The 72,089-nt window shown below is 46.9% G+C and overlaps 1 long non-coding RNA gene across 1 annotated transcript; it reads left to right on the top strand.

The window, feature by feature from the left end:
* The first annotated feature begins 17,203 nt into the window (after positions 1 to 17,203).
* Positions 17,204 to 61,036, top strand: LOC140217114 (uncharacterized). Its single transcript, XR_011893617.1, has 4 exons — positions 17,204 to 17,300; positions 24,687 to 24,773; positions 25,308 to 25,351; positions 60,764 to 61,036. It is a non-coding gene; the product is annotated as an uncharacterized lncRNA (long non-coding RNA).
* Positions 61,037 to 72,089: the final 11,053 nt, after the last annotated feature.

Here is a 72,089-nt window from a genome sequence, read left to right as displayed (position 1 = left end):
AGTGAATGTTAGGAGAGGTTGGCGTCTTAATGGTGGCACCGGCTACTCCTTGTCACTTTGCAAACGAAACAAATTCGCGTAAAAAGGGAGAATAGCGACACAAAATATAACACTCAGTAGAACACCGGATCAATAAAAAATATACAGTCCAGCAGTACATGAGTAGCAAAGTTCTGTGCATTTGTTCAGTCCACCTCGACTTTTCCTATCTTCCAGTTCTATGTTTCTGCCTCCTCCTTTCCGAAGACCAGACAGGCGTTGTGCCCCTTCCGATGGCAATTGCCAACCTGCTCATAGCTCTCCCTTTACTGTCGATTCTATATATGTTTTCAAATGAAATAATAATAATAATAATAATAATAATAATAATAATAATGGGCAGCGTTAATTAGTTTCGTAAGATCTGTATTTATTATTATTCCTTTGCAAAGGGCGTACTTCGGGGAGAAATCGGGTTTAAACCGATTCTCATAAATTTTGTTCTGAGTGCGAAAATTGGGAATTATCAGGTTTTACCCGGAAACGAAGGACGGGACTTGTATCCCTTCCGCGTTTCAATTAACACCGACGGCGCATTTCTACAAGCAGTCATGGCGTCTTCCTTAAACTAAGGGGAAAGCGACATAAACCTTAATCAACGAAGATGCCGGTGTGTCCTAAACATCAGTTTACATAAAATAAAAAAAAAACGAGAGGGGGGGGGGGGGGGGCGTGGCTTTCTTTCTGTTTCGAAACCCTGACGTCGCGAACAAAACTTGCGAGAACAAGCTCAATCTTGGCTCATAGAGATGGTGTCGCCTTGTCTGGCGACAGCGTTCCAGCGTGGGTGCCCGCAGCTTGGAATTCTGTAGGCGTGTGAAGCGCGCCGCGTAACCTTGTGCTTCCAGAAAATCTTCAAGCCCACGAGCACTTAGAGAAATTGCGAGCTGTACACGCACCGTTTCTACCGTGCGCGGCATCCGAAGATCACTCGAAAATGTGGAGCGGCAAGAGGAATCTGTCGAGCGAGAATAATTTGGCACCACTAAAAAAATTATAATGTAGTACATGTGTCAGCCTCGCTACACGTTCCACTCAGTGGTTTTGTCCCACTGTCGTTTTCTTCATGTACCTGTGACATCGATATTTGCAAGAATGCACTGCTTGACTGGTTGATGTGACATAGAGCTAGTTTTGGGGCACAAAAAGGAGACAACAGAAAAGGTAAGAAAAGATAGAGCGCTCACTATGAACTTATGTTTATTAAGGCGACAACCTTAAGCGGCTCGTTGCAATGGCTAATACCCGAAAAAAAGAAGAAACAGCGTCTGGTCCAGTGAAACATAAATAAGTAGAGGAATGGTACGAAAAATATCATCAGCAAAGGCTCATACCCTAAAGAAAAACATGATCTGGAATGGCTCATACCCCGGTAAGCAAGCAAGGATGCGATGACTGTTTATGAAGACACGAAAAAAAGAACGAAGTAACGAAAGAACGAAAATAAAATAGGAATGACTCATACTCCCGTAAGCAAGCACAGATGCAATGGCTGTATATGAAAGAAGCAACGAAATAAAGAACGAACGAAAGAATAAAGAAAGAGAGAGAGCAAGGACAGAAAGAACGAAAGGAAGCAAAAAGACGGAAAGAAAGAGAGAACGAAATGAAGAACGAAAAAGCCTTTGGATAGTGCATTACGTGCTCGCATGTGTCGCTGGGGAGATCGACCTACAGTGCAATATGTTTACTTAACACTGCAGCTCGCTACGTCTTCCAAGAACTCCGACCCCTCCCATCGGATAACTTAATCCATTGCCACGTGTGCAGCAGGCTTTCGCCTTCACGTGTTACAGGAGTGTAACATGCTGCAGATTTTACTTGTTTTTGTAATATTGCGCGGAATGTATAGGTTAGCAACTACATTGGGAAAGGAAGCCATGTTGAAGGGCACCTCTTTTGGAATCTATATTGTGCGTTATGTGTAGACGATGTGTGACAGTTTTATTTGGACGACGTCACACGTTGTCGTCACAATGCGTGACAACTACACATCGTCTACACAATACGATGTGTCACATCCTCTACATCGTCTATACATGCCCAGTTTTGTGTTTATCATAGTTATTTTTTGCTTTAACCAGTCGGTATGGACCCAGGTTACAATAGTTTTGCTCTTCTGATGACGTTCTGAGACTGCGAAGTAGTTCAGGAGTTATGCAAGGTGCTCCTTAATTCCAAAGTCATAGTAAGGGTGTTCTTTAATAGTAACTTTATGCTACGTATCTCACTGAGGTGAGTTGTAAAAGTACGTAGATGACGTTAAAGCTTCTGCTCAATATTAACTCTTCTTTCGACTTGTTTTGCAATGTCTACAGCTCTCTTTTCTGCCTGCTTATGCTCTGCCCTTATTGATGGTCCCAGTACACGTCTTCGAATTTATGAGGTGCATTAGCTCGTTCTGTGCCTTCAGCAAAAAGCAGCGACGCACAAAAGAGAGCACTTAGTTGAGCTCGCGTTCACACAGTGATAGAGGGAATACGAAAAACACGTCTTGAAGGCTATGTAAAAGATGTGGAACAAAAACGACGGCCCTGGTCTCTGTTCGTAAATTTCGTCTTTCCTTTATCTCATTGTGATGTTGCGCATGATGTTTCGCATTTACATAACATCACCCACTTTAATCTTCGCGATGCATATAGCAGAGCAAATTGAAGGCTCTTTGAAGGTTGCATAGAGTTAACGAATATTGGGAAAGAGGCGTCTGGCGGGTTGAAGGCAGGAAAATATAACGATGCAGCAGTTTTGAAGAGATTCAGGCAGAACCACATCGCGGAGCAACAATACTTTGATTTGGGCCAGTTGGTTCATCTTGACAGACGCGCTAAAGACGAAGACGAAAGGAACACATACCACAGGATTGGCGCTACTTGCAACTGGCGTTTATTACAAACGATCATCTATTTATCCTCTGCGCATCAGGTACATGCATGCACTCATCATCATACACACAAAAGATTGCAAATGAATCATATCATACCCACAATTGTATGGCCAATCAGGTCATGTACCTAGATACACAATGTCAATCTAGTTTTTTCAGCGCCTTGCAAATTGTCAGCAATGTGTAAACTTCAAAACAAAAAGCACCAGAAACGCATACGATGTCATACTAATCACCGGACCGACTGCGCCGAATGTGCTTCAGATGTTGCGTATCATATACCCTTAGATTGTGGACGCGTTTATATAGGACAAACCGGCCAGTGCTTCAACCACCGGGCTAGACAGTACAATAGTGACGTTAGAAAAGGATACGGTAGTCACTTGGCCGAACACTGCGTAAGAAATTCCCAGTTCCGCCCGAAAGGCGAAGCACCGATTGCGATAGCAAATTGGTAGACAGCTGTACGAAATAAGTAGAGTAATTTTATCGGCCATATGAACTTGTAAACATTCGCTTACTAACTGAATTGACAATGATAGAATGTGTAAGCGTGACTCAACGAGGACGTGGAAGTAAACAGACACACAGAGACAGCACTGCCTTTGTGTGTCCGCTTCTTTTTACGTCCTTGTTCAGTCGCGCTTACACATTCTATCATGGATTCCAACCAACTAGCCCACCAACGTGCTTTAACTAAATTAACCAACATGGTGTCACGTGCGCACAGGTAAACATGAACACATCTCGGTCGATGAAAGCGGTAACTGTCTGTGAAAACGCTGCAGTTAGGAATCGCGGCAGCAGCCGCGAGCCAATTGCCCTGCGTGTATCTGTCACTTCGATGCGAACTAAACGTCAAAAGCAAAGCGCATACGAAGCTACTGGCACCACGCGCACTCTGCAAACATCGCAGATCGCTTTGAAGATGAGCCCCGCACGGGCGCGCACTTTGGTCACGTCGTAGATCACTTTCAAAACACGCAAGCGCCGACAACGCGTCCCTACGGCTTCCACCAAAGACGTGTACTACGGCGCACGCGATTCGCGTGCTCAACGCCGTAGTAGATGCTGCGGTTGTCTCAACTCTGTACGGAGCGGCAGGCGAGGAGGACTTCGACGCATCCTAGCAGCCGCCGGAGTAGAACGCCCCTCCTCCCTTGTCTAACCCACGTGCCTCGCGCGCAGCAGGAGAGGGCACGCATCTGGGTGGCGTTCCTCGCTCGCTCACGTGAGATTGATCCGCGTTCGCCGGCTCACCCTCACACGCTCTCACTCATACGGAACCTCACGGCGACGGCGACGGCAGAAGTGCGCCTGGGGTGTCCATATAATTGATATCGCAATAAAAGTGCGCATGCGCACCCATCTTTGGTGACACAACTTTCTTGAGAAAAGAAAACACAAAAACAGAATGCGAAATAGTTGAAGCATATTTTATAAGGAAAGCAGACGACAAGCGCGTCAGCTGTACGTCTTTGGTCTTGCAAGAAAAAAAAAAGTGACGCTTCTTCCGAGGTGCCTAGGCACATGTACTGATTGACCATACAATCGTGTGTATAATCTGATTCCTTTACAACCTTTTGTGTGCATGATGATGAGTGCACGATACACTTGATGCGCCGAGCATAAATAGATGACCAGTTGGAAGTAACGCCAGTTCTGTCGAATGTGTTCCTTTCGTCTTCGTCTTTAGCGCGTTTTTATGAAAACTGTTCTCTAGGAGTTGTCTAAATAAGCTAAAGCGCTGTGCGCCTCCTCATAATCAATGCCTTTATTATTATTATGAAACTTGATCCCACGAGTGTAAGCGATAGCACTGTGGTGACCCAAATTGATGCGGACGGCGGTGCAAGGTGGAATTATTACACAAGCAAACTACTGCATGTGGCGGCGCCAGGTGAGTTGATAATGTTGCGATCATTATAAGTCGTTATCGCTCTTTAGCGCCTTATCCCTCCGCGCCGAACCATTATGAACCCTGATCAATCGTACTCTGGCGGCAACTACGTAAAGCGCAGCCGCACATGCCTTATCTTGAACGTGATCTGCGTAGGTGACAGTGCACCGAGTGCTTATAGCTTTGTGTGCGCTGTGTTCTAGCCGCTTAGTTCGCGTTGAACAGAGAGACAGTACGACAGTCAATTGTCTCGCTGCTGCGCACCTCATCTTGAAAGCGATTGTCATACGTGAAGGACGGAGTGACGAACGGACGGGTTTCCTCATTGGGTAGGCATAGAAATGCTTACGCACTTAAATAAAAGAGCACTCAGCGCGGTGCATTTTAATACTTTGTCCACGTCTTTGCTTCCGATATTAATTCTGATATTGGTTTCCCCTTTGCTTCCTATCTTGCTTTTCCAGGTCCTTCGCGTCCTCCATAGTAGTCGTATCCAACTTCGATTGTCTATACCAGCGATATTGTAAAAGTCGAATCTTCAAATAATTTTCACGCTGCTTCAAAGATGGTTCTAGTAAACCGCGTGTTTATGTGTTAGAGAGCTCGTACCTTAGGAAGAAGCAAAATAATATAAAAGCAAAGCAAGTCCGGCGTGGGAAGCTGCAAAAAATATAATTTGATCCGCCAGAGCCGCTAGGTATACTCAGGCACCTCAAAGGACGCTCGTTGTTTCAATGTTGAAGCAAACGTTTTTTTTTTTTTTTTTCTGGCGTTCCATCGGCTCTTTTAAGGATTATGGCCTCAGGTTTCTTTCCAAGCAGCTTCCTGTCTCATATTTTTTCTATTTTAGCTGCTGGAGCGCCTAACATCGGCAATGGTAAGAAAGGATCTGCGGGTGGCCACGATCTGTATTTTACGAATTTTAACTCCTATAAACTACCCTGTAGGCATTACTTGCTCCGTTTGATCCATTCTCATAAGGGCTTTGCTGGTAGCTCGTTTGTACGTCATCGACATTCGCGGCGAACTACGTCTCCGGAGTGCTTTGAACAAGCCGGAGATTATGCCTCACTTGTTTATTTATTTTATTTATTCTTTTCATGTGACAGAGCCACTCATGCACAACCCATAGAAGCACGGTTATTTATAGTGCTTATGTTTGGCCATTACGCGTAGCTTACAGAGCGGCCTTTTTCGTGGCGTGTTCCAGGGACATAAGCTTTGGAGTGCACCATTAGTGGGAACAACCAGCGCTTCGTTGACCGCATACGCAGCTTTTATTTATGTGTGTGTGTCGCTTTGCAATTTTATTTTTGTGTTTGTGCGTTGACACGAAATTGCCCTTTCTTCTGCTCCAAGCCACATCATGAAGGTTATCATGCCATACTAATGCCAAAAGCGACGATGTGCAAACCCGCAAGCAGCAAAAGCAACGATATATGTGAACATACTTTGCACACAATCGCAGTTATCACGTGGGGAAACGAATAAGATCAGGGCAAGTGAAAGTTTTTTATGAAGCTGGTTTTTGTTTAATTGGTTATGGCCTTACTAACATACAAATAAAAATCTTGTTGTGGCAGATTCAGCCGGGTAACAAAAGAGAGTGGCACTTTTGCTTTTCTCAATGTTTTCAAGTCGTACCAATAGACGTTGAGCCTGAACCATGTTTGCTCTGGGCTGACGCGGAGAATGGACCATCGCACAGTTTGGTCATCACTAATGGCTGTCTGAACGTTCCGTTTGCTTTTTCAATAAAAGAGAATTGGATAGTACGTGTCGCAAAGCAGATCCACCAGACAGACGAAAGCGCAGATTCCGGAAAAAAAGAACAAAGACAGAAAGAGAGAGTGAAAAGAAGAAGGAAAGGTATGGAGGGTAAAAAAGGACATGGCCTGTTGGCTACCATACACTTGGGGATGGGGAAAGGGGAAGAGTAGATAAGAAGAGAAACGAAAAATAATAGAGTCAGGCATTCACAGAATCAGTCGCAGAAGACTCGCCTCTATCACAAGCGTTCGTACAGTCCAGTACCCTTCACGGAATGAAGAAGGGCTTTTGTGGCCTTTTGCACGCAAGAATGCGTAGGCCATGGTCCAAGGATATTTTCTTCTGAGAGCGCTATATTACTAACACGTTGTGTTTAGCTTGTAGAATACGTCGTTTGGTATTAAAAGATAGATAGTGACAAAGAAGGTGCTCTGTATTCTCATCGCACCCGCGCAAGAGGCAGAAAGTTAAAATAAATATGCGGATCTGGGGCCTGAGGCCACCACATCAAGAACTGCCGGACTATTCTTTACTAAAGTTTCTTCTTCTTCTTCTGGGGCCGATACTAGACTTGCAACTTCAGACAAGGTGAATGAATCGACCGGAAACGGCAACGAGAAAATTAACAAACATAGAAAATATTGTTTAGAAACAGTAATAGTAACGAATCAAGCCCAGGTGCTTCATTTGTTTCTTCAGTGTGTGTGTGTGTATGCTTTGGCAGTGTTTCTTCTAAAAGTGTGTAAGTCTTGGCTGACCTAAGCAAACTGTCAGGGCGTTCGGGCTTTTCAGTGAAGCTTCATTTTTATTCTAAAGCCCTGGGAAATGGTTTCCTCGTATCAGTATTGCAGGAGCGGAAAGTCTGTCTTCTTGTCCTTTAGAGAGTGCGAGTCTGCTTGGGCGATGGCGCAAATTCTAGTCGCAACGAATCGGAATAAGAGGCCGCGATTTAGAAGCGCGAACTCATTCACAACCGTGTTCAGAACTCCTCAGCCACCGTGGAAAGTCAGTGACTATATGGCGTCACGCTGTTAAGCACGAAGTCGCGAGGCCGCATTCCAACTACGGCGGAATGGAAAACCCTCGTGAACCGTGCATGGAACTGTAAATAACCCGGGGTAGCAAAAAATTAATCCCGTGCACTCCGCTATATGCAATACTCTTCATTAGATTGTCGATTATGACACAAAATCTCAGATATTTTTAATTTCCTTCGGTCCTGATTCGAACGAGAACTTTAGCCAAACACGAGGGACAACCAAAATTTAACGAGTTTTGACCTACTTTTATTGTTTCTTTTTTATCTCTTCACGAGCGAACTACAGGCCAGCGCCGTGGTGCCGTTTCGCCCGCCTTTCATTTTGTGCTAGTAATGATGGCTCGAGCACTTCCTAGTGCAGCCGCTCGCCTCGTTTTACCGCAACGGTAGTTAAGAGCTCTGAAGCTCGCCTGACTGTGTCCATCAGTGCGTCGGTCCGTCCACCTATTTGTCTATCTGTCCGTTTCTACGTACATCTGTCAATTCCGTTACGCCATTTCGACGTCGTCAGGTCACTTATCAATCATCAACTGCCCCCTAACCCTCACCACTACCGAAGGTCGAACTCAGTCCCGTGTGGCAATGTGCGCTGAGGAAGCGAAGGTGCTAAACACTTAGCTATCGTACAACGGCCACGCGTGGCAAATTATGCGGTGTTTCGTGCGCCTCGCACGCTCTAAGTGGCGGCATCAGTGCATGTATTTCATAAGCCAAAGCAGACATCGCTGTAGAAGCCAAATACGACGTGGTGCAAAGAAGTCGCAAAGAAGTTTCGGAGAAAATGGCGGCGTTTACCATGCGTTTCTGCTGCTACCCCTGTAAATGAGTTCGGAGTTGGAGAAATCGACGATGTCTTCTCACCACTATGTCGCACACAAAGCGGCCAGAAACGGGAATTTCTACAGAGATTCACATTAAAGAAACCCTTCGCGTGCCCCTTAAATACCACCCATGACGACCCGTAGAGCAGGAGAAGGAAAAGAAGGAAGAAGAAGTAGAGAGGTCAACCAGACGCGCGTCCGGTTTGCTCCTCTACGCAAGAGAAGCGGGCTAAGGGATGAGAATGGACGAGCCATGGAAAAACACAACATTAGCAGAGAGCAAAAACCGAGCCGCCCAACACCCGCCACAATTGCGCAGCTCTCAGAAGCGACACGAATGACCGCACTTGTTTAAAGGAGTGAAACGCACGCTAGAAAATTGGATACCTTCGACATTATACGTCGAGAAATTTGCGTCATGCGTGGAAAAGCAAAAAATTGTCAGAACCCTAATAATCAAAGCTACAGGAAGTTTGAAAGCTCGAGCGTGCCAGCTTTCTGAGCCTTCATCCGCAAGCTTTGTTGATTCTGCAGGGCGACAAGCGTAGACGAGGAGGTCAAGGAAACCCCAGGACACGTCCCTACCACCCTGGTCAACTTTTGTTGCTGAAGTTACAGAATGAATACGCGCCAACTTGCTCAGTTTATTTGTTTTAGCACTTGTGCTGCAACGGAGACATTTCTATGCATTCTTTTTCGGAGAACTGAAAACTCCCTTCTTCGATTTCCGTCCATGTGCAGCAGTCGGTCTTCGTTTGTAGCAAAGTACTTTAGCTTAAAGCTAACACATTTGTTAGCTTTTTATACTTACTGTGCTCACACAACCGAATTTGTGTCGGTGTCTTTATGGCAGCGTGCGTATTTACACGCGCTTTTCTGGTCATCCCGCCGTTGCCCGTGAGAGGCCCAATGCGTTGTCATTGGTGCACAATTAACGGCGGCTGATGCTGCTCGTTGGAGCTTAATAAATGCACGCGTACGAAGCGTGCTTGCAGTAAGGAGCTACAAACGACGGTGCTTTACAAGGCTACCGCATCCGGCTTGAACAAATTTCCCTCTAGGTGAAAATACGTCTTGGGTAATTACGTGACGCGCAGCAAAGGCTAACGCCCAGAAACAGCTAGTGCAGATCGCTTTTGAAGTAGAAGGGGCAGGACCAGAGCGACACGTGACACAGACTCAAGGTTAAATCTGGCGTCCTTCTTGTTCTGTACCTCCGTCTCCACTAAGTCCTAGAATAGTCAGCGATTAGCTCAACAGCCTCCCCGGTAACAGTGGTGTGGCCTTGCAGCCTACAGTGTCTACATGTACAGCTTTTGTGACACGCAGAAATCGTGCTGCTGTGCGGAGCACCGTATGCAAATATGTGCGATAGAGATGGACGAGTAGATACGGGCACCAAGTCCTGGACCAGCTTTGTCGAGACGAGGCTAGCGGATGTAATTAATTATTTATGAGGTTTTACGTGCCAAAACCACTTTCTGATTATGAGGCACGCCGTAGTGGAGGACTCCGGAAATTTTTGACCACCTGGGGTTCTTTAACGTGCTCCTAAATCTAAGTACACGGGTGTTTTCACATTTCGCCTCCATCGAAATGCGGCCGCCGTGACCGGGATTTGATCCCGCGACCTCGTTCTCAGCAGCCCAACACCATAGCCACTGGGCAACCACGGCGGGTTACTAGCGGATGTAGCCGGTAGAAGTGGGGCAGGGTGTGTACTAAAGCAGCAGAATGAATTGATCGAAGGCAGGAGGACAGACTAATTTTCGCGCCGTACGCAATAATATTTAATAATATTTGGGGTTTTACGTGCCAAAACCACTTTCTGATTATGAGGCACGCCGTAGTGGAGGACTCCGGAAATTTTTGACCACCTGGGGTTCTTTAACGTGCTCCTAAATCTAAGTACACGGGTGTTTTCACATTTCGCCTCCATCGAAATGCGGCCGCCGTGACCGGGATTTGATCCCGCGACCTCGTGCTCAGCAGCCGAACACCATAGCCACTGAGCAACCACGGCGGGTTCGCCGTACGCAATCGCGCGCAACAAAAAGTGATCACTGAAGTAACTGGACTAACACAAGTTAAGGTAAAGACGCATGCTGAGTCACGACAGCTAACTTCCAATAATAGACACTTCATTTATATTAGCAAACGCTTAAAGGGACACTAAAGCGAAACAATAAATCAGTTTAGACTAATGAAGCATTGTCTGAGAACCCCGCAGGCAGTCATTTCAAAAAATTTTTTTTTTGATTATTAGATGCGAAAATGACGGTCCAAGTATCAGTGCTTGAATTTCACGCCGAAACCCCAGCGCCTGTACGTCAGCGTGACGTCAGGGATTCCAAAGTATGTTTTTGTATTTGGGCCGCGTTGGCTGAATAAAGGTTCCCAAAACTTGCCATGTTTAATATTTGGTTCCTTTGGAACACAATGTAGTCAATCTGTACCGCTATATATAATTAGTAGGCCCTAGAAGATGCCATCAAAATCCAAGACGTCACAGCCCCCAGGTGCGAGAACTTAAGTAGGCGTCGGAACCCGTATTTCGTTCTTGCGCTTTTTCTGGCTTACCAAACGTCTTATCGTTGTAAGAGTGGTCATTTTGGTGTTGTAGAACGGTAATTTACTGATGCAGAAGAAATCATTTTTCCCTTTAGTGTCCCTTTAATACGTAAGAGGCTAAGAAACGATCGAGAGAGACAAATATTCAGATAGGAGCTGGAGATGATAGCCTAACGAAATGTCCGAGATGCTACTCTTGATAGCTAGAATGAAATATGAAATTAAATAAACCAAAGATAAAAATGAAAGAAAACTAAAAGAAGATGCGAAGAAAGAAGAAAATTATTCACTAAAAGAAAAAAGAAATTAATGAAGGAACGTACAAACTAGATATAGGAAGGCGAGGAGGCGAGATGCTGGCTGGCGAGCAACACGAAAAGTAGATGGGGACACGAGACGAGAAGACGACACCACGAGCGCTGACTTTCAGCAACGTTTATTTGAAAGAAACAAGGCTTCTTATACATTTGCCCACAGGCATCACACGTCTCCCAGACGCGTCATTGCACATCATATGACACATGCACTTCTGCGCGCACAAGAAAATGATTGCACGTGCAAAAGCTCAAGTTCTTTTTTTTAGCAACAAGGACGGCGTGCTAACACATCAGTCATAAAGTCTGGCAATCTCGGCTGCCTTAATAATGTATCGAACCAGCTGGTCACTGTTTTTCCGGCACTTCGCAGCAGAATTCAGATACTGTGAAATGCTGGAAAACACAACGGCCAGCTGGTTCGGAAGATTATTGAGGCAGCCGAGATTGCCAGACTTCCTGACCAATGTGTTAGCGCGCCGTCCTTGTTGCGAACAAAAAATGAACTTGAGCTTTTGCACGTCCAATCATGTTCTTGAGTGACCATAGGTGCGTGTGCCACATGATGTGCAATGACGCGTCTGTGACTCGTGCGATTCCTGCGGGCAAATGCATAAGAAGCCGTGTTTCTTTCAAATAAACGTTGAAAGTCAGCTCTCGTGGTGCATCTTCACGTCTCGTGTCCCCGTCTACATTTTGAGCTGTTAACACCAGAAAGAGGGAACGGGTTAACCTGAAGCGCATGTTTGAAGACGTTATTAAAAGGAAAACGAAAAAAAAGAGACCCCGAAATTCAATAACCTGAGCATGGAACATGATGGACGTCTGGGCATCCATCGTGGTGCATGTAAACACTGGCGGGTGCAGGTATAAACCGGACGCATGCTGCGGCAGTAAAAGAAAAAAATATGCGTGGCTCTGCTATCGCAAACAACAGAGACCAGCGGAGCTGCGGGAAGGCCAGTAAAGTAGTGCCAAACCGCACACGAGGCACACGAGCGCCGGCAACGCGTCCCTACGGCGTCTACTACGGCATCCTCGATCAACACCCTCTTGCCTCGATTCGCATAGCTAACGCCGTAGCAGTTGCCTCAGCTGTCTCCGCTCTCTACGGAGCGACAGGCGAGGAGGACATCGGGGCACCCTACCAGCCGTCGGAGAAGAGCGTCCCTCCGCCCTCTCTTGACCTCCTTTGCCTTGCACGCGACAGGAGAGGGTACGCATGCAGGCCGCGTTCTTCGCTCGCGTGCGCACTGCTCCTTCTTCCCACTAGGCTCCACCCACCCTCGCCGCGTCGCTATTCTTTGCGATGCTATTTTGGTACTCTGCTTTCACTCTCTCTCAGCTCTCTCTCTCCCAGCTCAGCGAAGCTGCGAACGTCAAGAGAAACCCAGCGAGGTTCTAACAGCTCCACTGAGAAACAGTACTTTGGCAATCGGGTTACTCCCAGATCATGCCGTCATACAAAAATGTGAGCACGTATTTCGTATATGCCAGGCAGGCACAACTTGCTTATTGTCATTGATTAGCCTGGCGTTAGTCGGAACCATAGGGATATGCTCATGTTCGAGAATAAATAAATTCAGAACTTGACGTTGTTCCATGCCGGTAGTCATTACACCGACTATATAGATCACGTGAGTTAACGCGATCATGTGCACAGACTACGAAAGTGCAGAGAATAGTTACTTGGAGCTCAGGCTTTAGGGATGCAGTTCGCAAGAAAAGGTAGTTCGACTGTGCCATTACAACACCTTTGGGGCGGTGATGTAATTCTCGTATGCCTCACGGTATTTTCGAAGCGAAGCACAGCGCCTGGCCCGTTGATCAGGGGTGGGTCTTCGCAAAGCGTATAAGAAAATTGGGTTTCGCATTTTTATTATTTCTGGAACTGTGTCTCTTTATACATATTTGCGCACATAAGTAGGCGTTCCTGTACTATCTTCCGCGGCTTCCTGTACTAGTGAGCAGAACGTTGTGTATGCTTGTGCTGCTTGACTGCATTTGCTTTTATTAGCCGATATTTAGAATTCCGTTTTGTTTGCCGTGCGAAGAAGAGTAGCCGGTGCCGCTTATAGGCGCCAGCCATTCATATAATGGCATTTTAATTAAAACCGAGGTTCATATTCACAAGAACTGCTCTTGTGACTAAGTGCTGCTTGCAATTCGCGATTGTCACGACCGTTTTGTTAACACGCCGATAAGGGGGGTGGGACCGACGGTAGGGCGTGCCCGAACACCGGCCAACGGTGAAATACTTCTTAGTAACGGCGCTTTGACCGAGCATGGGCGCAGATAAGTAACTGAAACCAAGAACATTGCTTTGCCTTGAGAACACAGTTCATCTGTCCGCCTACCAACCCTGTCCCTGTCCACCTACCAACGTGCGCATATTTCTCTCCTGGGACATTCTGTGTTTGTGTAATCTATTAATAGCATTTTGCGACACTTCGAGCACTCTATCTCCGTTGTAACATTCCCTCCTTAGCTATTTTATTATTGTGCATGTCCTATGTTGTCTTTTTACCTTAGTAGTGTTGTGTGGTTTGCGATACACTTTGGTGTTTGTCGTGAAAACTGGCAGCTGGAATCATCTCTTGTTGCCAACATCTCCGCATTTATTCATGTAAACAAAAATAAAAGTAGACGTGTAATGAAGTTTGACCATCGAGAAGATTAATTCATGAAATTTAACATTACGAAGCAACACCGGTTGCATAAGAACGCCGTAGTACAGGGCTGCGGTTTATTTTTATTACCCGCATAGGTCGGTAATGTGCATGCACCTAAATTAAAGTACACGAGCGTTATTACATTTGGTCTCCCATAAATGCAGTCACCGGGGATCGAAAACGCGACCTCGTGTTCGCCAGTACAATTCCACATGCACTGAGCTACCGCACGCAGCAAGCTTATAATGGTGAGAAATTCCGCGCCGATGATCTGAGGAACCAAAGCAGTTGTGAGAGGTATCGAGGCGAACGTCCAGATAGAAAGACTGAAAATTAAGCGCGCATGCACTACGCAGTAAATATTGCTAAGCAGAAATGCCCGACCGTCGTTTACTTGAAGTAAGGCTTAGAATAACGGTTTTCCGTTCAACGCATCTCTACTGCGACCAAAAGCTCATAAAATTTGAGAAGCCTGGCTACGACAAGAACGCAAGGTCAAAGGAAATAATGTATTCGCGACGTCCAACCGAGACTGCTTATCCGCCTTTCTATTTTAGAAGCAGCCAAGCTTCACCACCGGGTGTAAACGCATTAGGGTTCAGCGAGCGTCCAGGCGGGGACCACACCCACACGTGCGCGTTTTCGTGAAGCAGCTTGAATTCCTGTCTTATGCAGAAAGCGCCGTTCGCGGCACGCAATGCGACAAGATATTTGTGCAGTATCGGCTGATTAGGAGTCAGTACACCAGCTACATTGCGCTCAGGGAGTGGAAATTGAAACCCGCTGGTGGTGCCCGGCCGACAGAGCGTCCGTGCAGACTCAGTTTCGACAGCATGTGGTCATATATATAGGCGTAGGGCAATGAATTACAGGGTGTCTACATATCGTTCTCTTATTTTAGCTTCAATAAAAAAAAAATGTGCGGATAATATGCATTTGTTGTCTACACCCGTTTAGACGTCCATTTTGAGCAATTTCAGCAGTAATGCCAACGACAAGGAGAACGTTGTGCGTGTTTGTGTTTCTGAGCAGTTTCCACGCCCGCTGCGGCACAGGTGAGCTTAAGAAAGTTGTCTCTGAGCCTAGTCGTTCTGCTTTGCCCGTTCAAAAATCAGGAAGGCGTTGTACTGCAGTGCTTCTGGACGCATTGCTTTTATATACTACACGATATGCAAGCATTTACAAGGCTACTAAACTCTCACAGAACATTAACAAGAAGAAGAAGAAGTATTTTAATGATTGGAAAATGTAGAGAGGTCGGCCGGATAATGGAGCATCTGGTCTGCTACTCTACGTAAGGGAAGGGGAAGAGGGGGAGAAAAAGTGTCACAATGGGGGATGATAATGGGAGGAACGTGGTGAATGACACATTACACAACTGGTATCACAGGCGTGAGTCCAGGCCCGTGTCACCTAGGAAACGTGAAAGTGCACGCATTGTCTCTGACGTCTGCCAACTCTGTGGCCACGCGCCTAGCAAGAGGTCCTCCGACAGTGGTCCATTGTGTAAGTGTCTCAATGTATCTGCCAATGTCAGTCTTTCGCGCGCATACTCAGGGCACACCACGAGCACATGTTCTATATTCTCTACAGCGCCACACACTGAACAGTCCGGGGAGTCTGTCCGTCCAATAATGTGCAAATATTTGCGCGTGAAGGCGACGCCTAATCGCAGTCTGTGTATCAGGCATGTATGAGGGCGTGGAATTCCACGCAGAATCGGAAATTTCATATCGGGATCCAGCCATTTAAGGCGGACGTGACGAGCGTCTGGCTGGGCCCAGTATCTTCTCGTCGCACTCCTCATTAATTCCGACAGGAGGCATGTGATGTCCGGCCTGGAGAATGGTACTACAGTTCGCAGGCCATTGCTGAGGGCGCGCCTTGCTGCAGCATCAGCCATCTCATTACCGTTGAGCCCACAGTGTCCCGGGATCCATTGGAACACGATGCGGTGGTGTTTTTCTTGAGCGTATGAAAATAGCTCCGTGATCTGCAGGGCCAGAACCTGATATGCGGTGTGGCGCAGGAAGCATCCCAAAATTTGCAGCGCGGGTTTTGAGTCCGTGAAAATGCACCACTCTTGAGGTCTTTCCCCGCAGATGTGGCGAATCGCTTCCCGAATAGCCACAAGCTCTGCAGCGGTTGATGTTGAATTATGGTCTAGTATGAAACCTCGAGTCATCTGTTGGGCTGGTATCACCACAGCTGCTGTCGATGCCCTAGGTGACGCGGAGCCGTCTGTGTACACATGAACATATGTCTGGTATTCTGACCAGATGTATGCGAGAGCAAGTTGTTGTAGTCTACTAAACGCTACACTTTCATGCATCCGCAAAGGACAAGGCACAGCAAAGCATTTAGTGGTGCCAGCTGTAGAAGTGGAGGAGCGAGAGCAACAATGAAGCCCCCAGCCTTCATTTTCTTTTAGTGCCCCTCCGACATCATCTACACTAGTTATGTTTCGCATACTTTGACGAAGAATTTCCAAATCTATAGGCACAGAAATTCCCGACTTACGGCATTTTTTCTCCTCATAATCCTAAATAAATTGCACTAAATTTACCAGTACATAAGTGCACACACATAGGAACAATATGCAAGGTGTTTCTGCAAATACCTTAAAGGGACTGACAACCAATTTTCCTGGTACCCACATTTCTTAGTGCAATGGAAAGCTTACCGGCCACAGCGTCTAATCATGAAGTAGTAACGCGGAAAACGCCGTGGAACATTTTTTATCAGAATTTGCCAATCTGCACTGAGGATGAAGTCGTTCAGTGGCGCATGCTGAAAACTGTGATAGGTGAGTATGATAGCGATTATTGGCCTGCACTAGTGGGAGCCAAACGACAGGTGCGGCTGTAGGTGTGAGAAAGTATTATTTTGTTTATCAAGTCGATGATCCAGCGATTCATGTCTTCCAAAGTGTTAAAGTATTTTTGCAACAATAGCTACGTGTTCTTGCGGTTACCTGTCCATTTTGTTCATTTGTTTACCGGAAGTTCCGTTATTTTGCTTATTATTCCTTGCCTTTAAATCTGGATTTTCTTGCTCTCGTAATACGCACTGATCTCGACAATTAGAGGGAATCAGGGACAACAACGTTAAATGTTTAGCGTACTACCGATATGCGACCAGTAGAATTTTTGGCTGCGATCATCATCATCATTAAGAATAGAAGATCAGGAGCCTCGTGGGCACGTTCCCTCGTGTGCAAAAGATGAAAATTCGGCGCTGAGTACGGCTGCCCCGTAGGCGCTTCGTCGCTGACCCCTGGCCCCGTCTAGGTAAGTCAAATGCCGCTTATTTCGCACCATCTTGTTCGTATCAAAATCCCTAGATTTTCAGCTCTTGTTTAGGTAGCGGCATCTCCTCTCGCACGCAGCCGGCGTCGGCCGCCGCGTTTTTCCTAATCTCCCGAAGTGGCCCACCGCGTAGATGGCACCCGACCGTCAACGGCCGCTGCTGCGTCGCATGAGTCAAAGTTTCAGTCATGGCGCCATGCAGTCAAATACAAATCCAAATGCGGCTTAGTACTGCAGTGGTGAGGCCGAACACGAAATTTGTCGCCGTAGTTGGGAACTTTACTTACTGGTGGCGACCGTTCTCAACGCATCTTTACCACGACGCCAGCAGCGTTGTATTGCGGGCGCGCGATACATCTGCCGCGTTTCTACGGTCCCGTCGACCGCAGGAAGTTCTTCGCACAAGGAAAAGACAAAAAAGTTAACGCACACTGAAACACTGCTTACTGCGTGCAAATGACTGGCCCCGCAGTAACTTGCACGACTGCGGGGGAACAGAATTTGGAAGAACGTGGCTGCCAGAAATGAGCGCCTCCCAATGACACTCGTCGGTTCGTCAGCGGTGCTTCAAAGCTTGTCGCTACTTAAGGCATGGTCACGGTGAAACGCAAACTTCAAGGAGTCACATATGGCTGCAGTAAGAATGAAGGCTTACGTAGGTTTCGTTGTAGTCTGGCGCATCGAATCCCCATTAAAGAGCACAGAATCTGAAGGAAAACATTAACTGCTTTTAATGTCATTGATTGCTGCCAAGTACCACTGAACCGTCAATTATACGGAGAAGAACGTATTTGCTAGAGAATGCGGCAGGAAATCGAAACAAAATTAGCGCCACAATTGCGAAAGACTGAACTGGGTCCGAACTGAAGAAAAACGGCAGATTGGGCGAATTGGTGGTTTTCCATATTACTTAAAAAAAAAAACAGCGCTACCGACGCATGACAGAGAAATGAGACTGGGAAACACACGGCCTGTGTCCCAATCGCTTTTCTGTGTCCTGTGTCAGCAGCGCTGTTTTTTTGAATAATATGGGTCCGAACGCTCTTCTATATTGAATTTCTAATTGCTAAATTTAGTAGGGCGTCACAGAAACGCGGCCGGCGTGCGACCCAACATGACAGGCCTCACGGCCGCAGGTACGAAGCGCCTAAGTCACGAACGACTTCTTCGACTGACGACCAACCAAGAAGAGACGTTTTGAACCAAACAGACTTCATTTGTGATCGCGTTTCGATTGTGACACTGCGTCAGGGTACGAGACCGGGAAAAGCATTGAGGAGTACGTTGAGGTGCCGTTGAGCAACCGCGACACGTTTTCAAGAGTCTGTTCCCTAAATGCCTGTGAAATATCAAAATCATAACATAACAAGATAACGGCACGGTCAATCTTAAGATAAATGTCAACTTTAAGTCGATTAGCATTGGACGAATCAATGTAGAGGTACAGTATCACCACCGATAAAACGCGTCATACAGCAGGCGTGTATTCAGCTGGGCTCCTCTATCGCACATCCCTCTGGGCACGCTGCTCTCTTGAGCAGTGCTGCCGCAAAGTGTCCGAATATATATTCAGTGAAAATTGTCCTGATATGTACGGCACGGGTTCGATTCCACCTAGCATCGAAAAAAAATTTGGTGGAGTTTTCTTTTTAACCGTATATGCCACTGACGAGCGACGGACTTTCAGTGGCACATAGCCAGTGACTTAAGTGGCCCACAAAGAGGTTCATTGAAGTGGGCCACATACCATGTGACCTAAGTTGACGCCGAAGGAGTTCAATTGAAAGCGGCTGTAAACAGCCTCTCACTCCTTACCTGTGTGGCAGCAATGAAATACTTTTGTGCCGCCTTGGCCAGGACTGGCCAAGGGCCATGACAGCTGGCTGCCGTAGCTCTTCCACCACTCCAAGGGGTTCCCTGACCCTGGAAGCATAGCGGCGACCAAGTAGTCTGCCTGAAAGTGTCCAAGTGTCCAATTCACCTGAAAGTGTCCCTCGCCTTGACAAGGGATACTTTCAGGTGAATTGGTTTGCACTAAGATTTAGCTTCAAGGGACTGACAACTGGCCAGGATGTGTTGTGAGTCGTTGATGGAAATGAAATAACCATGATTTATAGTGATAGACTCTAGGGCGCTGCTCGCGATTTGAGTAGGAATTATAATGTTAAACTGGCAAAGAAAATCTAAAGAATAACAGTAAGTGACTAGACCTGGCGGTGAAACCTTGGTACTTCGGATCTATTCTATGAGATTACTGTACGTAAGCGGACTGTTATTACCTACAGCAAAATTAATTCTTAAAATTGTAGTTGGTATATTATTAGACATTCGCGTTTATTCTTTGCTTCGGAAAGCAAAAGCGCACGTATGGCTACGGCAACATGCTGAACTGCTTATCGCGTGTACAAGCGTCGGTTCGTTTTCGATGCGATTGGTTTAGTTCTCATTGGTTAAATAACAAAGCAGTTGGACAGCGAATCACGAAAACACGTAGCTATTATCACCGAAATACTTTAACACTTCGGAAAGCATGAATCACAGGAAGATCGCCTTGAGAAAGAAAACAATACTTTCTCACAGCTACAGCTGCACTTGTCATCTGCCTCCCGCTTATGCCGGCGTATAATCGCTATTGCGCTCACCCATCACCGTTTTCAGCATGCTTCCAATGAACGACTACATCCTCACTGAAAATAAAAAAAAATCCTGATAAAAAACGTTCCACGCTGTTTTCCGTGTTAGCACTTTATGATTAGGCCCTCTGACTGGTAAGCTTTCAATTGCACTAAAACATTGGTAACATGAGAATTAGTTGTCAGTCCCTTTAGTCAAGAAACACCACTGTTGCGTCAAGCAGATGTTTCTTCTTGTTGCTTTTGGCTTATGTCGTGATCTGTTGCGTCATCACTCACGTGTGTATAGCGTCACAGAGTGAAATAAAAGTGGGCTGCTCCTAAAGAACGGGCAGACGCTATCGGAGTTGTTTCACTCAATTGACGTGCCCGAGTTCGCTCGGCATGCAGTGGCCATATCTGATAGACGACATAACAGTACACACTAATGCGGATAGTTTCCTGTTGGTCTCGTACCGTACTCAATGGAGAAGCGACGTCCTGCAACGCCACTGCCAGTGCTCACAATCATGCGAACGTGGTGAGGGTTGTGAAGCGCCTTGTAGCTGCCAGCGTGCAATTTCTTTTGCCTAGCAAGAGTTCACCTACGTGCTGCATGGTGCCAGTTGGAACGCGACGCTGAATATTTGCCATTGATGTCAATGCTTCGCCTTTAGCGCAAAGCTGCAAAACTTCATTAATCATTCCAGCGTGTGCTGAGAAGTGAGCATGTGCTGAAAAAGAAGTTATGTGCAAAAAAGGTTGACGTACGCGTGCTTGCCTTTTTAGGAAAGGAAGTATTCTCCCCAGTTATATTTAGTCGTGAATAAGTTGTTTTTTGTTTCGCCTGGTTCTCCGTTCTTTGTACTGTGCTGTCTCATTCTTGACAATGCTGCACCAACTGACCTGTGCGTCACAATTATGTTCTTTTCACACGTCGCTACGATGCATGAAGGTTGTATTTAATTCTAGTCAACAATTCGCCCAAATGGCTCTCGACACAAGCAAGGAAGCCAGGCAGCGCCAACCAAGAAAGGCCTTGCGGTGGCCATTTGGAGCAAGCAGTGGCACGCGGTCCTGAGCTGTCCCTTGCTGTTCATTACTAGCATTCTAAGATGCTTCGTGATTTGGTAGGCTGCCGTTGCGGTATATTTGCTAGCGCTTTGAGCAACCAGTGGTCCATTCCTATCTGGACTACTCCCTTTCTCTGGATGCATGTAAAACGTCCAGAACTGTCCCAAATAAACGGCCATTTAACCAATCTGAATGACATTTGTTGTTTACAACCAAGGCTGTTTGAGTTTTGGAAGGATCTATGTTTTTTGTTTATTCTTTCACATTTTCTTTAAGTAATACGAATGTAAACCTTGAAATAGAAATGCATGATCTCTATCTCGCCAGCTGCAAACACGCGAGACTGTGTAGTGTTCTTAATTAAATCAGTCAGCCTTTCAAACATAAAGACTTATTGAAGGAACTGAAGCTGTGTCATGGATAGCACTATTTGAAAGCTCACCTAACGGAGGCAACAGCTGCTATGCAATCATGGATTAAAAAGTAGATTTTGTGCGCCTGAAATACTTTATCCTGTGCGCTATTGCCGTCAGGACAAGTCAGGGTTCAAAGGTATGAACCCAGAATGTGTTTGCACGTACGTCGTGCTATTTCCGTACGATTCCAATAAGCACTGTTCCCTCGACAAGTACCGTTATTGCCTTCGTCCTCGGTGACGAAGGCAACTAACCTACTATTATTACCTACTATTAACTATAGATTACTACTATTATACTACTACTACTACTACTACTATATACTACTACTATAGAACTACTATAGATTACCTACTATTAACTAAACTATTGGGGGCGAGGACATACGGCGTCGCCATCTGTCGGAAGCGCCTCCCTTGCGTAATATGAGGGATCACGCGGCGCGCTCCTCATAGGTTTCGTTTACGCCGCTCAATAAAAACACCACGCGCCAGCGCTCCTGGATATCTGTGAAAGTACTCTCAAAACGAGGGAAGTTCTTGGCTCGATATAATAATTTTTAGCAAACTGAAAGCACAGAATCTTTACAGACGGTATTTCTTTACCGAATACGTACAGTGAACGCCACTGCACGCGGTCGCCACGATGGAGTCTCCCGAGCCGGCTTCTTACGTGAAAGGTAGGCAAACGCTGCGAGTAAACTATGCGAAATATGTTTTTAAAGCGACGCCAGCCAGCGAGCCGTTTCGGCTCATCGCGCCGTATTCCATATGCCGTGGCCGACGAACGACCTTGAGCCGCCGTTGCCTAGCAAAGCCGCAGCCGCGCCCCAACAGATGACGCCGCCATCGACGCTCACTCCACCAGATGTGCTCCGCTGTGGTAGAGGGAGAGAAGGTGTCTCGTGGAGGGCATATATATATATATATATATGCGCTTTACCTTATTGTATTTAGTCGTTATCGAGAGTGCGAAAGAGACGCAACAACGACAGAACGAAGCGAGTAAGAGACAACGCGCTTAAGAGACGCCAGAAGAAGCGTAGCCATGCAGCTCTTGCTTTCGCAATTAAACTAGGGTTAACCAGAGCTAAACCACAGGCCAATTCTATAGTGCGTTGTCTGTATACCCAAATGGAGTATAACAGAATGACGCCTGAACGCAGCGATCCCGCGGGTTCGCAGCAACCTACTGCACGTGTGCATGCATGTCGCGCACAATGTTTTGCTTTCGCTGTGAGCGCGCTTTCGCACCGTGCCGTGAGCTTTCGGCCGTAGCATATGGGCATTTGACAGTAATTAGCAACCATTGTTGCATGGACGCTATCAGAACGGTTCAAAAATAATTTCGTTATAGAGACTTCGATGCCTAGGGCGACTCCGATGTGCAGACGCGACGATTCAATCCTTTTTTGTCTTCTAAATTCTTGGACATTTCAATATTATTTCTCAAGTTGCGTCGAACAGTATGTTTATCAGTCTTCTCAGCGTGCGATTTCCCTCTGCTTCTTTTTCGTAATCCAGTGAATTAATTCATAACACAAATGTGACCGTATGCTCTGCCTTTTTTTTAATGTGCGTCTTACCGCACCCTCTGTTCCAGTGAACTTGCCAGTATCTAGCATCAACAAGTTCATAGACCAAACCGTCATGACGTTAGCCGAGCAGCGGGCACGGGTGAGCGTCTCAGAGCGCGTTTCATGCTACTCACCGAACATCGCAGTCCCGGCGCCGTAGCAGAAATCTTCCTCGCGTCTGTTCTTGCTGCATACCCGAGTTGGAACTGATGGCTGACTGCCGGTTCTAAGTTTCGCGAGCCGACCTTCACGCAGCTCCTTTTCCTGCGGCTACATGTGAATAAGGCGGACACCGGGCTACGTCCGGCACTGCGGCACCGAGCAGTAGCCTACCATGCTGCGCGCCTCCAAAGGCAGCCGCTACCTATTATAGTACTTTCAAATGTCAGACAACCAAGGCGGTAAAGCCTCACCACCCAATCAGAATCGCGGCGCAGGTGGGACTTTAAACTTTCGTTTTCAGCTCGCTTCGGCGCTTCCCAAGCAGCCGACGCGGCCGCTGTGTCCACGTGATCCCTCATGCCACGTCACGCCGACGGTGGCGCCAGCTTTTCCAGTGGCGGAGCTCGCACCCAATAGGCAATAAGACTGCTCGTGCCAACCACTATTGCTGCTACCTCACTAACTTAAACGAGCATCATGTCATACTACAAAAATGCGTTTGATCTGTGTATTTTTGCTGCAATAGCATTTATAGGAAGACTCGAAAAGTGTTTATGCGCGGTTGCCGTTGGGAGCGTCACCGTGCTTTCCCGCCATCGACGCTGCTTGCGCGGCTTGCACGCGGGAGGTTCGACGGACTCCAGAATGTGGAGTTTAGGTGCAAAAACGACGAAGCGAAGTGGACGCATCGTTAGTGCTCCGCTCAATCGGGACGATGGCGGAACCAGGCCGGCGTTCAGCCTCCCACTGCTGGCAGCAATGCAGTGTGCAAGCGCAGTGTTCCTGCTGATGGTGTACGCTTGGTTTGAGTGGGTGACGCGAAGCCAGTGTGACGTAATATCTTACTGGTTCCATGCTAATGGCGATGGCAGTGCCTCATCTCGTGCTCCATTGAGAAGCAACGCCTGCAACGGCACTGGCGGCGCTCCTACCGGTGAGCGCTGTGAGGCGCCTGGTTGCTGCCAGGGTGCAGTTACTTCTGCCCCGCAAGAGTTGGCTTGCCGGCGTTGGCATCCTGTGAGCGAAAAATTGCAGTTTGTATTGTATACGGCACCAAGGCTTTTGTTCTATATAACACTGAAGTTGATCACGCCTTGTATTACATGCTTTACAAAGGTCTCACTCGGAATTTTGAGAATGATAGCCAACAATCAAATATCATGAAAGAGAACACCGACAGCGCATTCCTATTATGTTAAATCTTCTCAGATTGAAATATTAAAAGTGCCAAACAATAAGAGAAGATTGGCCACGCAAGAGGCCGTGTTTCTACCAGAAAGCTCGCCTTCGTGCGTACCGTTCACCGCCAGCGTTTCGTGGCAAACAATGCGATTACATAAGCTTAGGACTTGAGACTTAAGCTGCAGTTGCCGGGAAGCGTGAGAAGCGGTCGGGCATGTTTGAATGCTATCGGCTTCCACTCTTAAAGGCGAAGCTTAAGCGTCCTCCAAATTGGCACTTTTAGTTAAACATTGCATTTGGGAACATGATAAATCCACCTGTTGGTGATGCTGATGCGTTTTTGCAGATCTTCAAGATGTGGACAATCGGAGCCATGAAAATTTTTTTTCGGGTTGGACATTTCCACAACGCAGGAGGTGAACACCACCACCAGGTAGGGTCCACTGAGTAGCTCCGTGAAGAGCACAACGAATGCTACTTCCGCCAAGAACTTACGTGAAAACATGCAGACGAGAGGCAGTATACATAAAATAGACAAAAGAATATCAATGAGTGACTGAAAAGCGGCAGCTTGTGTCAGCTGCCACCGTCAATCGCAGAAGCGCTTGGCCTCTTTCTCATCAATAGTGCTGGTCCGTGGCAATATTACCGGTCGTATGTAACTTCAAAAATCTATGAACTTTCATCAGAGGCAGAGCTATCCATCAGATTACTGCTTGTTATTTGACAATGATGAAAACATTTAACTTTAAGATAAAAATGGTTTTATTTTTTAGCAGATATTTAAAGCGCCGTTTCGTCTTGTCATCTAGTCAGGGTCACACGGTGATCTTAGGAGAGTGACAGTCGGCACCGGGCCTTTTATTTATTTACGCCTAATAAGTACGTGCAGTCCACAAGACCTTGAAAAGGAAGAAAATGTCTTGCTTTCCTATCATGACACAACCTTTTTTCTTTTTTTTTTCAGCTCCCGCAAGGTACAGCTGATACCAATTTTCCTACTGAGCTGTGGTAAGATATGCTTTGTTACATGCGTTACCTTGTGTAGTTGACTAAATTGAGGGCTACAAAACAATCGGCAATAAATTATTAGTCCTAATATTATCAGTGTTGTACGCATAGCTGTGACCAAACGAGGCTTTGATGTTTCAGACGTACCGGGTTTTCTGGGAGGTCTCTCATGTATATATGAGAAGACACGGACACACTCTTAAGATGAAGCTGTATATCGGCACCTTCTGTATGCTTACATGGTAGCGGAGAATTCGAATTTTTTAGCATCAATGGGACTGACTCTTAAGAGATCTGTTGCATTAAAAATATATATTAATCTCGATCAGGAATCTGATTTTAGTTTTAGTCATATTTTTTATGATAGAACTGTAAAAATGGACGGCAACTCGTCCATTCTTAGCACGTTGCAAAACCTCGGTTCCTTCCCATATCCTTGCAAGATTTGCCTCTTCAAGGTTGCCTGGAAGCATAATGGCTAATCGCGACATTGCATCCGCCTCCTTCATAGAAGCTTCCGGGCGATGAGCTACTTCAAAATCATATTGTCACGTGGTCGTGACGGCAAAGAACACAGTAGCAATACTGTGAAAGGCAAAACTAGCTTCTATTGGGCGAACCTGTGCCCACAAAACAGGCTACATTTAAAGCACAACGAGAGCGGCGAACACAGTCGGCGATCGTCGAAAATCTGATCAGCGGGTCCAGCGCGTCCGCTTTTATAATCGTTGGGACCCGCGTGCCTTCCACAAAGTTCTACACTATTCGCATCACGCGATGAAATCAGATAACACAAGGTTCGGCGACAACATACAGCGGATAGAAGCATCGATAACTTTCCAGAAACTTCGGATACATGCAGGCGCGTCCCGCGCTGTGCGATAAGATTTGTTAGGCGGCGAAACGTGGTCGCCCGATAAATATAAGTACACGTGTCAATACCCCCCTCTTAAGAAGCATCGACCCGATGCTGCAAACAAACGAAAGTAATAAGGAAAAGCACTCGTAGCAAAGAAGACAACAAAATAAGGAAGTTCGTCAGCGTCCGTAAAAGGGTTTAAGGCGCACCACGTGGACCACTTCAGATCGTGCGCAGCGCCGCTGTGAATGCGAAATGCCGTCTGGCACGACCTCATAGTCCAGTGTGCTAATACGTCGGATAACCTTGTAGGGTCCGAAATAGCGTCGCAGTAGCTTCTCACTTAGTCCTCGTCGGCGTATCGGGGTGCATACCCAAACACGGTCGCCGGGCTGGTACTCGACGAAGCGTCGTCGCAGGTTGTACTGTCGGCTGTCGGTACGCTGCTGGTTCTTGATCCGTAAGCGGGCGAGCTGTCGAGCTTCTTCGGCGCGCTGGAGATAGGAAGCGACGTCAAGATTTTCCTCGTCAGTGACGTGCGGCAGCATAGCGTCGATCGTCGTCGTCGGGTTCCTGCCGTAAACCAGCTTAAATGGCGTGATCTGTGTTGTTTCTTGTACCGCCGTGTTATAAGCGAATGTTACGTACGGCAGGACCGCATCCCACGTCTTGTGTTCGACGTCGACGTACATTGCTAGCATGTCGGCGAGGGTCTTGTTCAGGCGCTCCGTGAGACCATTCGTCTGCGGATGGTAGGCAGTTGTCCTCCTGTGACTTGTCTGGCTGTATTGCAGAATGGCTTGCGTGAGCTCTGCTGTAAAAGCCGTTCCTCTGTCGGTGATGAGGACTTCTGGAGCACCATGTCGCAGCAGGATGTTCTCGACGAAAAATTTCGCCACTTCGGCTGCGCTGCCTTTCGGTAGAGCTTTAGTTTCAGCGAAGCGGGTGAGATAGTCCGTCGCTACGACGATCCACTTATTTCCGGAAGTTGATGTCGGAAACGGTCCCAACAAGTCCATCCCGATCTGCTGAAAAGGTCGGTGAGGAGGCTTGATCGGCTGTAGTAATCCCGCTGGCCTTGTCGGTGGTGTCTTGCGTCGCTGACAGTCTCGGCATGTCTTGACGTAACGGGCGACATCGGCGGTTAGGTGCGGCCAGTAATACTTTTCTTGTATCCTCGATAGCGTTCGGGAGAAACCGAGGTGCCCAGCGGTCGGATCGTCATGTAGGGCGTGCAGTACTTCTGGACGCAGCGCCGACGGAACAACAAGAAGGTAGTTGGCGCGGACTGGTGAGAAGTTCTTCTTCACGAGTAGGTTGTTTTGAAGCGTGAACGAAGATAATCCACGCTTAAATGCCCTAGGGACAACGTCGGTGTGCCCTTCCAAATACTCGACTAGGGCTTTTAGCTCCGGGTCCCCTCGTTGTTGTTCGGCGAAATCTACCGCGCTTATTATGCCAAGGAAGGCGTCGTCATCCTCGTCATCTTGCGGCGGCGGGTCAACGGGGGCGCGTGATAGGCAATCGGCATCTGAGTGTTTTCGCCCCGACTTGTATGTTACAGTGATGTCATATTCTTGTAGTCTGAGGCTCCACCGTGCCAGCCGTCCTGAAGGGTCCTTTAAGTTAGCTAGCCAACACAACGCGTGATGGTCGCTGACCACTTTGAATGGCCTGCCATATAGGTAAGGGCGAAATTTCGCTGTAGCCCAAACGATGGCGAGGCATTCCTTTTCGGTTGTAGAATAATTGCCTTCCGCTTTTGACAACGACCGGCTAGCGTAAGCTATCACGTGTTCATGTCCATCTTTTCTCTGGACTAGGACGGCACCGAGGCCTAGGCTACTGGCGTCAGTGTGAATTTCGGTATCGGCGTGCTCGTCGAAGTGCGCAAGTACGGGCGGCGACTGCATGCGTCGTTTGAGTTCTTGAAATGCGTCAGCCTGCGGCGTTTCCCACTTGAACTCGACATCACATTTGGTTAGATGGGTTAGCGGCTCCGCGATGCGTGAAAAGTCCTTGACAAAGCGCCTGTAGTAGGCACACATGCCAAGGAATCTACGCACTGCCTTCTTGTCGATGGGCTGCGGGAACGTTGCAATGGCAGCTGTCTTCTGCGGGTCGGGGCGGACTCCAGATTTGCTGATGACGTGGCCTAAAAATAGAAGCTCCTGGTAAGCGAAGTGGCACTTTTCCGGCTTCAGAGTAAGTCCTGATGACATGATGGCCTCTAGTACTGTTGCAAGCCGCCTAAGGTGATCGTCGAAATTGCCGGCGAAGACAACGACGTCATCCAAGTAAACGAGACAGGTCTGCCACTTCAATCCTGCTAAAACCGTGTCCATCACCCGTTGGAACGTTGCGGGCGCGAAGCACAGTCCAAATGGCATAACCTTGAACTCGTAGAGGCCGTCCGGGGTGATGAAGGCGGTCTTTTCGCGATCTCTTTGGTCGACTTCTATTTGCCAATAGCCAGACTTGAGGTCCATCGACGAGAAGTATTTAGCGTTGCAGAGCCGATCCAATGAGTCGTCTATCCGTGGGAGGGGCTATACGTCCTTCTTCGTCATCTTGTTCAGACGACGATAATCGACGCAGAAACGTAGGGTTCCGTCCTTTTTCTTCACCAGGACAACAGGGGACGCCCACGGGCTTTTCGACGGCTGGATGATGTCGTCGCGCAGCATTTCGTCGACTTGTTCTCTTATAGCTTCACGTTCTCGCGGCGAAACTCGGTAAGGGCTCTGGCGGAGTGGTCGAGTGCACTCCACGGTGAATATGCGATGCTTGGCGACTGGTGTTTGTCGAATCCTCGATGATGTCGAAAAGCAGGCTTTGTATCGTCGGAGCAGACTTCTGAGCTGTTGCTGCTTGCCCATGGGGAGACTTGGATTAATGTCGTAGTTTGGTTCGGGAACCATGGTCGTCGGGACAGATGCGGCGGAATCCGAGAGGACAAACGCATTACTGGTTTCCAGAATTTCCTCAATGTACCCGATCGTCGTGCCCTTGTTGATGTGCTTGAACTCCTGGCTGAAGTTTGTCAGCAACACTTCAGTTTTCCCTCCATGCAGTCGAGCGATCCCTCTTGCGACGCAAATTTCACGGTCTAGCAATAGACGTTGGTCGCCTTCGATGACGCCTTCTACGTCAGCGGGTGTTTCTGTGCCGACCGAAATAACAACGCTGGAGCGAGGCGGGATGCTCACTTGATCTTCGAGCACACTCAAGGCGTGGCGACTACGAGGGCTCTCCGGCGGTGTCGCTTTATCTTCCGACAGCGTTATAGACTTCGACTGCAGGTCGATGATTGCGCCGTGTTGGTTCAGGAAGTCCATACCGAGAATGACGTCTCGTGAACAGTGTTGGAGGATAACGAAGGTGGCAGGGTAAGTCCGGTTATGAATGGTTATTCTTGCCGTGCATATTCCAGTCGGCGTGATGAGGTGTCCTCCAGCGGTCCGAATTTGAGGGCCTTCCCATGCGGTCTTAACCTTCTTCAACTGGGCGGCGATGTGTCCACTCATTACGGAGTAATCGGCCCCTGTGTGCACTAAGGCGGTAACTGCGTGGCCGTCGGGAAGCACGTCGAGGTCGGTGGTTCTTTGTCTGGCGTTGCAGTTAGGTCTTGGCGTCGGATCACGGCTGCGTCGCGTTAAACTGAAGCTGGAACGTCGCGTCGTCACGTAGTCTTTTGTCGGTGTAGTCTTGGCTTTCTGACTTCGTCGGGACGGCGGCGTGTCATTATTATGTCGTGGAGATGGTCTCTTCGGCGTCTCCGTCGGCGTGGGAGGATCTTCGTCAGTTCGACGAACAGCAACCGCACCTCCATCGGTTGCTGCTTTTAGTTTTCCGGATATGGGCTCGCAGACCGGCCCCGGGCTGGGCCAGTGTATGGTCGGCGCTGCGGCGACAGGTAACGGCCTGGTGACGGCGAACGGGACGGTCGTCGAGGGCTCCACTGAGTGGCGGCGAGGTAGTCGGCGATATCGCGAGGTCGTTCGCCAATCTGTGGTCGCGGCGCGTTCAAGGCGAACCCTCGGAGTCCCATCTCCCGGTATGGGCATCGGCGGTAGATGTGCCCGGCTTCTCCGCAGTGATAGCAAAGCGGGCGATGGTCAGGGGCGCGCCAAACGTCAGTCTTCCTTGGAATGCCGCGTGGGGTGACGGGTTGGCGTGCTGGCGGCAGGGTTGGTGGTGGACGACGGAACTGTGTCGTCACTGGGCCCTGCCGTGGGCGCGGAGGGGGAACGTGACGGCGGGCTACAGCGGCGTATGTCATCGCTTGCGGCTGAGGCTGCGGCGATTCAGGGGCTACTCCGAGTTGTTGTTGGAGCTCCTCACGTACGGCGTCGGCAATCGAAGCCACTTGAGGCTGCGATGACGGGAACAGCTTTTGTAGTTCCTCCCGCACGACCGCTCGGATAGTCTCGCGCAGGTCGTCGGTGGCCAGTGACTGAATTCCTGTGTAGTTGGTAGAGTTCGTGCGGCGGTTGAATTGCCGGTTCCGCATTTCGAGTGTCTTCTCGATGCTGGTGGCCTCGTGAAGAAACTCTTCTACGGTCTTCGGTGGACTTCGTATCATTGCGCCGAAAAGTTCTTCCTTCACGCCACGCATGAGAAGGCGGACTTTCTTCTCTTCGGGCATATCCGGGTTGGCGTGGCGGAACAGGCGGTTCATTTCTTCCGTGAATATGGCGACGTTCTCGTTAGGTAGCTGCACTCGGGCGTCCAGCATAGCTTCGGCCCTTTCCTTGCGCACGACGCTTGAAAAGGTGCGCAGGAAGCCGGTACGGAACAGGTCCCATGTTGTCAATGTCGACTCCCTGTTCTCGAACCACGTTCTGGCGGCGTCTTCTAGGGCGAAGTATACATGCCGCAACTTGTCGTCGGAGTCCCAGTTGTTGAAAGTCGCGATTCGCTCGTACGTCTCCAGCCAGGATTCCGGGTCTTCAGTTGCTGCTCCATGGAAGGTCGGTGGGTCCCGAGGTTGTTGCAGGACAACGGGGGTCGCTGGGGCAGCCATTGGGGTTGTCTTGGCCACGATCTTCTTGGTCTTCTCAGGTAGAAGTCCGTGTTCCGGGGGCAGCTGTTGTAGACGACGGCTTACTCGATGGTCCGTGACTACGTTGGTGCTCTCTTTACGGTCCGGGCTTGGATCACGGCTTGTCGGGGGCGTCCGGTACATGGACCAAAAGCACCTCCACCAGATGTCACGTGGTCGTGACGGCAAAGAACACAGTAGCAATACTGTGAAAGGCAAAACTAGCTTTTATTGGGCGAACCTGTGCCCACAAAACAGGCTACACTTAAAGCACAACGAGAGCGGCGAACACAGTCGGCGATCGTCGAAAATCTGATCACCGGGTCCAGCGCGTCCGCTTTTATACAGCAGTCGTCGAATGTTCCAGACTAATCGTTGGGACCCGCGTGCCTTCCACAAAGTTCTACACTATTCGCGTCACGCGATGAAATCAGATAACACAAGGTTCGGCGACAACATACAGCGGATAGAAGCATCGATAACTTTCCAGAAACTTCGGATACATGCAGGCGCGTCCCGCGCTGTGCGATAAGATTTGTTAGGCGGCGAAACGTGGTCGCCCGATAAATATAAGTACACGTGTCAATATTGCTGCAGTTCACCCACCCAACTGGCTATCTTTCCCTTCAGTTCGGCCATCTTCAATATGTACGTTAGTGCTTCATGGTCTGAGTATAGCTTGAACTTTGCACCTTCCACATATGAACGGAAGTAGCTTATGGCTTTTAAAATGGCGACAGCTTTTTTTTCTATTTTGGTATAGTTCAATTCAGTTTTGTTAAATGTGTAGCTGTAGTATCCAAATAGACGAAGCTATTGGTTTGGTGGTCGTGATTAGTCTCTCTGATATACAGCTCCCGTTCCATAGTGAGAAGCATCGGTAGTCAATCCGAAGGGCAGCGCAATGTCTGGTAAGCACAACATAGGATCAGAAGAAATTATACGGACTAAATTCTCGGTAGGCGTCATCACATTCTTCTATCCAACAAAAGGGGACATCCTTCGGAGTCAGTCTTGTCAGACAGCGACTTTTGAGAGCATAATCTTGAATGAATGCTCTGAGATGACCCGCCAAGCCTAGGAACACGCGGATTGTACATCATATGGCTTTACTAGTTTTGCTATGCGAGCTACTGATTCTTCTTTCGTATTCTTCGTTGTTCTGTCCAAAACTCTGCCAAGAAATGTAACCTTAGTTATGAAGAACTCTCTTCTTGAAATTAACTTTTAGCTTAGCGTCAGATAACGCTGCCATAATATGACGCAGGTGTTCCTCATGCCGCTTTTCACTTTTAGAGTATATAATAATGTCGTCCACGTAAACATTGCAGAAGCGTCCAATGTAGGGATTCAAAACAGTGTTCATCGTCTTTTGAAACCAACTAGGTGAGCTTTTCCATCCAACAGGGGGGTGGTTATATTCGTATATGCCAAATGAAGTCGTAAATGCGGTGTATTGCTTGGTGTCTTCTTGCAGTGGCGCCTGCCAGAATCCCTTGAAGAAATCTGTGTGAAAAACAGGTACAGCCTCCGGTTTCATTGATGATGGTGTCAATCCTTGGCATTGGAAAAGGAATGAACAGGGTTTGGTTGTTTACTGCTTTGTAATCCGTACATAGCCGCCAGATGCCGTTTTGCTTTGGAGCAATCGTGACAGGTGAAGCGAAGGGAAACACCGACGGGCGAGTTACATTAGCATCTAACATCTTTTGTAGCTCTTCTTTTAGTCATGCCTTCTTTTCTCTCGTCAAGTTGTATGGCTTTTTTCTCACAACCGTTTTGTCGGACAGGTGAAATGGAACTTCAAACTTTGTTGTTGCTGCCGGTGGATATCCTCCCAAGCATACCAGTTCAGGGTAGAGTTGAGGAATTACACTATCTTTCTTCAGCATCTGTAGGCGGTGTTCTTTTTGTCCTTACTCTGTTTGGTCAGCCTCTTGATCAACAGACACCGTATCGTCCTAATAAATATACAGGCTCAACAACTTCATGCCCGGACTAGATAGGAGAAAGTAGTACTCCACAGTGCCTAAAACTAATGCAACAACTTCTGCCTCTTTAGATTGGTACTTCACTTTTCAGGCGTGCTCACTCACAATACTCTCTCTTGCTTCCATCATACCTACGCGCAAGAACAAATCTCCCTTGGAATACATCTTGCGGGCTTACGTTGCTTCTTTAAGAATGGATACTGAAGCTCCGCCGTCTATAAGTACTCTTGTACGTGGTCCATTAACCTCAATTTCTAAATGTAACAAAGTCCTAGAAATCAAAGAAACAGTTTCGTTTTTTCTCAAAGGGTCAGACTGAGCACCCTCGTTTATTAGTTGTATTTTTTTTTTCAATCTGGGCAAAGTGCATTCCTCAGGCAACGACTCTCTTTCAGCGGCATGCAACGACTTATGGTGACTTCCCTCTTGGGAACTGTCTTTAATAATCGTTCACGAAACTCCGTTTCTGAATGGTTCTGCCCCTTGGACCTCCCAACGCGGCTTTGTCGTACTCTCCATCCAATGGCAGGCGATCTCTTGAAGTGACTCCAGCAAAGCCTCATAGTTTTTTGTGCTGCAGCTTGAATTTATCGTTGCAATTCCCGAGGTAGGCCATGCATTATGAGCTTTGTAACAAATTTCAGTGGAAGTTCGGTCTCTGCAAGTTGATTTAGTTGACGCTTTTCGAAGAAATAGTCCAGCACTGCTCCAGACCTATAGCGATAAGATATATCTTGTTCCCATCGATCAAACGGGCTGTCACAGAATGACGAGATGAAGCCCTCCTTCCACGTGCTCCACGCATCACATTGATGTCCCGTGATACGCAGCTCGTACCATTTTCTTGCGATGCCATGTAGAAAGGGGAGCATCAGCTTCACTCTTCTTGCCTCTGTGTCCCAGCCATTTTGTCGACAAGCGTATTCAAAGAACGCAATCCAAGCTTCTGGATTCCCCGACAAACCATCAAAGGGTTCAGGTTCCACAACCTCAGTAGGAACGTTTATTTAAGGGTCAGAGCCCAGACAAGAGTCTGAATTATTTCATTTTGCTGTAAAACTTGCTTTTGTTGAAATTTAATTCTTTGTAGCATAACGGAGATATCTTAATGGTAAGTTGGTTCCGATGCGGCTGACTTCTGAACTTGCGGTATCACAAGGTGGTGGAAAGGGAGACCTAATGGTTTATCTTCACGGACCCTTTTTCTAAGAGTTTGTACGAAGACATAAATGCCTATGCAGAACGATAGACACGAGCTTACCTGTCATCACGTCGATGGGAAGATCGACCAGCGGGTTTCTAAGGAGGGCGTACTTCGTGAAGACGAGGCAGTCTTCGGCTTGCTGAACGAATAAGGTTACTCACATCATGGATCGCATGAAGCCGACTGCGCCAAAATATGTAATAAAACTGTACTTTGCAACTGTACTGTACTAACAACCCAGACTCCACTTTGTTCTATCGCACTTCTTTTTGCAGGCCGCCATAGGATTGCTTCATTTCTTATTTCAATAATATTGAATCTTTCCAAAGTTGAATAAGCTACTCAGGAACCAATGGAGTTGTGAACCTTCAATTTAGAAATAAAAAAGAAAACTTCCAATTCTGTCAAATTCAGCTGCCGCCACAATTAACACCGAAAAAATTGATGTATCAAATAAACGACTAGTTCGTGAGTAGGACATTTGCGAAACCCGTGTTAACATTGGAACAAATTTACGTAAACCAACATAAATCAAATTTGTTTGCTTGATGTGCTCTAACAAACGCGTTTACAAAACTGATGTTTGGTTTTCGTCTAAGGTTACGGTTTGTAAACTTCGTGCTTCAATCTTTTTCTTCAAGTTTTCGAAAATTTTTGCATTTGTGTAAAAGATTTGGGGAATCTAACCAAAATGCGGCTTTCTGCAGTTGCTAGAATTGAACAATCTCTCTGAAATTCAAGGGCTTCTATTCTGATCAGGGCAGCGGCTCTCAAGAGGGAATTTCTGCGTTTTGCATGTACTTTAATATAGGGGAATTTCAGTTGGCACCGAGCTAAAGCTTTCTAGTAATTCTTGATAGCAACAATATAAATCCAGAATGAAAACATGATGTACAATACATTGTGGTGGAGAAGTGGCGCTTTCGGATCGTTGCATCTTTTTTAACTAAGCTTCTCGTAATGTGTTTGTGTGTCATTAGGTAAGGCGGCAGGGAACATCTAAGAAGTGATCCCTGCTGTAATGTGGCTTAGCCTCAGATGTGCCTTTTTCCTCTGCCATGCGAACTTCTTGCAGTGGTATGGATTACAATATAGTTATCACCATCTTCGCCTCCCCATCCACCCGATCTCTCGTGTGAACCTTATTACAGCGTTTCGCAAAAAATCGTTCAGAAAAAAACTCTATCGCACCCACTATGTGCATGCCGCAACAATGCTGTTCTCAAATGTGGCGAAAAGTCATAAACACGTTCCATGCTTCCCACAGTGGTTCCACCTTGGTTTCCTCACATTGATGAAACGTTAATCTTGGTATGTTGGCGAAATACCTGCTAGCGACGAGCATCGAGGATGCGCGCATGATAGTTTGCGACAGCCGTAAGTAGCCTACTAAAGCCAAGATATCGAAAATCGCAGAGCAAGCGAACCTTTGCCGCGAAGCGCCTAGCCATCAACGGCATCAATGTAGCAGCCACATCAATTAAATTTCACGTATCATATGTATGACCTGAATTGACCATAGCAGACAAGAATGTTTTTTGGCCACCTTTTTAAGAGCAGTACTGCTGCCTCGCAAAACCAGGAAGGCCGGCTGGCATTTTTTTTACACAAAAGGTTTCTCCTTCGCGCTGCAGCGAGAAGCTGCCCATGTATACACAAAACGCAATTATCATCTCGCAAATTCCCTGGCATTCCCGCGAAATTGCGATACTTTGCCATTTTGTGCCTAAGTAATGGTAAAGAAAGTAGGCATAAAAAAGACGGAAGGATTTGCTTCAATAAAGAAGCTGTTCTCTATATGAGGTATATTTGTAGCAATTAGCCTGTTTAGGTATCATTTGTTTTACCTTGAATTGGGTAGAAAACGAAAACAGCAGCCTGTATATCCGTAAGCGACGATGGCATACAGTGCTGCCCTGTGGCCGAGCTATTCAGCAAGGCAGCTGCAGCATCAAGCCAGCTAGCAGCGACGGTCGGGAAAGTCTTAGAGGGTTTGCAAAGAATGCGTCGTTTTAAAAGGAGAGAAAGATTATTAGGACCAATTCCCTTAAGGCATCGGTTCCTGTACAACTTACATATAGAGGTTTTATTTAATAATTATTCACCAATACTCTGAGCCTTTGCATAGGCCCAAACAGGAAGTGAGTTGTGATAATGCACATGAGCATGGGAATGACAGGAAAAAAGAAAAAAAAACATGAAGAAAGGAAACTGACACACAACCAAAATGGCAGTCAGCATAACGAGAAACTTACTTTGTTTTCCGTGAATCAAAAAACAACGCCAAGAGATGCTCGCAACAATTACAATATCGGTCGTACGACATACTGTGGTTTCAAGGTTCAATAAAACACTACTCTTGAGCACCTTTCAATAATCCCATTTAAGATCATAAAGTAGCATATAGTTACACGTGCAACCTTGTGCAAGCATTCATCCAAGACCCTATCTTGTGAACTATGCGCTCAAATGCTCTAATGCGCAACAAGATATGGCTCATATCTTGCAAAAATGCCTCCACAGATTATGATTGAATCATTTCATTTGGCAACGCATTCCACCAGATTTCTCTGGCCCACTAAACAAATCAATACTCGATCGTCTCGCATTGTGTGAGGCCTGATGTGTTTAATATGACAGCTTGTGGTGGAGCATCGATGTGGTGGCTGCACGTAATATCGCTAGCTTATAATTATATTGTCATAATATACCATAAAAAGAAGCTTCACGAGAGCCATGCGACGCTGACAAGCGACGTTAGGCACTACTGCATGGTTTTTAAGAGTACTTAAGTCGTTGTGTCGATAATGTTTAAAGTATATAAATCGGAGCTCTATTTTTCCGATATATTCTAGTTTCTGTGCGAGTGCTTTCTGGTACGGGTTCCACTATCGCACCGGTTCCACCACCACTATACTGTCATTCTCAAGAATCGTCCATGCTAAAAATTTATAAGCTGTTAGCTTCACACAGAATCATGGTACAGTCAGTTTTCTTCGCAAGAAACCCAGTGTCCAGAAAGCATTCTTACATATGTTGTCTGAGTATTCCATTTAAACGCACTTGTAAGCCGTACGCCTTATGAGGATGGGTTTGCACTAGGCTCGCCCTACGAGCGACGGTCAGAAAAGGGCACGACGCTCCTCCACTGCGCAACGCACGAAGGCGCTTCGGCATGGTTCTTCAACTCTCCGACACGGCGCAGAGAAGGCGCCAGAGTCACATCGCCAACAAACGCGAGTTTGTTCACGCAGGATGCATCACAGTGGGACATTCACAGCGCTTGAGGGCAAAGGCTAACCGCAAGACCGAGAAGACCAAGCGCGATAACGAGAAGTCGCGGGATCGAGGAAAGCTCCCATGTAACCAACTCGTTATGGTGGCTTAACTCGTTGCTGGCCTGTGAGCATCTGCCGCGGCGATAAACAGGGTTGCCAGATGGCCCAAACAAAATATAGCCAAATGATCTCAAACTACGTAGCCCAAAAATACCCAGACTCACAGTTTCATGAACGAAAGTGGCCAAACACATAGCCAAAGGGTTTCATGATGTTCTGCAGGTGTCTTATTCGTATTTCCAGTTACTAAATTACTTCCGCCGAATACAACCAGCCCCACACAAGCCTCAAGATCTGCGTAAAGAATTCCAGCGAGAGCTGGCACGCAGACGTAGATTTGGACACCACTTATTTTTGCAATCAACCGAAGGATTTCTTTACCAATCCACTCATGGCGTCATTGGTACTGACTGAGCCATGTTCCGAGCTAACTTTAGTTCACGCTTCGCTTTACCCGAAGAATTTTTCCATGAGACTCGGGCAGACTATTACCAACTACAAGCTCGCGGATCAGCTGCGGCTGGTCACAATCGAGTGGCCGATGCTTTCAGGTGCAATAATGTCGTTCGAGTGCAGGATGAGTTGGGAAAATTTTACAATGAAGAAAGAAACTTCTTACATCATTCCGACACTACGCAGCACCAGACGCTTTTAAAGACGAAGATGCTCCTAAAATTGACCTTTTAAAGAGGGGTCCTTCTCCTATTCCCTCTTTTACTCAATGCTGTACTTCGTCCACTTGCCCATGCTGAGTTTTGAGAAGGCCCGACAAGATTCTTCTTCCCAGATTTCTAAGCCAGACGACTACTGTAGCCGGAATATGGTCATGCCCTCCAACTCACATGTGGCTATAACTCTCACCAGAATGCACTACGTTTGCTTCGACTAGAAGCTCTGTTGAGGCACGCGTCTTATTAATTGGCTGTTAGCGCTATCACGTAGTGTAAGCCATGATTACAACGCGCTACCTTGCTTTACACTGCCCACTGCTCTCTGCGCAGAGAAGCTCTCCTGATGAAAGGTTGTCAATGTTCTCATTCGAAGACCATGTTCGTGCAAAGCTCTCGCGAACATGCAGACCACAACAAGAGCAGAATATTTTGTTTTGATTAGCAGTCGAGGCTGCTGCGCTTCGCTGAACATGTAAAGATTCGATCCATCGCGTTTCTCGCCTAAAGCGACTTGCGCAATTTTTTTGTTGGAAATTTACTGGGTAAATAATGTGGTGATTTGCGGGAAAACCAAGCAATAGGCTTCGAGGAACACGATAAAGATTGAACGACCACGGGCGAAAATGTCTCACTACGACATGCCTCCGAGTACTTAAGCTGTTGCTGAAGTCCACATAATAGTTTCCTGTATAGAAGGCGGCACGGAAGAGGTACTCGACATATTTAAGCCCCATCGTTTTTCTTGAACCACCTGTGAACCGGTAAGAGGTGGCGCCCAAACCATAACAAAAAGAAAGAGAGCTTGGCGGTAGAATAAGGCATAAACATGGCAGCCATGACTTAACGACATCCTCCCAGCGCCGACATTGCCTAAACCACAGCCTTGGAGATTGCCTACATATCTGTAGCAGCAGTCAGCTTTGGGTTTTCTTATACCGGCCTTCCCGAATTTTGTGTGTTGACGTGGTACGCAGCACTCGGAAGCTCTTAAGACAAAAATAGCCAAAATATAGCCACGTGGCCAACTCAGAATTTTCGACGCCAACCCGCATAAAACGTAGTGTTATTTGGCTAGTAATAGGCCAATCGGGCAATCCTGGCGATAAAGCGCTCAGTGGAAGAGAGCTCGGGAGGAGAGGGCTCCCGGGGGCCGCCACTCGAGAGGCCAATGAGGGCGCATCCTGGTGACACTTGCTCGCGCGGCGATTCGACCCCCGAAGGGAGAAGTAAGGTTTGCGCGGGAAATTAGCTCCGGCGCGCTAGCCGTGTCTACCAAGTTGCCTTTATGGCTGCGGTTCCTGGATATAGAGCTAATATAGGATTTATTTTGTGAGTTTCTAACAAATCGTTACCCATTAATTTATCATTCAACCTAAATATCGTCTTTCTATGAGTTATGGTCATATATCTTGTTTTCTTCAGATTATTTTCTCATTCGCCACATGTCCCATCAACGCAAAAGAGAGGTGAGGCGTGCAGACAGGACACAAGAGTAGAGAAGTGGACAACACGAACGCCGGCGTTCGCGTTGTCCACTTCTCTACTCTTGTGTTCTGTCTGCACGCCTCACCTCTTTTTTGCATAATGAATCCTTAGCAACTAGCTCAGCTTTCTGTCGTTCCCATCAACGGGCTGTATTCTTCAGTGTAGTACTTATTCTAAGCTTATCATCGATTCCTCGCACGCAAGTGCAAATTGCGAGGTCATCGGCGAAAAGACGCAATTTCACTCAATTTTCTGCGAAACCTGTGACGTGGTTAACTTACATAAGAAATAATAATGGACCCGATACTGATCCCTGTGGCACCCTTGTATAAACTTTGAGTTGGTCAGAGTCATAATCGCTCATGGTGACATATTGAATCCGGTTTGTTAGACAGGCTGATATTAATTCTACTACATTGTATTCAATTACGATGCATCTTACATCCTCAATCAGACACCATCATAACCCTTCAAAAAATCAATAAATATGGCATCATGTTGGAATTTGGAATTAAATATTGATGCGAAGGCGTGTTATCTCTACTAAATGTGTTATAGATGACGGACCTATTCTAAGATCACGTTGCGTAATACATTGTACTTTGTTTTCTCCTAAGTAGGTGATGACTGCTTTACTTGCTATGTGTTCCATTAATTTAACGAAGCAATTTGTTTGTCATATTGGTCTATATGTTTCGTCGTGGAATTTATTGCCTTCTTTATGAATCGGGGTTACTCTTGCGCAGAGCCAATCCTTGGAGAGCGAAGCTGTACTCAGGGATTCGGAAAATGTTATCCACAAAGAGCGAGATATGCGCGTTTCGTTTTCAAACTAGATTTAATAGATGCTCCATCCCTGGCGTCTTCACGGTGTCGATTTGCGAAAGCAAGTTTCAAATGCCCGACTCTGTGCTCACAACTTCGCCCTTACGGTCGTGAGCGACTGCCACGTACGCAGTCGAGGTAGGTGAGCACCTGAAAATATCCACGCGAGAATTTGCAATAGGTGTTAAATGTATTTGCTACAATGTGCATGTCTTCTATGACCAAATCTACCACTATTATTTTACGGCTCGCGCCTTCTGGTTTCCACAAGTAGCGCCAAACTTTTTGCGGTCGACTCATTATGAAATTTGTTAACGGATCTGAAAAGAAGTCGTCTTTTGTAGATTTTATATTAAGCTTCACTTTGCAGTAAGCGCTCTTATGTCTGCAGAATTATCCCTTTTTTTTCTTGGTATTTTTACTATTTGTTTTACGTGAATTCTGCTCGGCATGCTCCACTCTTGAGTGGCGATTAGCACTCAATTCTTTTGAATTTGGCTGGTATGAATTATTTTTGCAATGTATTATAGCCTCTTTTTTAACCCAGAGACTTTAATACATCCGGAGAATTAAGCTGAGAAACAATTCAAGGTTTCTTCTAAGTAGTCAATAATACTCTCATCATTAGCTCGGCCATATTCTTTGAAAGCTATTCGAGATCGTTCGGCACTAAATCTAGCGCTCGTACTCGAAGTAAAAAAATGTTATAACCAGCATCTCACGATCTGAAATCCCCTCTTCAATGCCTATATGCGGCGTTAGCGACTACGATACTCAAGCAAGGTCAAGTACTGAGCAGGCATCTTCTTGGAGGCTCACAGGTTCTCTAGCGATATGTGAAAAAGAAAGACCGAACATTATTTCAAACAGATGGAAACGGTTTTTGCATCTCTGTTGCCGACGCAACTTAGCCCAGCCCATTCGAGCTAGGTTAAAATGACCGGTTAATAAAAACTTTGTGCAGTTATTTATACTGTTGTGTAGGTGATGATGCACCTTCAAGAGGTATTCCTCAGGCGCTCCAGGGCATCTGTAAATAGCAACTAATAACAATGACGTAATATCCAAGTGAATAGTGCAGCAAGCACGTTTATGGTTGTCTATGCCAGGCGCTTCATGAAATATGTTACGGGGATGTTGGGAGTATAGAAATAGTCTATTTACGATATATATACAAAATGAGTCAGAGTGGAAAGATGGCTGACCACGAACAACACGCAGCAGCCAGCATCCTGCGATGTCCTTCTTCCTCTCTCTTCTTTCATCTTTCCGTAACAGGACCCCCGGGTTGTGAAGCACCGTCTCTGTGCATGGTAGGCGAAGAATTGCGAGTGAAGTATGGCTTCAGCCGCTAAACGTGCACGAAGTCAAGAGGCGTCGGACTAGAAACTCAACCAAGCTGTAGCGGCGAAATCTCGCAATTTACGTCGTTAACTTGACCTAGGGCTTAAAAGGCCCTATGTAGCTAGAGAGAAGCTTCTTGGAGAGGCCAACCCGACGGCGGGTTGATCAAAGGAGCGCCCAAGCACCAGGTAACAACTTAGCATCGCAATGGCACCGGTTATAACGCTCTTTTCGTATATGCTGCGAGGCTAATAAACGAAATCGGGCGACTTGACGTGCCATGTGAGCGCGATGGATGACTTCACGAGCGTACTTAGTTGAAACACTTTGCACAGAACAAAAGATGGTGTCAAACGGCAAATGTGAAGCCGCGACCATACAAAAGGTGAAAGGGTGAATATCCTGTGGTGTCATGTCGGGATGAGTTGCACGCGAACGTCACATAGGCCAGCGTGTCGTCACAGTCATGGTGATCGTTGGAGACGTTCATCGACAGCATCTCTGTGATTGTTCCGTTTAGACGTTCTGTAAGACCGTTCGGTTGTGGGTGGTAGGCGGTAAACAGCTTGTGCTCAGTGGCACAAGAGCGGAGGAGGTCGTCGACAACTCGAGACAAATACGAGCGGCCGCGGTCTGTAACTGTCGAAGTGCACCGTGGTGGAGAATGTCGTCGTGGAGGAGAGAATCAGTGACGTCTGTTGCGCAGCTAGACAGCAACGCCTTTGTTATCGCGTAGCGCGTTGCGTAATCAGCAGCGACGGCGATCCACTTATTCCCTCGAGTCGTCGTCGGAAAATGGCCAAGCAGGTCAAGGCCTTCACGAAAGAACTATTCAGAGCGAACTTCGATTGGATGGACTCGTTCGACAGGTGGCAGGGGAGGTTTCTTCCGGCGCTGACAGAATTCGCAAGTTGCAACACAACGACGCACAGAGCGCTAGAGACCCGGCCAGAAGAACCGGCGTCGTACGCGGTCGTATGTACGCAAAACTTAAAGGTTTTCCGCCGTCGGTGCATTGTGAAGTTTTTCGAGAGCGACGGATCGAAGATGACGAGGAAGGACAAGGAGCAGGGCCGTCAGGGTTGCTATAGCAGCGGTAGAGGACGCCATCGTGCAGCGCAAACATGCGGCACGTGCCGTCAGTGCTGCCCGACTGCACTCGGGCTATGATGGATTGTAAGGATTCGTCGCATTCTTGTTCAGCACGCATCTCGGTCATGTCAGTAAAAGCCATCACACAGGTAACCGCATCCTGCGCAGCAGAATCAGGGGATCCACGGGTTTACGAGAGTGGCAGTCAGCGCTCTTGTGGAGGCGTGCAGTCTTGTAACTGACAACAAACAAAAATTCCTGGATCCGCAAAGCCCAGCGACCAAGCCGCCCTGTCGGGTCTCGGAGGGAAGACAGCCAGCAGTGTGCGCGTTGGTCTCTAACGACCGAAAACGTGCGGCCGTACAAGTATGGCCGGAACTTGGCGACAGCCCAAACTAAAGCCAAGAACTCCCGCTCTGTGATGGAGTAATTTCTCTCGGCAGGTGACAGCAGGCGGCTGACGTAAGCTATCACTCGCTCGATCGGTACCATTCTGCTGTTGGGCGAGAACAGCGCCGATGCCATGGCCGCTTGCATCAGTGTGGACTTTGGTCGGCGCAGATGGATCAAAGTGGGCAAGTATGGGAGGGGTGGTGAAAAATTCGATGAGAGCGGCGAACGCGTGAGCTTGCTCAGGGCGCCATGAGAACGGCGTGTTCTTTTTTAGAAGGTCGGTCAAAGGCTGAGCAACGTCGCCGAAGTTTTTGACGAAACGGCGAAAGAACACAGTCCGACGAAGCAGCGCAGGTGGGAAGCAGAACGTGGCATAGGGATACTGCGTACGGCGTGAACTTTTCCGGACCTCGTTGGACACCGGATGCGTAAACGAAGTGTCCCAACACGGTAATCTGAGGACGCCCGAATTGACACTTCGTGGAGTTCAGTTGGAGGCCGGCATTTCAGAAGACCGCAAGAATGGCAGCGAGTCAGGTAAGGTGGCTGCCGAATGTTGGGAGAAAAAAACAATAACGTCGTCAAGGTAACAGAGACAGGTGGTCCATTTGTAGCCTGGCAGAAGAGAGTCCATCATACGTTCCTATGTCGCAGGAGCATCGCATACTCTAAAGGGCATGACTACGAACTGACAAGCTATCCGGCGTTATGAAGCCCGTCTTCTCGCGGTCCATTCATCAATTCAAATCTGGCAGCAGCCGGATGGAAGATCGATGGACGAGAATTATTTAGCTCCGTGAAAGCAGTCCAAGGGCGTCATCGATGCGTGGTAGTGGGTAGGCGTCTTTTCGGGTGATCTTGTTTAAATGGCGATAATCTACGCAAGAACGCCAGGTACCATTCTTTTTTTCACAAGGACGAGAGGCGAAGCCCAAGGGCTGGCAGATAGTTCGATGATTGGACGACTCTACGTTCAGCATGCGATACACGATAGGGACGCCAACGAATAGGATTCGCGTCTCCAGTGTTGATATGGTGGTGAACAACCGATATTTGTTCTAAGGTCCTGTTGCCGAAATCAAAGATGTCACAGCACGATTCGAGAAGGAGATGTGTGTCCGCTGCCTGTGCAGACGTGAGGTCAGGTGGAATCATCTTCGCAAAGTCATCGGTTAGGGAACCAGAGTTGTGAGCTGCAATTGACGCTAAGAAGCCACTCTCGGCATCATGACTTTCAATCTCAAATTCGGAAGTATTAGAAACGCTGGCAATGAACATGCCGGCTTGAAGCGCTTGAGGGCACACGCTGAAATTCAGAAGCGGAAGAACGACGCCGCTATTTGTAATCGTCAGCAGCGTATGCGGAAGAGCAACGTTCCGGTTCAAAAGCACGTCGATGACGGGACGAAGGACATATTCACCGTCAGGAATCTTTGGCTGTGCGGTCAAAGCGACGTGACTGCCTCAGGTGACAGAAGCACATCGTGAAACGAACATAAGTGCGATGGAGTGGTGCTCGGAGCATCGGCGACTTGAGTCAGTTCCAACTGAAGAACGTCAGTCGCGCAGTCAATGAGAGCGGAATGATGGGATAAAAAGTCCAATCCGAGGATAATGTCATGATCGCAGTTGTCGATCACAGCAAAGAGAACAAAAGCAGGGCGGCCGGCTATACTTAAACGCGCAGTACACATTCCAAGAACAACCAGCACGCCACCGTCGGCCACACGAAGCACTCAGGGCAGCTGCTGGGGTGAGAACCTTCTTTAAACGTCTACGTAGGCTAGCACTCATCACAGAAAGTGGGCTCCAGTGTCGACGAGTGCTTGTGGACAGGTGGACAGACTTCTCTTTGTGGGCACGGACAGATGATTTGCTGCAGTAGTAGGCAATGCAGGACCGCCTCCGAGAGCTGCATCTCTTAGTTTTATGAAAGGATGGCGCCAAAAGCTACATGGGACAAAAGGCGACGTGGTTGCGGCGAACAGGAAGATGGGCGACGCGTTTGTGGGGAACGAGACTTGTGTCCGTGCGGCGATGGTAGCGACTGTACCACGTGTTCATAGCAAAATTGTCGGGGCTGTTTGACGCGACGGTGGGGAAACATTGCAGGTATTTCCATTAAAACGGCTCAGGTCGGTTGGCGTGGGAGCTGTTGAAGGCCATGAGTTGCGACAGTATCGGGCGAGATGACGAATGCGGCGACAGGTGAAACATATCCGATGGTCTTCTGCCGTTCTCCACTCAGTCGGGTTGCGATAACGCGGAGAAAAACGTCGGGGTGGAGCGAAAGTAGAAGGGCGTTCATTAGCTCTGAGATTGGCGACAGCACAGACAGAATGTAAACCAATGTTTTCAAGTTCCTGACCAAGGATGGCTTGTACGAAGGGAACTGAAAAAGTGGCAGCATCACGGCTACGTGAAAAGAAAGCTGCGGGCGCTATCGCATCCAGTTCGCGTCGAACGATACGCACAAAGTCCTCTGATGGCGACGCATGCTGCTGTGCGGGCTGATCTTCAAATGTAGACGTTGCGGCAGTATAGGGAAGTCTGGCGAATGGTTGCAAGAGGCATCGGCTTTTGGCCTGCTCGAATTGCCGGCACTCTTTGATAATAGGATAAACTGTAGAGCAGCTTTTGCACATGAGCAGATTAAACTCGTCGTCAGCAATGCCCTTTAGCACCTGCCAGACCTTATCAGCTTCTGTGATGTTGTGATCGGCTTCACGACAAAGTGCCAGCATGTCCCGGATCTACGAGACATAGGACTCCGTGGGTGATCGCACACGGGAAGCCAGTTCCTGCTTTGCGCCAATTTTACGGTCGGCTGTTTTGCCAAGGAACTCTTTCAACTACTCTTTGCATTGTTCCCGGTTGGCTAGTTCCTGTTCGTGGTTTTCGTACCACACCTTTGCCGTGCCTTTTATGTAGAACAACAGGTAAGCTAGCATAAGCGTAGGGTACCACCTGTTGATTCTGCACACGCGTTCGTACATGGCCACCCACTATTCAAGTCTGCGCCATCGGTCCCGCTGAAAGTTCTAGGGTCCTTGGGTTGCTCGACAATCGAAGGTGACAGCGACGTACCTGGTGACGGTGACGTAGGAGGTGGCTACGACGTTGATCTCGCGTGCTCACCGTCATTCATGGTGCGACGCCCACTGCGAAGCTCCGTGTCCAGCCGCGGTACCCCACACCTTTCACCAATATGTTACGGTGACGTTGCGAGTATAGAAAGAGTGTATTTATAATATATATACAAAATGAGTCAGAGTAGTTAAGATGGCTGACCACTAACAGCAGGCAGCAACCAGGGTCCCGCGATCTTCCTCTCTCTTCTTTCATCCTTCCGTAAAAATATTATACGGCTTTTTATCAAGATAGCTACGCTTTCTCCACAGCCGTCACGATCTGTGGGCGTCAATGAATTTGAGGCATGTTTTAATGGAGAAAAAACATTAAGAAAATATAGATACAACGCTGAACTGATAAATATGTATACATTACGTGGTAAGCTCAAACAGACTAGGTGCTTATTTGTCGCCACCCCTTTCTAGAGAGTATTTTTTCTAAGATATAAGAAAAGATGAGTTCAGCGCCGTAACTGCCGCCCGTGCGAGAGCACCTCAAGAGCACGTGCACGGGAAAGGGGCGCGAGGAGAGGAATATGAGTGAGTGAGACACCAGAGGAAGGTCCTCCCCGCAGCGGTCTCTCGCCTTTCGGACACGATTGCCTTCGCCTCAGGCATGCCAATCGATATGCGCTCTCCCTGATCGCGCGCGCGCTCACTTTTAAAGATTTGTATGCATGCGCGCTCTCGCGATGGCCGCCGGAACTCTAACGACGCTGTTTCGCCATATGCGTGTGGGATGTGTAGGTACGTACGTGCGTTTGTATGTATGTATGTATGTATGTATGTATGTATGTATGTATGTATGTATGTATGTATGTATGTATGTATGTATGTATGTATGTATGTATGTATGTATGTATGTATGTATGTATGTATGTGTGCGTGTATGTAGTTCATCATCATCAGCAGCAGCTTATTTTATGTTTACTGCAGGACGAAGGCCTCTCCCTGCGATCTCCGATTACCGTTGTCTTGCGCTAATTGATTCCAACTTGTGCCTGCGTATTTCCGAGTTTCATCACCCCACGTAGTTTTCTGCAGTCCTAGACTGCGCTTCCATAGTTTTATGTAACTCTAATGGTGAACTTGTTATCCCTCCTGCGCATTACATGTCCTGCTCAGCTCCATTTTTTTCTGTTAATGTCAATTAGAATATCACTTATCCCCGTTTGCTCTCTGACCCACACCGCTGTCTTCCTGTCTCTTAGCCTTACGCCTACCAAATTTCCTTCCATCGCTCTGTGCGCGCTCCTCAAGTTGTTCTCGAGCTCCTTTGTCAACCTCCAAGATTCTTCCCCATGTCTTAGCACTGGTAAAATGCACTGATGCACACCATTCCTTTCAATTATAATCACATGCTTCCTGTCAGGAGCTGACAATGTCTGCCGTACGTGGTCCAACCCATTTTTATTCATTTGTAAATTTTTTTCTCGTGATCAGGGTTTCCTGTCAGTAATTAACCGAGGTAAAAAAAAAGCTCCTTCACAGACTCTAGAGAATGACTGGCGATCCAGAACTCTTGTTTTCTTGCCCGGCTATTGATAATTATCTTTGTCTTCTCCATGTTAATCTTCAACCTCACTCTTACACTTTCTCTGTTCAGGTCCTCAATCATTTGTTGTAATTCTTCCCTCCCCAGTGTTGCTGAACAGGACAATGTCAGCTGCAACCCGAAGGTTGCTGAGGTATTCGTCGTTGACGCTTAGGCCAAAGCATTCCCAGTTTATTATATTGAATACTTCTTGCAAGCATGCAGTGAAAAGCATTGGGGAGATTGCGTCTCCTTGCTTGACCGCGTTCCGTATATGCAGCTTTCTACTTGTGGAGAGCCAAGGCAGCTGTGCAAGTTTTGTAGATATTTCCCAAGGTAGTTACATATGCGTAGTGTACTCCTTGACTAAGTGATGCTTCTGCCTTGCTGGTATCTCTAATGATTTGAATTTTTTTTTCAGAATCTATGAAAGCCATATAGAGAGCTGGATTGTGCTGTACAGACTTCTCGATTACCTGGTTGATGACATGGATGTTATCCATTGCAGAGTATCTGTTACAGAAGCCAGCCTGTTTTCTTGGTTGACTGAAGTCAAGTGTCACCCTTATTCTATTGGAAATTATCTTTGTGAATACTTTATACAAAACTGAATGTAGGCTAATGGGCCTATGATTTTTCAATTCTTTGACGTCTCCCTTTTAACGAGAAAGCGTTAAGGTTTCCGTGTCGCAGAAAATCCGACATCAACGGCGGCATCCCACGTCAGCGTCCAGCGTCGAACGTTGTTTCAGCAAAAAATGTTTTCCAACCACCCATACCCAGGCCCTCCATGTGGCGCAAGGAAGCTATTAACCTAATTGAATTTCAGAAGCTAAATTACGTAGAAACATTGTAATGTACGACTTACACACACCCTACAGACATGATAGCTTGTGACTAATTTGAATATACGAGAAAACATAATTCTACAAACTCCTTTTCCAGCGTTTCTACCAATCATATACAGGACACAGCGTCCGCCTTTTGTGCGCGGCGGCACGTGAATGTCTCGCAGACCGCGGTACGGCGCTCCCGTTTCCTTGTAACATTTCCAGGTGGCGCTCGCTTCCGCCGCATCGCGACGCACGCAAGAGTACGCATTTCCCACGTGCATAGCGTTCACCGCGAGCGTTTGCCGGTAAACATAACGGCTACATACGTTCCAGTCGCCCGGAAGCGTGCGAATCGTCAGGGAACTTTGCATACTATCGCGTTCCCCTCTTCAAGGCGAAGCTGAAGTGTCCTCCACATTTTTGTGATTTAGTGTAATGTTGATATCCTTACAATTCTCTGGCACCCTTGAAGTCGTGAGACATTTCTTGCAAAGGGCCGTATGTTTTCAAGCATGACATTTCCTCTATCTTTGATTAAGTCGATATTACTGTCGCCTTTCCCAGGGTGATGTCTTGCAAGACCTTTCTAACTTGGTCGCTAGTTATAGAGAGAACCTCTGTATTCTGTTCATTACTACTTCGAATGGCGGCGGTGTGGCTGTTCTGTGTACTGTACAGGTAAGTAAAGACTTATTCCGCTGCTTTTATTACATGTTCGAAATTGCTAATGATATTACTCTGGCTATGTTTCAGTGCATACATCTGGGCTTGTCCTATGCAAGTATCCTTCTCAGTGATTTCGCACTCTGTCCCCGTTTTTACTGCTTCCTCAGTCTTCCTTACGTTATAATTTCGAATATCCCTTACTTTCTCCCTGTTACTCTGTCTTGACAGCTCCGCGAATTCTATCTAATCTCTTGAGTTGTACACTTTCATCCTTAGTCATTTCTTCATCAGATCATTTCTTATTCGGGAGACCCTACCTACTGGTTGCCTTGCGTCTTACCTCCCACTTCAACTGGTGCCTCTGAAGCCAGCCTAATTACGGTTTCGTTCATTACCTCTATTTCATATTCATCTCCATGTTCTGAGGTCACACATTTCTTTGCAAGCATCAGCCTGAATTCGTCTATATTTACGTTCACTTTGTCTAGGTTGGCCTATATTTTCTTCACTAAATTTACTTTTTCTCCATTCACATATTGAGGGAAATGTTAGCCCTCACTGCAGGTACTATAAAATCTATGTAATTTCTTGTTTCTTCATTAGTGCTTTTCCAGGTCCACTTCCTATTACTACGCTCCCTGAAGAAGGTATTCATTATTCGGCGCTTCTTCATTTCCTCGAGTTCTACCACCATCTCTCCTTTAGTGTTCCTAAATCAATGGCGTAGATGCCGATTGCTTGTTCACCATCCGGCCTTTACCTGCTTTTGCATTGAAGTGCGCTATGACTACGGCTTACACTTTTCTCATTGCTAATTCAACAGCATAAAACTGTTCTTTTTCTTCCTCATCATGACCAGAGGTCGGAGCCTAGGTTTGTACTACATTCACTATATAGCTCCTATTTAGCTGTAATACGATTACTGCTACCCTCTCATTAATGCTGCAGACTTCATCAGGTGCCTGCAGGTGGATATATGTATATATATATATATATATCCACGTTCTCTGCTGCAAATGAATTGCAGATACAAGACAATATGGGGTAGAACACTAATCAATAAGGACATAGCAGGCACCTGATGAAGTCTGCAGCATTAATGAGAGGGTAGCAGTAACCGTAATCAAGCTATATATAGATATATATATATATATAATGTGGGATATTATGTATGAACAGTGATGTGTGATACGTATGTATAACCAGACTGTGACAAATTGCCTTAACTGTTTTGACTCTTGTAAACTTTTCGTTCTACAAAGTTAATGTGGAGAAATTTTTCAATTGGAATTCAAACAAGCGGCTGAAATATTTAGTGGCTTAGAAAGAAACAGAAGCGCAAGACAATAATCCTTAATTGGTGGTTGCGGCTCATAAGCTCAGTTCAGTATCAATAATACCGCTATCCCAACATCAGCACAAATTTGCAGTAAGGGTAACGCTCGATATTAAGGAAACAAAATACATCAGCATTGATAGAATTTTGTCGCATGGTTATGTTGAAGGCTAACTGCCAAATCGACTTGGCGTGTAAATGCATCGCAGCACCCACATGGTTGTTTAAATAAAACAACTGTCCCAGCAGCATATTTCAGCAACTTTACAATAAGCAGAGGTTTTCAGGAACGTCAAAAACAGTCATTTCTTTCAACAGTTGTACAACAATACAAGCTCGTTCAGTCAGGAATTTGAGCGATCCGGAAAAAAGGTAACGATTTCTTAACTGCAGTACAAAGTAAAAATAAGAATCGTGGCACGGGTTTCGCACTCATAAACGCACTACAGAATTGTGTTTTGTGAACAGGTTTATGATCCTGGAAATGGTTAAAACATGGCATCCTATATTTTGTCAATGCCAGCCCACTTACGCCAAAGGCACGGATCACTCATAAGTAGCAAGTTGTATTTCATGCCGCATATTCCAATTACAATTTACTAAAAAGAAATCGAATATTTCTACTTAATTTTTCGTCCAAATGTTATTAACGCTGTAGAAACGCAATAAATAGAACAAGGCCTGCATTTTTCATTGCATGTTCCGCAGCTTTCCACGTGTTACATAGCTTAATGGTAACTGCGTTTCAAAATTTCCATTGGTCGACTATCTCTATTTTCTTCTGGTGACATCTGCACCAACACTACAACTCGCTGGATGTGCAAGCTGAAGCACCGTGTTGTTACTCGGGAACACTTTGCCCACATGCCTATGTTGGGTTAATGCCCTGATGCTCGCAACTGGGCCTTCTACAGAGCGTTGCACTTCAGTGTGGCTGGTGCTTGAATAAGGCGCTGCTTGTCGGGCAAAAGAAACGCAAAAAATTGTCCGTATATGCGTTCCTGCCATCAGCGTCCGAAGAAATCATCGCTATGGAGTCGTAAAAGTGCCGATTTATTTGGCAGCTCACATGTGCGGGGGTTGAGAGATTAAGATACATATACTATTGGTGATATGCAGCTGGGAATGCATGCAATGCGTAGGATATACAATTGGTGGACCATTAGAACTGGCGAATAGGTGTCAAGAGAAGCGAAAGGCAGTGCAGGATGACGGAGAATGAGGCGGGGGATGAAATTAGGAAATTTGTAGGCGCGAGTTGTAATCAGGTCGCGCAAGAAATGGGTAATTTGAGGTCACAGGGACTGGCCTTCATCCTGCAGTGGACATCAAAATAGGCTGATGACGATTGAGTGTCCGAGTTCACCCATCTGAACATGCGCATCCTTGGGACAGCTGCGTGGGGCGACCGTGGGCGTTCCATTGTAGTTCCTTCCAAATGCTAGTGCTCAAAGCTGCTTCAGCACTTAGAGCTTGCCTAGTGAATAAAGTAACTGCTCAAGAGGAAGGTACAGCTCGGGTGCTCCTATCTGAATACATGTAAAAGGAGAATTCGTTTTTCTAGGCAGCCACTGCACCAAATTTGGCGGAGTGTGTTGCATTTAATAGAAAACTTAAAATCTAGTGTCTGTTCCTTTCGAATTTTTGATTGAGGTTGTCAACCTTTCATTAAAATTTGGGAAAAATAGCAAATTTTCAGAAAACGAACTATCAAGTTTTAATCTGTAACTCAACATAAAATATGATATCCCATTTCTGTGAATTTTAACTGATAGTACATCTAAAGTAGACAAAATTGATACGTATAGATGAATCTGAAAAAATTTAGTAATAGGGATATACAACTTTTCCGGAACCCTTGTACACAACAAAACAAGTTCACGTAAGATATAAATTGAAAAATAAAAGTCGTCCGCTTTGCATGATCTAAAGAATGCCGTTTCCAGAACTTTGATGTCTGTTTATGACTGAGAGCTATTAAACTGTAAACATAGGGCTTCTTTTTTTTCTCGGACTTTCGAATTTTTGAAAATTCTTTTAGCAAAATTCAGGCCTTTAATGGATATTTCGCTTGAAACAGTAAATAGGATTTAACGTTATCTCTCAAATGCAGCAAGTTTCATTAGAATCGGTCCAGTGCTTATCTTATACTAGCATTTCTGCGTTTTACATCTATTTGAATAGGCGGCGTTCAAGCCCTAAATCGAAATTTCGCAACGAAGAGTAACTACAATTTATATTTCTCTCTCGAATGCAGCAAATTTCACAAAAAACGGTTGAAGGTTTATCTGAGAAACTAGCGTTTCCGCATTTTACAAGCATTTGAATAGGCCGCGTTGGAGTTGGGCCGGCGCCAAAGGTTCCTCTTAAATAGAATTCGTTAGCGTAGAAGTCTTAAGTACAGTCAGCAATGCTAAGTAAAAAAGAAATCTGTTAATTACAGCACTGCCAAAAATGTAATCGCCTGCAAGTCATTACTTGCTGTCATTTTTTACTAAAGTTTTGGTAAGGTGGGTCACTTAAAAAATTAGTGAAACATTTTGCTATCCTCTTTAAAAATGTGCCCATGCATCTTGAGTCTCCTGACTCCGCGTATGCAACATTTTTTTTTCTTTGCACTTGCTTGGAAGTTTTGGTTTTGCAAGCTGTTGAATTAATTTCTTTTGCTGTACAAATCGACCGTTGAAAATCCTTGTTTTTGAAATCAGATCGTAGTTGACTGAATCAGTGGAGTACATGTATTAGGTCCTAACATAGTCTCAAATGCACTGCTTCTGCTTCAATTCAACAATATATATTGTCACGAAAAGACAATTGAAGATCTACCCGGCGTCGGCGAGACAGACAGTTGTACAAGATAGTGTACACATAAACTCAAGCCGGCGTCCTCAGTCTCTGCTTCTTCTTCTTCAGCGCCCACGTCTTGCCGAGCGCGCGTTCCAGTCACTTCTTTCTCAGCGCTGGCGTGAGACACCTATCGGCACTATCCCCCCGCCAAAAGAAAAGCATCGACCCGATGCTTACTAAACTAGAATGCTTACTAAAAGAAAGTGGAAGTGTGGAAATCGTATGAGATCGGGTTGGCGCCGCCTTAACGCGAGAAATACGATTTAAGGCGAATAACATGCACTATCTCTGAGTGGTGCTGCCGACGCCGAGGCGACGCGGCACCGTCGGGAATGACCTCATAGTTCACTTCACTAACGCGGCCTATCACTTTGTAGGGTGCAAAGTATCTACTAAGCAGCTTCTCAGACAACCCCTGGCGACGAATTGGAGTCCACACCTAGACTTGGTCACCTGGCTGGTACTCGACTTGCCGATGTCGAAGGTTGTAGCGTCGTGTGTTGTACTCTGCTGCGTCGTGATGTGTATGCGCGCTAGTTAACGAGCTGCCTCTGCGTGTTGAGTAAGTTGCTCGTCGTAGGAAGTAATTGATGCGTCGGTGTCGTACGGGAGAATTGCATCTAGCGTGGTCTGGACCTCGCGCCCGTATACAAGGCGGAACGGTGCGAAATGTGTTGTTTCCTGAATGGCGGTGTTGTACGCGAATGTAACGTACGGCAGGACTTGATCCGATGTTTTATGCTGGACGTCTACATACATAGACAGCACGTCAGCAATGGTTTTGTTTAGCCGTTGCGTCAGTCCATTGGTGTGCGGATGATAGGATGCAGTGGCCTTGCGATGCTGCGTGCAGCTCAACTCGAATATGTCCTCTATCAGTTGGGCTGTAAAGGCAGTTTCTCTGTCGGTGTGACATGTGATAGGGCACCATGTCTTAGGACTATCTGTTCGATAAAGAACTGGACAACTTCGTAGGCCGTGGCACGTTGTACAGCTTTCGTCTCGGCGTAGCGTGTTAGACAGTCTGTGGCGATTATAATCCACTTCTTTCCGCTGGCTGACAAGGGAAAGGGCCCCAGAAGATCCATGTCGATATGATCAAACGGCGCGCTAGGTGGTGCGATGGGTTGGAGTAACCCCCCGGGCTTCAAATACGGTGATTTCCTGCGTTGAAATTCACGGCAGCTTTGCACGTTACGCTTCACCGTGGTAGAAAGTCTGGGCCAGTAGTACTTCCGGCGTACCTTGGCAAGAGTACGTGAAAATCCGAAGTGTCCAGACGTGGGCTCATCATGGCAGGCTAGGAGAATGTCATCACGGAGGGTGGCAGTTACGACCAATAGATACTCTTTGTCGCTGGCACTCTAGTTTTTCTTGTAGAGGACACCCTTTCGGAGGCAGAATGTCCAGAGACTGCGACATATGTGTCGTGGGATTGTAACATTCTTGCCTTCTAGGTGATTGATGAGAGGGCGTATTTCGTCCTCCTCGCGCTGCCGTGTGATCAGGTCGGATGCGGTGAGGGCCCAAAGGAATGCGCCGTCTTCGTCCATGTCCTTATGGCAAGTTTTGACGGGAGCGCGCGACAACGTGTCCGCATCTTCGTGTTTGCGGCCCGATTTGTAGACGATGGTAACATCGAACTCCTGCAGACGGAGACTCCATCGAGCAAGTCACCCGGACGGGTCTCGTAAGTTGGCTAACCTACACAAGGAATGGTGATCTGTCGCCACCTTGAAAGGGCGACCCTAGAAATAAGGCCGAAATTTCATGATGGCCCACACAACCGCTAGACACACTTTCTCGGAAGTGGAGTAGTTGATTTTGGCGCGTGAAAGGGTGCGACTGGTGTAAGCGATCACTCGCTCGACGCCTTCCTGGTGTTGAACGAGAACAGCGCCAAGACCGATGTTGCTTGCGTCGGTATGCACCTCAGTGACAGCGTCCTCGTCAAAGTAAGCGAGAACGGGCGATTCCTGCACGCGCTGCCGTAACTCGGTGAAAGCTGCGTCCTGCTCATCCATCCAAACGAAGGGTGTGTCTTCTCGCGTGAGGCGTATGAGTGGTTCAGCGATCCGGGAGAAATTAGCGATGAAGCGACGATAGTAGGCACACAGACCGAGGAAGCGGCATACTGCTTTCTTGTAACGAGGAGTCAGAAAAGCAACAACAGCAGATGTTTTGTCTGGGTCAGGCTGGACACCGTCAGCGTTCACGACCCCATGCCCGAGAAACTTCAACTCTTCGTAACCGAAGTGACACTTTTCTGGCTTTAGTGTGAGATTGGCGCAGCGGAGTGCCTCAAGTACCGCCTCTAAACGCTTCAGATGTTCTTCGAAGATCGCCGCAAACACGACGACGTCATCTAAGTATACTAAACAACTCTGCCACTTCAGACCCGTCAGAACAGTGTCCACCATTCTCTGCAATGGGGCCGGTGCAGAACACAGGCCTAATGGAAGTATTTTAAATTCGTACAGTCCATCCGGGGTAACAAAGGCCGTTTTTTCGCGATCTCGTTCGTCAACTTCGATTTGCCAATATCCACTCTTCAAATCTATGAATGAAAAGTACCTGGTTCGTCGGAGCCGATTTAACGAATCATCGATCCGCGCAAGCAGATAAACCTCTTTTTTGTGACGTTATTCAACTTTCTATAGTCAACACAGAACCGAAGCGTTCCGTCTTTCTTTTTGACAAGGACCACCGGCGACGACCAAGGGCTTTGGGATGGTTGTATGACGTCATCGTCAAGCATTTCTTTCACTTGTGCATTAATCACGTTGCGCTCTTTCACCGATACGCAATAAGGCAGTTGTCGTATGGGACGAGAATCGTCACACGTGATTATTCGGTGTCTCGTGAGGGGCGTCTGGCGTACCTTAGAAGTAGATGCGAAGCCCTCCTTGAACCGAAGTAGCAACTCGCGCAGCGCTTTTTGCTTTTCTTCCGAAAGTTCTGAATTGATGTCGATATTGCTGAGTGTCTGAGCTGGGTTGTCCTCTGTCATAGACGCAAAGCATTCAGCAACGTCTGCTATGGGCTCAGCAAAAGCGATAGTAGTACGACGAAACAGGTGCCGATGTTCCTGGCTGAAGTTCGCCATGAGGAGCGCAGAATGTCCACCTCGAAGCATAATGAGACTGCGGGCTGCACATACAGCATGAGTCAGCATAAGGGAGGAATTGCCCTCTGCAACAGCTTCGCCATCACGCAGATCGTCGCATACGACCGCTACCAGGACAATTGCGCGTCGTGGTAAAGTTACATTGTCGGCGTAATCCCGAAGCGCGTTACGTCGGCAATGGTCGCGACTGTTCGCTGCTCTCTCTGTCGAAAAATCACTGTGCGCTCCCGGAGGTCTATAATGGCACCATACTCTCGCAGAAAGTCGACGCCCAAGATGAGGCCCCGAGAGCAGTCGCGGAGTATAAGGCATCTGGCTGGAAACGTATACCCACGAATTTGTACTCTGACCGTGCACATGCCCAACGGTGTTACGATATGCCCGCCAGCAGTACGAATTTGCGTTCCAGACCAAGGCGTGATAACTTTTCTAAGTTCCGTCGCTAGTTTTCCGCACAAGATCGAGTAGTCTGCACCCGTGTCCAATAACGCACTAATGTGGCGGCCGTCGAGCACAACAGGTATGTCTAGCGAGAGTCTGTCGCTGAGTTCGGCTGCTGTCGTCATTGAATCATGCTCAATAGACCGTGCTTGCCTCAATGGGAGCGGACCCGCCCCCGAAGGTCTCTGTTCTTAGTTTTCCCGGCAAGGGCGTGGCGATCGTCCCTGCGCTGCCATTGGAGGGCTTCTAGGAGCTGGGGAAGATCGCCCTGGGGACTGCGAGCGCGACTGCCGCTGTGGGAACAGTGGCATATCCTGCTGGTTCAGGTACTCTTCAATCGCCCTAGGCCTTTCGCCATATCTGGGCCTGGGTGAATCCGCGGCAAATTCTTGCAGTCCGAGGCGGCGGTATGGGAACTCGCGGTATATGTGACCGGCTTCTCCACAGTGATAGCACAGAGGCCTTCTGTCCGGGGTACGCCCGACGTCAGATTTCCTTTCGAGCGGGCGCCGATCTTTTATACGTTGGATCGGTTGCACTGATGGGAGCGGCGGGACGTATGACGCGGCGTAAGACGTGGCGGGGATGAAATGGATCGGAGCGCGGACAGGGACTCGCCCCAAAACTTCCGGATACGACGGCGCTGCAACTCTGTGCTGTCGCCGGCGACGCATTACTGCTTGGGACGAGACTTTGAATCGGTTGCTGCACTTCCCTTCTCACGAGGGCAGCAATGGAACCCAGCATGCGCTGAGGCGGACAGCTGAGCAGTTGAAGCTCATCACGAACCACAGAGCGGATAAGGTCTCGCAGAACTTCCAGGTTTCCAAAGGCTACCGCGTCCGTCAGTGAAGCAGCATTCGCGTGCCTGTCATACGTAGCTGAGCGCTGGTGCAAAGGTGAAGTAGCGTTCATTTGCCTTTCATAGAAAGCTGAGCGATGGTGCAGCACCTTTTCCATCGTGGTGGCTTCAGTTAAAAATTCACCCACGGTCTTCGGCGGGCTTCGAACCAGGCCAGCAAATAGCTGTTCTTTAACTCCCCGCATGAAATGGCGCAGCTTCTTTTGCTCTGACTTGGTAGGGTCCACCCGACGGAAGAGGCGCGTCATATCCTCTACGTACGACGTGACGATCTCATTCGGCAGATGAATGCGGGATTGGAGCGTCCGTTCGGCTCGTTTGCAGCGATCAGCATTGGTGTATGTATCCAGCAAGGCACGGCGGAACTCGAGCCACGATTTGAGGAGCCCTTCTCGCTTCTCGTACCAAGCGCGAGCCCCGTCCTCCAAGCTAAAGTAGACATTTCTCAACTTCGCCGCGTCGTTCCATTCGTTTATCTCAGCAACGCGCTCAAACTGGATTAACCAGTCTTCTACATCCTCGAAGACATCCCTGTGGAACACTTTCGGCGCTCTGAGACTCTGCAGCAGGTACTGAGTTGCCGTTGTGGCCGTACCTTGCATAATTGTCGATAACGACGTATGTTCCTTCTATACTGGTCCGAGGGGGCGTCGACGTTGTTGCGTAGAGGTGATCAAGCTGCGGAGGTAATCCTCGGATTCTCCTGCTGGCCCAGTGAACAGGGGTGTCCACTAGTACAAGGCTGGTACTCCTGCTACCAGGAGTGGTTTGTGGCATCGGATGAACCGTACCCCGCACCTCCACAAGTTTTGTCACGAAAAGACAATTGAAGATCTACCTGGCGTCGGCGAGAGAGACAGTTGTACAAGATAGCGTGCACAAAAATTCAAGCCGGCGTCCACAGCACCCACCGCTTGCCGAGCGCGCGTTCCCGTCACTTCTTTCTCAGCGCTGGCGCGTGATATCTAGTGGCAATATATATATATATATATATATATATATATATATATATATATGAACAACGTAGGAGCAAACGTGTTTGCGCCTACGTGGTTATGCCGTGTAGTTTTTTTTACTTCATCCGTTCTTTTATTTGGCGTCTTGGTTGTAATCATGTATAACCAACTCGCCTACCAGCACGTGCTCAGAAATTGCTTGTAAATGGTTAATCAGATGCATTGTAACTTCATTAGGCGAATCATGATAAGAAGAAAGAAAAAAATGGCTGTGGCTTAGCTAAGGTTAAGCCCAGGATGCGAAGCATACTAGCCTTTAGTTTAGTTGTTGAAGCACTGTTTAGCCTGGTGAACTGCTGTTGCTTGGCTATATTTGGTTCGGCTAGAGGAAGAAACAACTCATGCGTTACTCTGCTTCGCCTTCAAGAGTGGAACGTGACAGTGTTCCCGTCGACCCGCCAAGGGGTGTAAGACAATGGGCTACGGCGCAGCGACTACGCACCCCGCATTGGACGCGGTGAGCGTCGAGCAACGCAGCGTTCGGCGCGGCAACGAAATGTGCGCCTGAGCAAGCGACGCACGCCTGAGCCTTAGAAACAGCTCGTTTCTAAGGCAACACCGCATTCACTAGAGGCGCTTTTGTACCGCTTTGAAGCATCGTACTCGTGGCTCAGTGGTAGTGTCTCCGTCTCACACTCCGGAGACCCTGGTTCGATTCCCACCCAGCCCATCTTGCAAGAGTTGAGCCAAAGCCACCTAGAAACAAGCGCAGCTGCTTATATACCGCCACGACGGCGCGAGTTGGAGCCCCGTTTCTCCTCTGTCGTGACGCCACGGTGTCACGTGGTCAGCCTTGAAGGCGACGCCGCGAGCGACGGCGCGAGTTGGAGCCCCGTTTCTCCTCTGTCGTGACGTCACGGTGCCACGTGGTATGGCATGGGGTCAAAGGTCATTGAAGGCGACACCGCCGCGCCTGAGGAGCTGGGTTGAGCTCTAGTAATATGCTTCGCATAAAAACACTTTTATCCGTACTGCACTATCGATGACATCACTAGAAATCGCATTTGCCTACACGCCTGTATAAAGGTACCTTATTATTTGCAGAAGCATACCCCTATCCCAAAGCGGCTGTCTGACTCAAGCGCACTATAGTGACACGCGAGCCTCGAGCTGCGAGGTAACCAATGCAGCATATGATATTTAATTAAGCCATGGACGGACGACTTGAGAAATTATTGTGACTGCCTTTTATTCGCAATTTTGTCTCCATATAAACCATCTCTTTGCATAAGACATACCTTGCGACGCTTCTGGAAGGGTCATCTATCCTTCGAGATTGACTGGGTGTATTATGAGTGGCTCGTCGTAATTGCTACCTTTATACAGTTTCAATTTGAGAAAGCTGAGTATGCCTTTTTTCTCATTATCTGCAGTAATGGCAGGGGCGAGCTGTTTCGCGCTCAAGATGGTCTTGCGCATCATCGGCTTTGGTGCTGACGGTGTCAAGCCCGGCAGCCTCGCTGCCCACGTCCAAAATTGGCTCCACCCCATGCCAGAAAATTCCATCTTCATCGATCTACAACATCTGGGGGCCCACGGCGTGAGCTGGAGGGACGAAGTCCTGGTGGCGCAGTTTATATATTCTATATTGGTTTCGATTTTTTTCTAAATTTTTTTTATTTCATTAAATTCTGATGATGAAGTTATACAGCCCATGGCTCATCTAAAAGAGAGAATACGTGAAAAGAGGGGACAGATATTGTCGCCCTTTGTCACCTTCCAGCGGGCAAATATAATCAACATATTTAAATACTTTCATTAGTTCCCCCCTCCCCATTAAAATGCTGGACAGTTGTGAGCGAACGCGGTAGGGGGCTGAATGATTAGCCCGTTTTTAGTGAAGCTTGTTAATTCACTTGTTGATGATAACTTTCCGACTGAGAATTCTTCATCTGTCATGCACTTCCTGCAGACGAATTTTTTAATAAGGCATATGTTTTTCCTGGACATTAAGGATTTCTTTTATTCTGTCTCACAAAATAAATTGTTTCCTTGTGTCGGAAGTTTCATCTAGGAAAGCGGTGCTATTGCCTTCCAAAATGCTTCAGGCGTGTCCGTTGACGCGTTTTTATGTGTTCTGTAGTTTTATTTTAAATTCACATTCATCAATTTTAATGACGATTGTTATGTCTAATGACAAGGCATTTATATTGGTTCTTGTGTTGTTCCTATGCTTCGCAAACTTTTTTTTCTGCTATAGATCGTTCTTAGCACCAGCATTTTAATGGGGAGGAGGTAATGAAGGTATTTAGATATGCTGATTTTAAATTGTTTTGAAGCAACATACCATTGCCTCATATCAGCCCATTCGAGACAAAGCTTTAGTAACCTTCTGCTGTGTCGGGAAAGGAATGGTGTTCACTTACCAGTTACCTTCCCGCAATTGCTTCCGCCAAAGCACACGAAAGGCAACTACAAAAAGGAAAGTTTCACTTTCACTGCACTCAGTGTCTTTCTTGTGCCATGTTAATTCCCAACCAGATGAGTTGTTGTCAAGCCCTGATTTCATGCGACTCTAGTATTGCACACATACTAAATTGATAATCTTTTAAAGAAGTAATAAATACAGTGAAGCAAAATACTTCTTGCCGATACATGATACCAGTACCTAAATAGTTATACGAATGTTTACAAAGAAATGTATTTGTGTTCTATGTTTTGTTATCGCACTCCTTATAAGCTTCTCTTTGTAAACTTCAGTAGAACAATGTTTTCCTTAAGCTCATGCAAGTATTAGCATATATAGGGACAAAAGGGCATCAGCACTAACCAACTTTAACGTGTGCCAAAGTTGGTAATGAAAAATTATTGGAGGCTTTCATACGAAGTATGACATCTGCCGCTTCGCATGTGCAGCAGGATAATCGACTTTTCGTTATTCCCTTTTATGTTTAAGAACCAATAACCCAACTTACACAAGTGCAGCAGTAGAGCCTAAGCAAACCCTGAGTGCACATAATGCATTGCAGTCCGCTCATTTCCTTCACCTATTCTCAACGTTCGAGCGCCGTGCATCTAAATAGTTTGATTTTCAGAGTCAGAAAGGACCACTGTTTTGTGATACTAGTGGCCCACCGTTAGCATACTATACCATGCATGCACTTAATAAACACGTGTGTCTGAAATAGTGCAACAAATATACGATTCTATTTCCTTTGTTCCACAGATCATGAGTAGGTTCCGCTGCATGTGCGTCTTAGGGGCCAATAGACTTGCACTGGTATGAAAATGCATGGATCCATATGCAACAACCAGATATATCATTTCCATGACCGAATACAGCCACTAAATACCACTAACACTTCAGGTAAACTGCCCTCTAAACGGTTCCATGTAGTATAATAGCAGTAGAACTGAGTGTGTGGAGAACGTACTTTAGTGAAGATAAAGTGGCACGCAGAAAGGCTGTTTCCTGTCTCTAAGCAGACACTACCTTGCATAATGGCTTCTACATGCTTAAGAGAGCAGTAAAAAAATGCAGTTTATTTCACAAGTACAAATATGATTCAGTGTGGTTTATTTCACAAGTACAAATATGATTCAGTATGGTTTATTTCACAAGTACACATATGATTCAGTATGGTTGCTACGAACATGAGTAATATAGTGGGTCCTTAGTAATTGCACCCTCTCTACAGAAAACTTAGAAATGTTGATTATGAATGCAAAAAAATTGTCTTGGTTAAAATGATAGTTGAAATGGTTATAAATTGCGTACAGGTACCAATTATGTTTCTTTATAGCATCACTAAATGCAGTAAACTTTATGTTTAAATAACGCAAATAGTCTAGAGAAAAAACAGGCTGACTTGGACGTTACTTTAAGCCTGAAAGGATGGACAGGCGCTTTCACAATTCCCTCTTGAACATATCTTTCTAGTAATAAGTTATTCTAAAAGATTATTTTGCTTATATCATGGCTTCAAAAGGTTTATTATTGTGGAACAAACAACCGGCCAACTTGCGCGCTTCGAAACGTGCGTACGAAATCTACGAAGAATAGTCTTCCGCGCGTTCCATTTCTGGTGCTGATTACGCTACAAGAGGTTTCATATGCCTAATGAAGCAATTATGTCCTCACCTTCTCTGAAGCGTGCCGGGAACTTCCGCACAAACAAGATTGACCGTGTCACCTCGCGCACCCTCTGTTCACCTTATGCACTGCCGAGATCACCCCCCCCCCCCCCCCCGCCACCTCTCATTCGTTGAGGCTTCTCTGGACCCTCCTTGGCAATGCCTTCAAGCTTTCAACTTTTTCTAAATAATTGGCTTCACAATGGCTACGATCACGTGGCTTGGAGACATCAGTCCTATCCAACCATCCTGAAATCTAAAATATCGCTTGACATAGCTCCAGCTGCTTCTAGCCTACTCAAGCTCTACCAAGCTAGTTAGCAGGCAAATTTTTCTTCCTAGGAGGGACCTGCAGACACTTTCAGAAGAAAGACTCGCATACCTCCACGCTTATATGAATTTGTATGAATTTACCGTATTATATGCGGCAAATTGACACTTTTCTATAACGAGCGATAGTACCAGGTAATCACTGAGCTTCGAGACAACCGATGCAGCCTATTATTCTCAATCAGCCACAAACGACCTCGATTGGGGTAAATATTATGAGCGCCTTTCGTTCATAATGGTGCCTCTAATCAAACACTATATTTGCATTAAACACACTCGGCAGAGGTTTCTAGAAAGGTAATCTCAACGTTGATTTAATATGACTGACACGAGGTGGGTGCACGCCTATCCTGTTCCTGTTCTGAACGATACGCAATAGAGACGCTCCTCACTTCACGTGCGCGGACATACTGCGCCAGGTCGTGCTGTCGTCCTCGGAGGCTGCGCCGAGCTGAAGGAACGCTACCCTGGTAGCACAGTCGTTGTGAGCCATCATGTCGTATAGCGGCGTGTTACAGCGTTCTCCGGTACTGTTGTGGCACCCTTGATTTGCGGGAGCTGCGGCTCATGCGGGTCGCGCCGATTGCGTACAACAGTCAACGCCAACGTAGCCGTCTAATAAACGCTTTTCCTCAACTCTGGGCATTCTCCTTGCGGCGCTCTGTCTCGCTCCCTGTGGAGACCGAACGAGCGTCCGCTTCGGGCACACACAACACACGCGGCTGAGTTAGTCGTCCCCCTGAGGGGCTCGGATCCTCGGAACCGTGCGAGGGTCTACGTGACAGTTTGTGGAGAATCGCGTCAGGGAAAACCACCTCTGCATGGAAGTGACGATGTTTTCATCCTTAATAAATTTGCTACGTTTTTAGAAGTCTTTCTTTTTCTTTTTTTCACGAATCGTTAGCATTTCCTTCATTGCCGTTCATTAGCATGTTGTTAGTCGTTAGCACTGACATGTGCTTCTGCAACGTAATTTTTAAATCGAAGATATTGTTGCCTGCTATCCCGGGTTGTTGCAAAAGTTGAAATTACAATAAGCGGCTATGACTTTTCCTTTTGGTGGCGACACTCTTGCAGCAAGAAATTGGAGAGGGAAGGGAACTGGCACAAGGCAAGTTAAGATAGCGTCGGCAATGACGTCGGCGCAGACAAATACTGCGACTGTCCAGTATGCGCCTACTGCGCGGTTGCTCCCCTTTTAACGTCTTCCGCTGCTGAAAACTGGCCCGACGGAGGGCTGCAGGTAGGCTGCTTATAAGCTTGCGTCGGTGCTTTGTAAAGACTCTGCACTTCTAAACGACGTGGAAGACGTCGGCCCGCTTTTCGATGTTGCACCTCAAACAGCGATCTCGCTCGTAAGTGCTTTTTGCCTTTGACTAAGTACCTCCGCTAAAGGCCGGCAGATCCCACGCTCTCTGGGATCTGCTAGCATATGCGAAACGCTGTGCGAGGAGCCTACCAAGTACACAAAACGACCCTGAGAACACCAAGACGTAGCGGCTGTTTCATGACCTACTTGACCCACATGTCACGATATTCATGTCATGACCGCTCATTCATATTCTTCATACGCACTTGTCAGACTATGCCAGTTTTAGTACATACTAAGTAAACGAAAGATGCAGTGGTGGCGTAGAGGTAAAGCATCCACCTCGGATGCCAGTGGACCATGGCTCGAATCCCGGTGCCGCGCAATTTTCCACTGGATTAAAAAAAATCAGCGTGCTGATAAAATTGCATAACCAGGCCAGGAGTGTGGCCTGATCCCGGTGACCAGAGCCGATAACGCATTCCCTCACCAGAGCAGGATTGGTCACCCTGGTGCAGTACTTGGCCACAACCTTCTATATGAATACAACAATCAAACTCCGGCCCTCAGTCCCCAGCAGCTGCGAAGCAACTGACCACGGCGTCGGTCAGACCTGTGACGCAGGAGAGAACGCTAAGAATCCCTGGTTCCAGACAGGCCGCCATTGGAATCTTAACCTGGCAATGTTTAACGCTAGAACTTTATCTAGTGGGGCGAGTCTAGCAGTGCTATTGGAGGAATTAGCGGGCAGTAAACGGGATATAATAGGGCTCAGTGTAGTTAGGAGGACAAAAGAAGCATATACAGTGCTAAAAAGCGGGCCCATCCTGTGCTACCGAGGCTTAGCGGCGAGAGGAGAACTAGGAGTCGGATTCCTGATTAATAAGGATATAGCTGGTAACATACAGGAATTCTAAAGCATTAACGAGAGGGTGTCAGGTCTTGTTGAGGCACCTAATAAGTGGTACAAATTAAAGGTCGTACAGGTCTACGCCTGTACATCCAGTCATAATGACCAGGAAGTCGAAAGCTTCTATGAAGCCGTGGAATTGGCGATGGGTAAAGTCAAAACAAAATGCACTATACTGATGCGCCACTTCAATGCCACGGTATAGCAAGAAGCAGGCTGGAGACAAGTCAGTGGGGGAATATGGCATAGGCTCTAAGAATAGCAGGGGAGATTTATTAGTAGAATTTACATAACAGAATAATATGCGGATAATGAACCTTCTTGCGCAAGTGGGATAGACGAAAGTGGACGTGGAGGAGCCCGAACGGCGAGACTACAAATCCAATAGACCTTATACTCTGTGCTGACCCTGGCATCATACAAGATGTGGACGCGCTTGGCAAGGTGCACTGCAGTGACCATAGGATGGTAAGAACTTGAATTAGCCGACACTTGAGGAGGGAACGGAAGAAACTGGTACATAAGAAGCCGATCAAGAAGTTAGCGGTAAGCGGGAAAATATATTAATTGCGGATCAAGCTACAGAATAGGAATTCGGCTTTAACTCGGGAAGAGGACCTTAGTGTTGAAAATATGAGCGACAATCTTATGGGCATCATTAAGTAGTGTAGAACAAAAGTCGGTGGTGACTCCGTTAGACAGAATGCCAGTAAGCTATCGCAGGAGACAAAAAAATCTGATAAAGAAACACCAATGTATGAAAGCCTCTAACCTTACAGCTAGAATAGAACTGGCAGAACTTTCCAAGGTAATCAACAAGCGTAGGTCAGCTGACATAAGGAAGTATAATATGGACAGAATTGAATATGCTCTCAGGAACGGAGGAAGCCTAAAAACAGTGAAGAAGAAACTAAGAATTGGCAAGAACCAGATGTATGCTCTTAGAGGCAAAGCCGACAATATCATTACTAATATGGATGAGATAGTTCAAGTGGCTGAGGAGTTCTATAGAGAGTTATACAGTAGCAGTAGCACCCACGATGATAATCGAAGACAGAATAGTAAAGAGGAATTTGATATCCCACCAGTAACACCCGAAGAAGCAAAGAAAGCCTTGGGAGCTATGCAAAGGGGGAAGGGAGCTGGGGAGGATCAGGTAACAGCAGATTCGATGAAGGATGGTGGGCAGATTGTTCTAGAAAAACTCGCCACCCGGTATACGCAATGCCTCATGACTTCGAGCGTACCGGACTCTTGGAAGAACGCTAACATAATCCTATTCCATAAGAAAGGGGAAGCCAAGGACTTGAAAAATTATAGACCCATGAGCTTACTGTCGGTTGCCTAGAAAGTATTTACTAAGATAATCGCAAATAGAATCAGGAACACCTTACAATTCTGTCAACTAAAGGACCATGCAGGATTCTGTAAAGGCTACTCAACAATAGACCATATTCACACTATCAATCAGGTGATGGAGAAATGTGCGGAATATATATATAACCAACCCTTATATATAACTTTCATTGATTACGAGAAAGCGTTTGATTCAATCGAAACCTCAGCAGTCATTAAGGCATTGTGGAATCATGGTGTAGACGAGCTGTATGTAAAAAGACTGGAAGATATCTATAGCGGCTCCACAGCCACCGTAGTCCTCCACAAAGAAAGCAACAAAATCCCTATAAAGGAAGGCGTGAGCCAGGGAGATACGATCTCTCCAATGTTATTCACAGCGTGTTTACAGGAGGTATTCAGAGACCTGGATTGGGAAGAATTGGGGGTAAGAGTTAATGGAGAATACCTTAGTAACTTGCGATTCGCTGATGATATTGCTTTGCTTAGTAACTCAGGGGAGCAACTGCAATGCATGTTCACTGACCTGGAGAGGCAAACCTGTAGGCTGGGTCTAAAAATTAATCTGCAGAAAACTAAAGTAATGTTTAACACTCTCGTAAGAGAACAGCAGTTTTCGATAGGTAGCGAGGCACTGGAAGTAGTAAGGGAATACATCTACTTAGGATAGGTAGTGACCGCGGGTCCGGAATATGAGACTGAAATAATCAGAAGAATAAGAATGGGCTGGGGTGCGTTTGGCAGGCCTTCTCAGATCATGAACAGCAGGTTGCCATTATCCCTAAAGAGAAAAGTGTATAACAGCTGTGTCTTACCAGTACTCAAGTACGGTGCAGAAACCTGGAGGCTTACGAAAAGGGTTCTACTTAAATTGAGGACGACGTAACGAGCTATTGAAAAAAGAATGATAGGTGTAACGTTACGGGATAAGAAAAGAGCAGATTGCATGAAAGAACAAACGCGAGGTAATGACATAAAGAAAAAGAAATGGGCATGGGCAGGATATGTAATGAGGAGGGAAGATAACCGACGGTCATTAGGGGTTACGGACTGGATTCCAAGGGAAGGGAAGCGTAGCAGGGGCGGCAGAAAGTTACGTGGGCGGATGAGAATAAGAAGTTTGCAGGGAGAACATGGCCAGAATTAGTACATGACCGGGGTAGTTGGAGAATTATAGGAGAGGCCTCTGCCCTGCAGTGGGCGTAACCAGGAGGATGATGATGATGTGATGATGATGATGAAGAAGAAGAAGAAGAAGTAAACGAAATAACCATTAGAGCACCATGACGTAGGCGGCTAGATAGAGTTACGAGCTGGTACCTTTTACGGGTAAGGGGTTTCTGCGGCCATCAACAGCATCTTTTTGGATCCACATTCATCATCGGAAATGGTCCCTCAGGGAAGACGAGATGACGTAAAAACAAATAACAGCCTTGTAATACACCCTTACGGATGAGCGGTGCGGAGTGGCGCACTCCAAGAGAGAAAGTTCGGCGTGTGTGTACCTGCATGAAAGGGCAGAAAAGATCCCTTGGTGGCGTCTCACTTGCCTTCTTATACCTTACACTATTAGGGCAACCTCATTCTCTGTTGCTCCCTGGTAGAGGACCTGTCAGCTCGCACAGAGGAACACGGAGAAACTGGCTGGCAATCCAACGAAGAATACGAAAAGAAAGCGCTTCCTGGAGTAGAGGGGTGGACGTGGGACAAAAGAAAGCATGATTTGCACTGGTGCACAATCCAGCGCGCACACCCAATGGAGAAGTCTTTTCATATTGACGCGCGTGAAGATTACGCAGGTCGAGTCTCGAACGCTTGGCGTCTGTTCCATTCATCGCCGCACGCAGTGAACCACAACAATAGATAGATAGATAGATAGATAGATAGATAGACAGACAGACAGACAGACAGATAGATAGATGCCAGTAGAGCCCTTATCAAAGCCCACCTATATTTTGCGATCTTACATTTTTATTGCAGACCATTTAATCGAATCCGATCATTAACACGAAAATGTGCATGTTACAAAGAAGTCTCTGACTTGCATTGTGTTGTCAACAAAATTGGCCTCTTAAGAAATGCATAAAATCGCAAAATATATGTGGGGGCTAACAAGAGATATTTATTTCACAAAAGTAGAAAGATGCCGAGAGCGAGTGGGGCTATACTAATCCAGGTACAACCAAATTAGGAAGGTCTACTAAGCTTGAACAAAGACACTCACTTACCAGAACAGGAATTGGCCTCCCTGGTGCACTATTCGGCCACAACCTCCCTAATGATATTTACAATTAACTCACGGCCCTCAGTCCCCAGCAGCTGCGGAGCAGCTGTCTAAGGCGGCGGTCAGACCTGCAAAGCAGCAGAGGGTGCTAAGAATGTCTGGGTGAGGACAGGCCGCCAATGGAAACTGACCCTGTTAACCTTCAATTGCCCAACTCTGTCAAGTGAGGTTAGCTTAGCAGTACTGTTCAAGGTACTATCAGGCATTGTTTCGGATATCATCGGCTTTAGTCAGGTTAGAAGAAATGGTGAGGCTTGTACATTGATGAACACCAGTCCTGCCCTCTGCTATAGAGGTCTGCCAGATAAGAAGCAATACGGAGTAGGATTCTTAATCCATAACGGCATAGCGAGTAACATTGACGAATTCTACAGCATTAATGAGAGGGTAGCAGTAGTCGTAATCAAACCTAATAAGACGTATAGATCAAAGTTAGCACAAGCCTACGGTCCTACATCCAGCCATGATGATGAGGAAGAAGATAAATTTTATGAACATGTTGAATTAGCGATGAGACAAGTGCAAACTCGATCTGTAGTAGTTATGGGTGGCTTCAATGCAAAAGTGGGGGAAAAGCAGGCGGGTGATCAGGCAATTGGCAACTACGGCATCGATTGTAGAAACGCTAGAGGAGAGGTGCTGGTAGAATTCGCAGGAAGGAATAAGCGGAGAATCATGAACACCTTTTTCAGGCAGCGTAGCAACAGAAAGTGGACCTGGAAAAGCCCTAATGGGGAAACAAGGAATGAAATGGATTTCATACTTTGTGCCGATCCCAGCATAGTGCAGGATGTAGAAGTGATAGGTAGTGTAAAGTGCAGTGATCATAGGTTGCTGAGGGCTAGGATTCACCTCAATTTGAAGAGAGAAAGAATAAAATTGGTCAAGGAGAAACAGGTCAACTTAGAGGCAGCAAGGGTAACAGCAGACAAATTTAGGCTGGTACTTGCAAACAAGTTTGCAGCCTTAGAACAGAGAGATGATGATGCTGACATAGAGCTAATGAATGAAACCATAACGAAGCTGGCTTCAGAGGCAGCAACCGAAGTGAGAGGCAAGGCACCAAGGCAACCAGTAGGCAAGGAGACACTATCTACCCAATGCTATTCACTGGATGCTTGGTAGAAGTATTCAATATATTGAGCTGGGAAGGTTTGGGAGTAAGGATCGACAGCGCATACCTCAGCAACCTTCGCTTTGCCGATGACATTGTTCTATTCAGCAACACTGCAGACGAGTTAAAACAAATAATTGAGGACTATAACAGAGAGTGTAAGAGTGGGGCTGAACAATACTATGCAGAAGACACAGATAATGATGAATAACCGGGTAAGGGAACAAGAATTCAGGATCGTCAGTAGCCTCTATAGAATCTGTGAAGGAGTACGTTTACCGAGGTCAACTAATCACTGGGAACCATGACCAAGGAATTTCACAGAATAAAAATAGGTTGGATCGCATACGGCAGACATATCTCCTGACTGGAAGCTTACCATTATGACTGAAAAAGAAGCTATAAAATCAGTGCATTTTACCGGTGCTGACATATGGGGCAGAGACTTGGAGACTGAAAAAGACACTTGAGAACAAATTAAGGACTGCGCAAAGAGCGATGGAACGAAGAATGCTAAGCATAACTTTAAGAGACAGAAAGAGAGCGGTTTGGATCAGAGAGCAAACGGGTATTGAGGATATTCTAATAGAAATTAGGAGAAAAAAATAGCGCTGAGCAGGTCATGTAATGCGCAGATTAGATAACTGTTGGACCATTAGGGTGACAGAATGGGTACCAAGAGAAGGAAATCGCAGTAGAGGACGACAAAAAAAGACTAGGTGTTGCGACGAAATCAGGAAATTTTCAGGTGCTATTTGGAATCGGCTGGCGCAGAACAGGGGGAATGGGAGAAATGGGAGATCGCGGGGAGAGGCCTCCGTCCTGCAGTGGACATAAAATAGGCTAATGATGATGATGATGTGATGGTGATGATGATGATGATGATGATGATGATGATGACAGTTTATTTCTAGTGAACCAGATATAGATGGAACGCACACCATTCCCAACCTAACAATATTAAAAGCGGTCTCTAAAATACCGCAAGACCTTACGTTCCACCATAAAGAAGGTAGCGAGTTCAATGCATGTATGATGCACCCAGGAAGTGTATTTCTTTGGAGGTTAGCGCTACTGATGCCTCGGCTATGCATTTGTCATCCCATTTCCAAATCTGGCAAGCCTCCGCTTCCCAGCAGGCTTTCTCGTCTTTGTTCCTCCAATAAACGCATGTAGAAAAAAATGGAATAGCAGGCCGCTGTGTGTGTTTGTGCTCTTGAACTACAGATAGATAGCAAATAGGTCGGTGTGTCCAGTGCATTCTTGCAGTGCATTGAGAATGCGTACGTCTTTCTTTTTTCGCACCGCCAGACGTCTAGCTC

The sequence above is a fragment of the Dermacentor andersoni genome, chromosome 4, assembly GCF_023375885.2.
Source record: "Dermacentor andersoni chromosome 4, qqDerAnde1_hic_scaffold, whole genome shotgun sequence".
Lineage (NCBI taxonomy): Eukaryota > Metazoa > Arthropoda > Arachnida > Ixodida > Ixodidae > Dermacentor > Dermacentor andersoni.
This window is presented reverse-complemented; position numbering and strand designations above follow the sequence as displayed.